We start from the raw sequence: 72089 nt of genomic DNA, 5'->3' as shown, positions 1-72089 counted from the left end.
GAGAGTCAGTTAGGGCCAGTCAGGCACGCCAGATAGGAGTCTGGGGGACTAAACCGAAAACCATCGAGGCACGTAGGCAGGCGGGGAGCGAAGATGACGAAGAGTTGGACGCACTATATGCACAGGAAGTAGAGACATGCGTAGCGACAAGCCTAGAGACAGACTGATGTAATATAGTAACCAAGAGAAGCTTGATACAAAATTCATGGCAGGAACTTCAATAAGAACATAGTGACAATCTGTGAGACAGACATGAGGAAGAACACCCGTTGCTAAACTTGCCGAGGTAGTAGACGGCAAGATAATTTGTCAACTTTGTTGACGATGCAGGAGGCGGGTTCAATTGAGGATCACTACATGAAAAAAACAAGTTATCACTTTCGAATTAAAAATCGAAATATCACCGTCGGTTTTGAAATAATTTAGACCCAGTTTGTCTGGCCCGCTTGTTTCCTACGATACAAATTATTGGGCATGTAACCATGGTATCAGGATGGGTTTCAATATCCGTACATTTCACCAGGGCACTCTCGGGATTTGTCATCTTATACAGTGGTAACTCTTAATGTGCAAAATCAAATTTGGCGAATTATGCCAGTGCCGACGCCATACCATTGGCTTTTCTTTAAGACTGCCAATGCGAGTCACGCGGCCAACACATATGGACCTCAAATTAAGTCAAAACCCCCTCTTTCAGTGGTTTGAAACTACGATTACGCTACTAGTAGCACTTTGAGTACCGCAAAGGCTTGCCGGTCTCCCTCATGTGTCGCGTTTTATTAAAAGTGGATTTGTTTCATATACTCTATGCATACAGGAGACACAACAAACGTCCCACAACACCCCGAATATAAAGCTAAGCCGTGACAACTGAGAAGGAGGCAAAAGTAAACGTGTAAACTAGTTCTGAAGTAGGGTTATTCTAACGATTGCGTTTGTTGGCCTAATCACGGGTCTAAGTGGCCGTATCGGTTACCACGTTTATCGCGACGCCCGGTGGCGAGTCCATGATATTGTCCACTCGCTGTAACTGAATAGCGGCTACCTCTGTTGGTGTTCCGAGCAGAGGTTGCCCCAGGCTATATGCCATCGTGGTTTAAACACCACTGACGCCGCCAATGTTTTTTACCGAATTCTTCGCGAGCCTGCTACGGTTTTGCAATCTCCTTGGTGCTGTGCGCGTTCGGGAGTTTCGAGTTTTAAAATATATGGGCGTGAACACTGATGGTTTGGTTCTGAACAAGGCATTTCGCTTTAAAATGTTCGTTTTTCCAACTTCTCGCAGTTCCCTCTTAGCCCGTACAACAATGGATACTACAGTATCTTATTGTTCTTCCTCTTAGGCTAATTATTAAATGCGTCTGAAATGTCTTTCTTTTTCCATCCGCTCGCCTGTCATCAAAACTCGGAAAAAATACCACGATATTGTAAGGGCAGAGGCTAACAAATTGTTTTCAACGTGCTCCAGAAGCACAAACGGAAGGCCTCACAGGGATGACAAATATCAAAATTTAATTTCTCTTGTTTTCCAAGGATTTCAATTCTGCTTGTTAAGAAGAACACATTCTGGTTGCTCGACACGGCAGAGAAGTATTATCTGGATACTAGTACGGGGACATGCGATAGAAGGAGATAGACAATTTGTGAAAACGTCTTCTCAAAAATAAACATCTTTACATCATTTTACATTTAATTCTTCCTGTACCGTCAACTCCTTGTCAATCAAAGCCTCTGTCAAGTCCCCTTTGCAGCAAATCAGCTTCCACATTCTTTGTGAAACGTCAATGTTTTCTCTAGACAGGATAAATCCAGTGAAAGTTGTAACTCGAGCGGATGTAACCCTAGAAGTGAAATTTTGAAATTCTATCTAATACGTTGGATGTTTACATCGGCAAATTTTGATATTCGACCGCACGATGGTAGAGAAATTTGCACAAACAGCATCCCCCGTTAAAAGGTTTTTACTCCAAACCTGCCTTGATCATGTTTCTGTATTATACTTTTCAAGACCGGCAAGGCATCGGCGTTTATTCTCACAACTGACCCCAACAATGTCCTGAAATCAACATCTTATTCTGTGAACAACTGAAATTCACATTCTACCCCGTGAAATTTACACGAAGTTTGATGCGGTCGGCCCTGACAAAATCCTCGGGCGCGCATGTATTTTCAAAACGCCCCGTCCCACAGGGCTTTTTTCATGTTTAGAATAATTAGGAGTTAAAATAATAATTGTAAAAAATTCTGAACAGAATTATGATATACAGACTCAAAACATGAAGCGAGTTTTATTTTCAATGTGTGGCCATCCCCTGAGGAGTATATCGTTTGTGTCAGAATCATTCATAACTGTTTTGTCGTTTCACATTTACCCTGCATCATTACATGATGATGTAAAGCGTTGTTGTAAGATGAACTATTGGTCAGGCATCATTGCATTAAGTTAGCAAGACTTAACATCGACTGTAATAATTTTGAGAATAGTTTTAATTTATTTTGTTGTAAGACGGCGTGTTGAAACACAAAACAAGACAAATTTAAAATATTTAGAAATATAAGGAACACTTACTCCATTATTTCTCCCTTTACATGTTGATCAAAATTCCCGAATGTCATAATAATTTTTCTAAAGACTAGAAAACAAAATCTACCCTGTAGGACTCCCTGTGAATAAACTTACAATCCTAAGTTGCCCTGCCCTGCCAACAGATCTTTCACCACAGTCGTAACAGGAGCTCATCGAAATGCACAACACGGTTGAAATGTACGCAGGACCCGGTCACTGTAAAACCCATCAGTCGCGGTAACAGTTGCTTATTTCGAGCGTCCTTATCTTGGCGTCGCCCGCCATTTTCTCTGAAACTTAAGCTGGTAATTTTTACGACCGTGAAATCAATTAGAAGTTAATTGCACGTACGTAGTGTCCGAGGGGCAGGGATCGAGCTATGCATACAAATCATACGGCTCACTGGTATACAAAACAAAGTTTTGATAGCGGTTGCGTTTGAAGTGCCGAGCCGGGTGGTAGCAGTTACTTTACCAGTAATGAACTTTCTTTTGTGCCGGGAAGCGGAAAAGGCTCTTGAACGAGGATGCGCCGGTCTTTTTATGCTCCAGAGCATTGGTTAGCGTATAGACAGCAGAGTCTACTGTCTGTGTAGTTGGCGTGACGGCAAACTCAACTAACGCTCTAGACATCCAGATGCCGTTGTCTTTTCTTGAGCTTGTCGGACATTATCATCGAAATAGCATGACAAGGGGAAATGAGTTCAGACTAAATACTGCAATAATTTTGAGCAGACAATTTCTTTTTATGCAGTCGCCAAACGTTCAACAGCGGCAGGTGGGTGCGATGGAGTGTAGGATATTGTCTAACAATAGGGGGTTGAACCCTCACCAGCGGGGAAAAACAACATAAATATTTCTACCACTCTAATCGGCACATACATATAAACATAACTTCTTCAAGGCCCGGAAAACTAAAACAATCAGCTTCAGTGTTTATTGTAGGGTTATCATCAGATGGACATTTATGATTTACAATGAACATTTATGATTAAAACTGTTTTCATTACACCTCGTTTCGTAAATGTAATATTCATTTCTTACGACGACTCTCTACGGTTGCTGTAGCATTTCAAAGACAAGTATGGTGTGTTTTGTTGCCAACTTGAATACTGGACAAATTACACCCATCACCGTTGCCCCACGAGGTGTCACCGAGACACGTTTGTTATCATCACCCTGTTTTGAAAACTACATCACGCGGCCTGCCTAATTGGCGACTCCCTTTCTCTCCACGGGAACGTTAATTAAACGTGTACACGTATGCTATTCTGATCTCTCCAAACTTTGTTGTCGTTGAACATTCCATGATCACTCAAGTTTATCTCTGGCAGTCAGCATAGGGGGCGCTCAGCCAAGTGCCTGTCGCTGAGGGTACTTGCGTTGAAATTTAAACATAGTTTCACCATGTAGGTATGGGGGCTGCCTGGCGCGCAAAGAGGCGATGTTATCGTGTTTCTAAGAAAAACTCAACGATTTAAAGACAGTCTTGAAGAGGAAGTCGTGACATATTTATGTCCAGACGAGGTAGCGTAAGGGTCAGCCACTACTAATCAAGGTGGCGCTCAGGTTACATTGGTATAGTCTACCTACGGACTTCGTTTTAGCTCCCAGTAGCCTCGATATGATCGAATCGTAACTACCTCATTCAAAATGTTTTTATTCCATCTATTTGCCTGAAAAGACTACTAAAGAAACGTTAATAGACTCGAATTTGGTGATGGAGAGCCCCAGGCGCTATGATCTTTGTTTTTCCTGACCATATACTATTGGCAATAACGAGCAATGGTGCAGAGATGCAGAAACTCGTTATGTGTAAGTTTGTGAGCGACTTGCAGCTGGTTTGGTCGAAGTAAACTCTATTTGCGCTGTTCCTTCCATTTCTTTGAACCATATATTTTTAAATGCGCGCGAATTCCGACCAATCAAAAATCAAATGACGATCAGTGAGATATGCTACCCTCCTTCTTGTTGTCAGTCCTGGGAGAGGTTTGGCGTGGCCAAGAATGCAATCAATTTGCCTTATCAGTCGGCCATGTTTTTCTCATTTGAAAACACGAGGGGCATGGTCGAGTCGCTTTCAACTTCTCGAGAATGAATCCACGATAAAATAGTCTCTGACCTTTGACACCACGCAAGATAGATTGGTGACCCTGACAATTGAGTGGAACCAATGTAAATTTTCATGTTGCTTTATCTTTCGCTACTCACTGTAGCCAACGATGGTGCGCGTCATAATTGGACCTAAAATTGTTTGTCTAGTTATGATTATAGGCAACAACTTACAGAGATCCGCAGCTTTTAATGCTGAAACTGAAATCCTAAACGAAAAGATAAATGTTCTTCTCAACATCGGTCATTATTAAAAATTATATTCTCTCACGAGTTCTCGACAAACATATCGAAACATTCCGGGTATTAATTTGATTTAACTAAAAAGATTCTCAGTAAAACCATTTAGTCTGGCAAATACTTGTCCTACACGCGCATCTCCATACTACAAGCATTACAGAATCACGTTCAAGTCACTCGCAATTGCAACGAGCATGATCTATTCAGATTCATTCCATCTAATGCGGTAAGTAAACCTGTTTGTGTACCGAGTGTCTGCCCACACAAGAGCTATATCAGTATACAGGAACTTGAAAAAGTGACAAACTAATTCTGAAATGTTCTTTACAATAAGTTATTTAATTCGGTGTGCAACTCTTAAATAAGCCCAATATTACAAAGGTAGCGATGAAGAATGGGGTTCAAATACAGGCAGAAATTTCGGAAGTTCGGTGAAAGCGTCTGCAATACAGCGAAATAGATTGCTTACATTTACATAATTTGTACTTTTCACCGGGGAGATCTATAAAAAAACGACAATCAAAACTGAATGCAACACATTCATTTGTCATGCGAACCCTAACAATGTATGTAATAGAGTTTACGGTGCGGGTAAAATATATTTATGACATTTACAGTGTATTGAAAAATGCTTTAAAGTTCAAATGTTGAAAAGCGACCGATCTGAATATGCCATCACAGAACGTTTGGCTTGGCCAGGATTGTCGATTTGTTTTCCTGACTCGACGTTTTGAATTAATTTCAATCCTATAACCGTGTGCGGTGATGTATGCGCTCTGCTTTGCATCAGATCGCACACTGTTAAAGTTCAGCAGCGTAATTTACTAGTGTACGGGGGTTCCCAGAGATTAGAATCACTGAATTATCACGGCGTGTTCATTTCATATTCCTAATAAAACCATATTAGTAATAAGTTGAAAACAAATCAATTCTGTTATCTCCTTATCAGCGCCACTCTGACGTGTTTATTACAAAAGCGTGTACATTGCTCCTGTCTTTTTCCGAGTTTCCGTGCTTATCAGTTTCATCGAGGGAGTACTGACATTATTTCTATGATAATTATTCCTCTCTCCATTTGTCATAAAAATGGAGACGGTTTCACGGTGTACTGGTAATGAGATTTCATGGCACGCATTAGAATCGTTATTGTCAATGATTTACAATTGACAACAAATTAAACGGCTCCGATAACCAGCTAAGATTATTTTACAAATCCACGAAGTATTGCCTTGCCGGTATTTTCCGTCGGCATGGAAACCGAACTGGAACATCAATTCGCCAACGGATGTTTGCCGATATGTTAGCGATAAAAAATCTCCCGGTGAAACAGAATAATTTGCGTCGTTCAGCGTTTTTTCCCCCGTGTGAAATATGCGATGCTTGGCGCACTCAGCTGAGTAGCTGAGTCCCTGTCGTGTTCTACACGCTTTTCTGCAGAAACCACGGAGGCGAGGAAGCCAAAAACTAAGCGTTGCATAGAGCGTACAACGAAAGGCCACGGTAAAGCTGCCACGCATGGCATCACCCCCCACATTACCATACTACATGAATTGTAAATCAGATTTTATCAAACAATTTTTACGTACTTACTGTGAGATTATCTTTCCCAACAGCTATGGGATGACTTTTTGATAAGAATCGTGATAAAAAACGTCAGACTTTCGATAAAAAAATTTCAATCATTTTCACTCACACATCTATAAAGTAATTTCGTCAACGCCGCCGTTTGAAAGTTGATGAAATCAGAGAAGTAAACGATTATGTATGTGTAAGTAATAGAAATATAACATGCCACGTAAATCATATATTCATGTACATTTCTCATTGTCATGAATACAGGTCACCTCAGTAGTTACATACATTTTTGCACTCGTACTTTGTCAATACTTCAACGAATTGATACACAGATCAAGTCATTCATCTGCATTATCAACCAAGAGGTCCATCGTTTTCCCATCAGAGACACAGATTCGCCAAAGCGATCTGGCAGAATTCCAATTATTTAATCTATCCGACCATCCATCTACCCATCCACCCGTCCATCCATCCATCCATCCATCCATCCACCAATCCATCCATCCATCCATCCATCCATCCATCCATCCATCCATCCATCCACCCACCCACCCATCCACCCATCTATCCATCCATCCATCCATCCATCCATCCATCCACCCATCCACCCATCCATCCATCCATCCATCCATCCATCCATCCATCCATCCATCCATCCATCCATCCATCCATCCATCCATCCATCCATCCATCCATCCATCCATCCATCCATCCATCCATCCATCCATCCACCATCCATCCATCCATCCATCCATCCATCCATCCATCCATCCATCCATCCATCCATCCATCCATCCATCCATCCATCCATCCATCCATCCATCCATCCATCCATCCATCCATCCATCCATCCATCCATCCATCCATCCATCCATCCATCCATCCATCCATCCATCCACCATCCATCCATCCATCCATCCATCCATCCATCCATCCATCCATCCATCCATCCATCCATCCATCCATCCATCCACCAATCCATCCATCCATCCATCATTCCATCCATCCATCCATCCATCCATCCATCCATCCATCCATCCATCCACCCATCTATCCATCCATCTGTCCATCCATCCATCCATCCATCCATCCATCCATCCATCTTCACACTCAATCCATAAAAACATCCATCCAATTCAGCCGTCAATCCATTTTTCAATCCATCTATCCAACAACCCAGCCACCCAACTAACCTACCCATCAGCACATCCATCTATCCATACACCACCCTCCCTCCTTCCCATCCTCCTTTCCTCCCCCATCTCTCAATCCATGGAAAGCCAGCCTGTCTATCAATCCACGAAATTTAATACCTATTTATTCGTGTCATCTTTGCTATATTCGTTTCAGACATACCTACCAACTGACGTTATCCGTGTCCAACATCATCTACCTTAACACAACACTATATAGGATAATTAACCTGTTCACATTTTTCTGATTCTCAAATGCCCTTGTAAAGTTTATTATTCACATTCATTCACCGCTTTCTCTCCCAATTCCAAGACTCTTTCATTCCCCTATCGATTACAGATTCCTTAATTTCCCCGAATCAATCGGCCAGTATCCACTCTACACAGATCATAACAGGCCAATCGTCATCGGATTAGACGCGCGGCGTGTTGTTGACATGGCAATGACATGGAGACGGATGAAGATTTTAACTGTCACATAAAATCGTTGACAATTATTGGAAAACGTCCAAAATAATCAAAGTAAAGTGGATCTAATTGCATCTGACGCCGCGTGAAAACACGTTGCTAAGACGGCTGGATATTACGCTGGATAGGCGAAATGGCGAAAATAGCGAGACAAAGACCGTGTGTTTATCGCTCGTTTGATCACCAATCAACGACAGACGACTTTTTCATTTGCCGACTGATAGGTGTTTAATTCCTGTTTAAATGAATTGATGGAGAGGAATTTTTATAAGCCGTCGAGGAGTTAGCTCTACGCTTTCCGAGTGGGAAGAGTCAGACTGGACTCTCTAAAGCATCGCGTGGATGTGAAATCTGCAACCTGTGTGTCGCATATACAGTACTGTATATCGAAGGGCAACAGTAAGATAAAGTTTAAGCTTTGAGATTTCGTTTGAATGGCTGGTATATCCTGATTGTTGCAATTGATTGACCGATGAAATGTCGAGCGCATAACAACTCAAAGTCTACCGAAGGGGAGTTTGCCGCCGAAGTCACGGTACCTCACTGACCCGCACTGTCATTGGTCAATAAGCTTGTTTCGCTAGTAGCACCAACCAGCTGACGCCTTGCGTTGCAAGTTCGGGTGACAGGTATAAATAACCTTTTCGATTACAAACTCTTAATTAGCCATTAATTTGATCAAGTTACTAACTAAACGACGGATAGACAGGCTAAATATTTAAAAACAAACAAACAAACAACTCGGCTGATGTTAGCGAAAAGTATATAAGGAATGGTATAACAAGCTCTACGTACAGTGTACAGATTTGCATAACTGTATCAGGCAAGGGAACCGGGATCAAATAAAAACTAGAAACTGTTACTGATTTTTCCGAGAGAGAGGGAATCCATAGGCATCGTTCCTCGTAAATATCGCTGACTCTAATTTTGTGTCCTGGTTATAGAAAGACTGCGTATTAGGCTATTTTGATGTACATGTGTTTGGTGTTATGAAAACATTTTCCATCCACACCAAGTCATGTGTACTCCCGGATCACAGCCACGGTTCGTACAGTTCTCCAAGATCACACTGTACGCGTAATGATTAACCTTCTACATTGAGTTAAATATGAAAGTCCGCCATGTAAAGCATAATAATCAAGAGTGAAATAAGTATTTTAGCATTTCAATCTGACGAAAGATACAGCCTAATGAAAGATGGCGCAGCTTGTAGAGGCAAGTATTGCAAGGAACAGAAACCCAATGTCGGCTTTCAACGGTTCCTAGTGATTCACTTCATAACACACACCTATAGACAGTGGCCAATAAACTCTCTCCTCGTGAGTTTTAAAAGAAGTTACAAAGTTTTCTCCCTTCTTTAATCAAAATGATTGTAACGATACAAACGAAGCGGTGCATTATGGTGAAAGAATTAACATTATGACAAGTCCTTCGTGGGATGTGTTTGCGTGAGAGCGTTTCTCATCTATAGACGTGGTTTGTTTCTCTCCTTGAGTATCGTATTTGATTTGACAAAAGTTCTTAACCCATTCCTGTCGGCGTTGATTATAGACGGTCTCTCTCAATGACACAGGTTTTGGCCTCGACTGTCAGAATCACTCTTTAATAGTCTCAATTTCTGTCCGCTTAACGATCCCGTCTCGTAACAGATCGGGGATTAAGTCTTCAATAGAGTGTCGATCTCGATATGAGATAGTGAAGATGTACACAGAGCCGCTATAAAAAGGCAAATTCGCCTCACAGATATCTCGGAACATTCAATGTAGCAATTACAGATCTTCAATCCAGATTTGAGTCTATTAAACGAGCGATTTAATTCAAGCCATTTTCAAACAGCTGTACGACTCGCCGGGACTGGATGTAATTGTCACAAAGTAATTGCCTTCGATAAAGTGTTTTCGCTAAAAAAGGGGGACCATTTATCAAGGTCCTGCCAGTTTCCCCCATGGGTGCCCTTTGGAAACTACCTGTGTGTGCTGCTATTGTATCTAAGAACAATTTATACTCGTCATTGTGGAAAGGAAATGATGAAAATAACAGAAATCCTCTCAAAGTAGGGAATAAGAACACTGTGTCAAGTTTGTTAAGTCTTTGACAAATGAGACGTGTATCTCATTTGACCCTTGACCTCCGAGCGAGATTACCAAGACGCTGAAGACGATATATAAGCCCACTGTAACGAATCCATTTCCAAAAACCATATAGCATGCATGTAAAGTGCTTCATCATCCAGGCTATTTTCCTAATCATGAAACGTTCATTTTTTCTTGTAAATCTTGAATAGACAGCTCGGCTGTGAAGATGCAATCGTCCCCAGCGGATCGTCTCTATTAACGATGATTCCATTCGGTGAACTCCGGGTGGTATTATCCCTGTTGTCCGGGGCGAAACGAGCACGTAAATTACAATAAAAAAGTGACACAACTCTCGAGGTAGCCCTGAATGACAGGGAAATCGCAAAATGATTCGTCCCCCGGGCCCTCATCATGTGCGATGGTTCTTTGCTCTCACCGAATGCGTCTCTTTAATATGACAGCTGTTGTGTGATACGTTTCGTTTCATCCTCTCCGCCGAGCGCCTCTCCGGTTTTCCTTCACTGATATTGGTTTTTTCTCCTTGTCAGTCTCACTCAATTGTGGGTCGGGAGGGCTTCCCAACACTGTATGTGACAATGAACGTCATTGGGTTTCTCCATTATTCGTGTTTGTCACGCGTCCGTCAACACAAGCTCTGCTTACAAGTCTGCGACAATGACAACATAAGAGGTTGCTGAAAAATCTTCAGCCCATCCCAGAAAGACAGGCAAAACATAAAGAAAGCAAAAAAGGCCACCAAAACCTAGACAATAAATACCAAAGGTAGAATGCCCTTCAGGGACAGAATAGATATTCGGACACTGAAATCTGTACAATACTTGCCTTTCTACCGCTTCAGTGGACCCGTTTTGAAGTTTTTGGACTAAAATAAAGTTTTTGCCCACAATGTGTCAACATGGAGTCACTTTCTAGGTGAATGCTTTACCTTGAAGGGGAACCATACATACATGTGTACCGTAGCTGTACGACAACACACACAAAATTCGTACGTTCACCCACAGCCCCACCGTCATCACGGAAGAGCTTACGAATTAAGCTGTGGTTGTGTCAACAAATCAAACTCTTCATTCCCTACTTATCGATTCAAAATGTAAATAACGTTTCATAACTTGTGCCAGATGAGACAAATACGTAACAAACAAACAAACAAACAAACAAACAAACAAACAAACAAACAACAAACAACAACAACGAAAAACGCATCCGCTAAAACACGACATATAATTTCAAGGAATTTAAAAGGATGGATTTTTTACGTAGCACATCCATTATTTTATGCACTTATTTAATTAAGAATCTTCCAGTCTTTGTATTCGATGAAATTCTGAACTCATTCGTACGTAGTTTGCTTTCTCTTCAACCTCATTGACAATATGCCCATGGCTGTCACTTTTAAATAAACTACAGTGGAGGAGACAGAATCTTACGTTGTACGACCAACATCTTTCTATCATGCTTCTAAAATTTTCCTTTACCCGGTAATTAACAAATTATATAAATTATTTCGAAAGTGGGAACTGGTTCCGACATTGCCTCACACAAGTTGCGAGATACAAACCGCGCCACCTATAGTCGTATTTCATGCTACTGTTTTGCTGCTGTGCCACGCCGACGTAAAATTGGGAACTTCAACTGAAGAGGGCGCTTCACAGCTCGGAAGTTGTTCGTTGCAGGTGAGTACCTTTCCCATGTGTATGAAGCATTGATCGATAATTTACTTTGTGCAGCTGCTACGTCACGGTAGTGCCATTGTAGTAATTTGGTGTGATGATTTTCCGAGAAGATACACAAATGAAAACAATATCGAATAGTTTCATTGGTCCTGTTGCCTATGATCTTCAAATGACACAGTCCTATGTCCTGTTACGAAGCCTCTTATCTGCAGTTACCCTTAATTTCCAAATAGGTCTTGAAAGAGTGCCATTGAAAAATAATATTACCATGCCCTGTCCATCGCGTTTAATTGGTCGAGCTGAACCACGTGACTGCCCACAAATACACAGTAATGGTTTGTTTTCATGCCCGTGAATATGAATAATATCGTAAACATAGTAACTTTGCAGCTAAAACAAAAATTGTCATTTGTACAAAATTCATAATCAACCACAAAATAAAATGGAGCAATTGTCGGCCAAGTTTAGACGTGTTTTTCCAAAAATATCTCCGGATTTGCAAAATTTTTGCAGCGCGCGCACTACTCACTGACAGGTTCTGGGGCCCCGTTGTCGTTTGCACGGGAAATTTTCGTAAATTTTGACAGTTTTTCGGGGTTCATTGATAACATAATGGAAATAACAGACTCCGCGCTGACCATTAACGTTTATTTATGGGCGCGGGCGAGAGGAAAGCCAAATAAACGGGCTCGGCAAGCCTCGCTCATTAATTTTTGGCTTTCCTCTCGCCCTTGCCCATAAATAAACGTTAATGGTCAGCGCGTCGTCCGTTATTTCAATAGTATAAAGTCGAAGGGTACAGCATTAGAACTATATTAACAACTGAAAATAGAAAAAACAAACAAATTTAAGCAAAGGAATAGTTTTCAAAACCACTTTTTACCGTCCACATCACCGATCGACTCCGAGATGATTGCCAAAAACACAAACGTTCACGGAACATAATTGTAGTAATAATAGTGATACAAGACAACAATACTATACTCTGAGAACAAACAAGGAAATATGTTAAACGGAGGGAAGAATTATTTTCACTCAGCTGAATGTGACTGAAATGATGCAGAGTTCAGCGACAAAACCCACAATATTTGGCTAAGATTTGTAAATTCCTGCACTGCCGATGAATATGCTCGACGTGACCCTACGTAAAATTGACATCAATCGGTGCCTTGTGGGGAACTGCAAGAGTTCACAGATCCATACTCTGACCGGATGTCAACCCGACAGACTACTGATAATAGGACATCAAATCTCATAGGCCGCGATCATGGAGAAGACTTTGCTTTTTCTACTTCTCAGGTATTTCATGAAACAAAACCGTGCTCCTCAGTTGTTTGCTTTTATGCAACATCATTCCTGGTTCAAAAGTCTGGCAGTGTGCCGTGTACATCACTTTAGATGCTGTATCAAGTCCCTGTTGTGTAAAATTCACATTTCTTCGTCTATACCTTCAGAGAGGGGTTAACTATTCTGTAATCGTGTTTTGCTGGTATTTGCACCGTCGTTAAAAAATGCTAGATGTAAATCATTTGTTGTTTCTACTCTACCCTATACATGAAGTCCAAAACAACTCGCACTTCAATAAAGTAACTTTCGACATTTGCTTGCGAGATGAATGACCAATTACACCAAATACTAAACACCCTACAACCAAATCGGATTTTCTGATGCAACATGTCAACTCTGTCCTTATTCGTTTCTGGTTTGACAAGCCTTGTCAGTCACCTCTGAACATGTTTACTCTGTCGACGATCTTAAGGTCCGTCTAGTGAAAGATATTTTCTTCTTTTAAAAAAAAGTCGAATAAAGAACTTGGTCGTACGGCCATAATTTTTCAAGTGTCGGAAAAGAAGAAGAGAAAAGTTCGGAAAGAATTACACAAGTTTGATTTATAATTTCTGATACACGGAAGGTGATAGAAATTACTAGATAAGATGGTAATCGTCAGCTCTTACATTTAATTTTTCATGAAAATAAAGAAGAACTTATGTTGAAATAATATGAATATTTTTGCATGAACTATCGATAAAAAATGTGGATAAGTACGTATGTCATTACATTAGTACCATCCTTGTATTTTAGCCTACCTATCGAACTAACTCGCAATTGAATTGTATGATTTAAATGTCTATACACACAGACACACATACTCTATGACACAGAAAACATCCAAACACACGGAGACAGGGGGAAAAGTGGAAAGGGATGGATACATTTATATAGATAAAGCAAAACAAATGCAGACAGATCGACAAATGGAGTTTTCTTTACGAGCGTGTGTAGTCTCGTATATGGAGACACAAATCAAAAGAATGAATTGAGGGGTAGAGTAAGGTTTTTAGTGAAAGCAAAGTCTGTTTCCAGCCACAGCGGTATCAATTTGTCCTTCTCCATAACAGTTTCAAGATTTCTGTGCGTTTGGAAATAAACAAATGAGTATTATTTAGGCGTTTGTTTTTACTTGTCGCGGCGAGACCGTTCCATATGGCTCACGATTGGAGTTCAATTTCTTGAAATTCGAGTAAGTTCGGCAGCACCTGTGTCAATTTTGAATTTACACCGCGATCGGGTCAAACTAGAATTTCCTAAAAACTTTGATTGCTTTTCCTTGCTCAGAGCCTGACCGACGGCTACAATGCCTGCAGTGGAACAGTTATTTTAAATTTGAATTCACGACAAAAAACAAAACGTTACTCTCGGTAGTGATACTGGAGGCGCACTCTTGAACTCGGAAGCAGGAAAAGACAACTGGCCCATATGTTTTCAGAAATGGCCATTATCAAACCAGTTACTTTTCCAAAGCAATTTTATGATATCGAATGCCTTGTTATATTAGGGATATATTACCTGACAGAAACAAGCTCTGCATTATGTCTTGTAAAATAGATTAGCTTAAGAACACAATACGCAATGCAAGAGAATTGGGGTTAATTTTGTCGCAGTTTCGACAGAGCTCAAACTCAAAAAGGAAAAGCGGCGATTCTTAGGAACAATTATTCTGTTCTTATTTTACCTGAGTAATATAACCTGGGATTAAAACAGGCCCACACGTCTCTCTTGTACCTAAAAAGCGTTAACGTCTTCCAACACCGAGATTTACGCACGTTGTCTAAAGCAGCATTTCTGTGCTAAGATTCCTACAAAATATGTAAGGGAAGACAGCACCCAAAGATCTCGTCAATTCAATATTTTTTCATTCGTAGGTGATGCCACGATATATATCTGGTGCTGCATTGCTACTGCAGCGATTTCGAACAGCGGTTATTTTTGGGGTCGATATTTTCATATTATGACCGATTCAACTCCTCGTCGAGTTACCTGAAATTGAGAATTGAATCAGATGGCATATATTTTTTGAAACATTAGTAAAAATAAATATTCATTCTCAGTGACCGTATCCAGATACTGTTACCTATGCGCAAGGTTTGAGGGCGCTGTTTGTCGAGTTTTGTCAGTTTTGCACGTTCGTTGTACGGGCTTCCGATTCACGTGCATACATATGTTTAAAAAACACCCACCACTAATCTATTTATGTTTTTCGCCTCCATCTCAAAGAAAGCAGCCATTTTTTAGCTGAATAACCTCGTTTTAATGGAAGACCTTTCTGTATAACGCCTTGCCCGCAGAAGATAAAACCGCGTAGATATTACAGCCGTTTGAAAAATGTTCAGATAAATGTCATCGGGGTTTCGATAGCCCCGTTCAAATTCTGTCGGTTGTCCTTCGAGGAGGGCTTTTCCGTGTGGCTAGAGACTGTTAACCTAGCCAGCAGTCCGAAATAATCAAAATCAACACGGCTCAAAGTAAAATAAACAAACGGTACAAAGGCAGGTAGGTGTGAGTATCGCACTCCTGCCCACCTGACCGTGGACCAGTTCGCAGTCGCCGCCACCTCACTGCCACTGCCACGTCGTGCACCCGCTGGTTTTCACAACACCACTTGAGAGCAAAATGTGTACAAACTCCACGAATGGAGATCCTCGTGAAGTAAGTGTTTTGCCACTTAAAAAGTTACGGCGGTTAGATAAAATAAATGAATGTAAAACCTGCCAATAATTGTTGTCAGCGAAGACAAAGAATTTCAACAGGAATCTGATCTCTTGTCTTTTCTATTGAAGGCCTCACAAGGGATAAAGCCTCAAATTCCTCGGCGCTTTGCCATTTCACGAAGATCTAATCCACGTTACGGCCGTTAGTTAACATTCACAATACAATCGTTCAAGCATCTGTCCATGCTCTGGGTTTTTTTGTTTCCCTTGTTGTATTTTTCTCTCTTCGCACCACAAGCGCAGTCTCTTCTTCTTTCATCAACATTCGCGAGTAGCCTAATCCAGCGTCCTAGTCCCGAGGCTTCTGCCAGCGAACTATAGATGCGTTCCTCCGGGCAAAGACAGGAACACAAGCAACGGTAAATTATATATCGAGAGAATCGTGGGAGGGATTAGTTGTTGGAGGGGGGGGGGGGCTAAAAAGAGGAATGGTGAGAGGGCAAAAACAAATGGGCCCTGCGAAAAAGACAGAATGTGCGGAAAGTCTCTGTTCTGTTTGCACTGGTAGAACAAAATTCGCAGTGACGATCTGAATAAAGTGCAGGGTTCAGGTATTGTACCGCTGGGCAACCATATCGGAGATCTCATATTAACGCTCTCGGTACATTGTTACCTATCCAGGAGAAATACCTGTGTTGTCTTTCCCTACCCATTACTGGGAATCTTCCCTTCGGCTTGTTTTATCACAGTCTTTAATTCTATTTTACTGAGACTGGATAAATTTACAGGTACCGGAAAATACAAGCTGTGACCATGTACAGAAGCGGATGCGGTAAAATCCCGCGTTGTTACAGAACTTCTTCGCCTACGTCAGAAAACATGGGCAAAGAAAAAAAACATAGCAAGAAAAGGGTCAGATTTTGAGTCCGTTGTAAATGTAACACCTAACACGCAACATTACGATACTCTTAAAAGTCCTCATGCTTTGAAGAGAGAAGGACCCAGACTTATGACGGGACACTGCGACACACTGAGACAGACACGGGGGTAGAGAGATTGTTTGACTGCAGGGCATCTAATTTGTCAACAAGTTGCAGTATTTGTCTTCAAATTGCCCCAAAGTGTAAGTATTTCCATGTCTTTTATGTCACCTTTCTTCCTGTGAGGAGATTTTTCTAAAGACCCCAAAGTTCCGTTAAGCCGCCGTGTTAAGTTCAACCTGGCCAACAATGGGCCCTTGATTGCATCTCGCTATAGTTTCAGCTCGCGCTAACTCTCTGAGAAGTTTGTATTTAAACAATAGCCAGCATGAGGAACACTTTTTTGTTAATTGGAGGGGGTTAGTGGCTATAACCTCGGGAAAGCTGAACAGTGGAGTTATCCCGTTGTTGGCAACGTACTTAATTGGCCCCATTGAGAGGGTGTCGAACGCACTTAACAAGACTGAGATCTCCGCTCAATGGCTTTTCATCAAGCCGTACAATAATCAATACAAACGTTTAAAAGAGAGAGAGAAAGAAATCCCCTTACCCATCGCTTGAAGGACTTCATCTATATCCGATCAAGCGACTTTATAAGGCTTTCAGCGATCAGTTTGATTTTGCCCAGGTATTTCACGCTCTGCCTAATGAGAATGTTCGATTGCGGGGGCCAAAACAATTGCAGCCTGTCACGTGTTTTGTCGCCATGGAAACACTTTGACTGTGCTTGTCCGGGTGTATGAAATACAATCGTTGGCGGGGCAATTCCTTTTCAGGGAAGGATAAAAGGTGAAGTGATAAAAAAGGAAAGCCAAGCCGATAATTATCGGAGAACTGTGTTTATGTGCAGCGGGGTAGTACTGTTTTCGTAAGAGGAGCCAAAGGCAGTATATTTAGATTTTAAACTCGGGCAGAAAATCCTGATTTGCCTGTCAGAGCTTTGCTGATTAAAAGCTAAATATCTTACGGTGACTCCGCAACTGACGTACCATTCGCAGCTTTACACCACTTCATTCGTCATTTTACAAACACAATATCAAAAGAAGGACTCGTTGCAGGTCGCACTTTCAACGGCAGAGAAAGGGTTGAAAATGTTTACGTGGCGAGAGATCGACAGCTTGGAAAGTAAGGCGAGATGAAAAATAAATCGTCCGTCAAATCATGTTAAGTGCATTTCATGGACAGGTTGGCCAATAAAAGCGACTTATATCCATGCATATTTTTTCCGACCGCGGTGCTTTCCATTCCCAAAGTTTCGTCCGAGGGAAACTGAATGTCGATAGAGGTGCGGAAAGCAATGATGATTGTAAATTTGTAGTGCAATTGGAGATGTTTTCAAAGCAACATGTTTAACCTTTGGTGCTCCTTCGCCAATCAAATGAAGGGAAGATGACGATCACTTGTTGTACGGCGGACAGGACAAACGCATCTGCTCATCATGCCATGTGCTAAACACCCAATCAACTGAGGGACGATCGACTCAATTACACATCGCTTCAAAACTGACTGAGACCCGTTTCAAAAGACGACGGTTGTTTTGCCGTAAAACCACACGCAACGGGTACACACAATCACCAGTAAATTGAGAATACAATCCCATTTAAAACGCTGGCAAATTCAGTGCTGTTTTTCGCCAGCTTGTTAGCGAAACAGCTTGACTGCTCTTTACGACTCAACAAACGAAGTAACTGGCTGAATGGGGAATATTTAGAGCAACTCGTAGCACCTTTCGGATGGCAAAACGCTACTTTAAAATTACACCGGCAGATATAAGCAGTGGTTTCATTGAGACTAATTGCTATATTGTGCCCACAAAGGCAGTATTTTCGCCAGCTTTCAACATACATTAATCAAACGGGATTGTCTCCAATACAATTCTGATCACGGCGATTTTCCTGCGACAAAATAGTATTTAAATGCGCAATTGCCTGAAATTGTACCTAATTAGGGTTCCCCGTCGTCCGGCGCAAGTGAGCATGCGTCTGCGTTGAGACGCCTTTTTCACTCTCTGCCCGGATGACTATTTTCTGGGTTCTTGTTTGTGTAATTATGTGTAGAAAGATTGATCGAAGAAAAGACAGAATTGGAGCTTTTTCGTTTGTAGTTACTGTTAATGCTAGTACGTGGCATTTGGCGTAATCGGCCGATATCTGATTGACAATTTTGAAAGTTTAATGTAAAAAGTTAAATCATTCCATTCGGTATCAGACGGTTTTGTTTTCGGCAGAGTGATATCCCAGAGTGGGCGGTGAGTGTTACCTATTCTTCCTTGTCACAACGGTGAGATACTGCATATACAACGTAAATTCACGCCTGTCAATCATCTTTGGTGTTTCCGTTTGTCAAACCTTGACCTGGAAACTTCCACGATCTGCGATATGGATTTGGGATGCATTCATCGGATCACATCGATACACGGAAAGGATACTCGTATGCTACGGACCAAGACACACTGTTGACTGTCCTCTCTAACAACCGATGGTTAGAGAAATCGCAAGGAGAATTGCTCTGAAGGCTCAATCATATTTCATAAAGTTCAGATAATATTTGATATGTGCTGTTCAGAGCCTTAACCCGTGAAAATTTACAAAGGTCGATCAGTGATAATTATATGCAGATGACTGAATAGTCACAGACCAGTAGAACTTGAACTACATCCATGGTAACGGCGTTCCCGCTGCCATTATCTAAATTGCAACATGAAACTAAAATTAAAACGACATACATACATACATACATACATACATACATACATACATACATACATACATACATACATACATACATACATACATACATACATACATAATTCTATCCTGAAAAAGAAAAGTAACGTTTCTCAAAGGCAGCTAAAACAGAATTTGTGATATTTGTATGTAAATTATCCAAGAGGAACAGTCGGCGTCTGCAGAAGTAAGAAAAATCTCCGAGACAATTGGGCTTCAAGCAGTCATAAAGTCGGTCTGAAGGCAAGTGGTCCGAGGGTATCTAATACAACAGTCAAACAGCATTGGCCTTTAATTGAAATTACACTTTGGACTTTCTTAGCCCTTTCTTGAAAGTCGATGTTTTGCGATTACCGATCTTGTGCACGTTGAAGTGGCACTTGAGTGATAACCGGGTTCTTGAGATTGGACCCGAAGAGCCCAAGGAGTTGGTTAGATCATCGGACAGCGGAAAAGTCACGCCTGCGTTTTGACTTCGAAGTCATTACATATTTTGTCTGCATGTAGTGACAGCGGTTTCTTCCAGACTGGTGCGCCAACACAAAGCACGTTTAGTCCCCGGCTTCCACGGCATTTCTTTCGCTTGAAAGCCATGTTTAACTTGAAAGGGACATTTTTAGAATCATTTCAAGCGTGGCTGACGGCGGGACTTTACATCGTTGGAGCGAATCATTCAAGTACAGTTGGTGAAAAAGAGCGACTTTTCTCCGTCCTGTTGTGATCTCACTCAAATTGCAAAAAAAAAGAAAAAAAGCATTCATTAAGCTTCATTTCAAAGTCAGTGGAGAAGAGGGTTATTATCAGTCAATTGGGTCCAAGTGAGGACTAAATTGGTCTTTCCTTGTTGGCCTTTGTACGCTGCTGACGACTCATGATGTTTGCCTTTTGCTTAGCTGAGTACCTAGCCGTCGAAACTTTCCAAACAGAAAGCGTACAGAAGAGAATAAACTGAATCGATTAACGACCTACATAGTGGTCACGCATACCTCCAAGTTAGTTTGCAAAAAGTCTCTGAATAATTAAGACGAACTTGACATTTTCCAGACTTTTGGCAATGAAACAAGGATCACCTTGGATGTATTCAAGAATGAAAAAAACACACTAACAATTATGCCTGTGAAACTCAAAAGCATAACTTACTGTAAATTAAAAATGTTTTCTGCAATCAAGGAACCAGGTGTTACTCTTATAGCGAGGAGGTGAAAAGGATGCCTCCAAAATACGAACGTTGGTTTTCTCCAATATTTAAGAACTGAACATAAGAATGGAGAGAGAGAGAGAGAGAGAGAGAGAGAGAGAGAGAGAGAGAGAGAGAGAGAGAGAGAGAGAGGAGAGAGAGAGAGAGAGAGAGAGAGAGAGAGAGAGAGAGAGAGAGAGAGAGAGAGAGAGAGAGAGAGAGAGAGAGAGAGAGAACTTTTGTACCGCCACATAATGATTTGTCTAAAGGACAAGGTTTAGAAATTCGTTTTCATCACCATGATAAGTTTTTCGTTGAAGTTGTTGTACGGGAAACTATACCGTTGTTTTTCTTCAAAGCAGTGGACATCCTTGTGTGGGATTTTCCAAAAGAATACAAAACTTTGACACGACCAAGCGTGGAAAGATATTAAGGCTTAATCTTTTCCCGAGGTCTGTTTTTCCACTAAGGGGCTGACATTTTCTCTGTTTAGATATTTACATGTACTTTTCATAACAAACTTAGCTAAGACCAGGCATTCCTGGCATTTGATTACGGCAAGGAATCGAATAGCTGTTGTTTTGTTTTTGTTTATGGTGCGTTCTACGTTTATTCTGCTTTGCCTAATCGATTTCATCTCTGTTTCATGCTACTATCAGAGTGAAGTGACATGAAAAAAGTCTCCCTGCGACTTATTGCTAAGACAGCGTAAACATCAAACTGTTTGTGCATCGGTCATCCACTGATGAACTCTTCACTTTAAAACTGATAATCGTTTAGGAGAAATCTGGGTTCCCAAATTGAATACAATCCTGCCGGGGTTGCATCTAGCACCGAGGGCGGCGTCTCCAGGAGGTGGGTGGTCTTTTCACGTCGCGCAGAAAACGTTTCTAAAATAAAGTTCCTCTTGTCCACAATTTATTTTCTTGCATCTAAATTACCGTATCTAGAAATGTGCTCATACAATTCTTCTCTGCTCAGCCTAGTATACTCGTGGTCTCGTGGTAACAAAATAATAATGGTGTGATTGTAGGAAATAAGATATCAATAACAGCTGCTGTAACTTTCTGATGTATTTTCCAGTTTATCATTACGGCATGTAAAATGAAGTTTCATGTTTTACTCAAAACTCTTGTCGACATGACTGGTATTATCGTTGTAAAAACGGCACGTGTGTGTGTGTGAAATATCGATGACGTTGTTGGCGACAGAATGTCAGTCCGGACCAAAATTCATTCGTCAACCGTAAAGTTAATTGGATGCTGTTCACAATGCGCTGTGTTTGCCAGGCTAATATCTTTTTTCAATATATTTTAGCGAGATGATGAAGAAATTTATCTGTTACATGGAACAAAAGCAAGGAAAATGTCATAAAATAACTGTCGCCCTTAAAGTTACAGTTAACAGACACTTTTGTTGTCACATTTGTAATAACTGCCATGCTTGGGAAGATGGTTAGAGACTTTGGTGATAAAGTGGACTTGAAATTTCTAAAACTGTGAAAGATTAAACTGAAAAATATAACATTTTGTGACACTGTCTGAAGTACTTGAACTACACGATACATATACGGATATGGCGATACGGTGGATTTTAGTCGGATTCGTACTGTGTGAAAACTTAACTTTATTCTCACTGGTTCTATTTATATTGGAAGACTGTGTTTTAATATTTATCTTTTTTCCACCTGGAGTTTTAATCGAAAAGACTCAGATTTTTAACCATATAGCCTACAGGAATTCCTGTGTTCTTTGTCTCTTCACAGCCGGGCCCTCTACAGAGCGGAGAAGAGCGCCACTAGCGGCGAACCTCGGCACTTGAAATAAAAAGTGAGATCGGTGGTCAGTGACAATAAAGCACACCTTTCTCTCCCAAATTCCATCCCTTTCTGACCATACAGTAGGGAACGAAGCTTCATCCCAGGAAGAAAATGTGATACTCAAAATGGTATAGACGCCAGTGTAAAATATGATCATTCGCGCCACGGTTAGTAGTACAATGGGTTCCTTAGAAAGTGTTACAGCACAGCAACTGATCAACTGTTTTCATGGCAAAACCCCTACTGACTAATCTACCGAATATAGCAATTAGCTACCGTAAGCTCACACCTCCAAAAGCACCCTTCGCGTTAGGTATTTATAACGTTCTGAAAGAAACCACGGGGGCCCCAATACTTCCCAAACGAATAAACGACACGTTAACGAGGTATATTGATACGGGACAACTTTGAAATGGGAGTTTTTGTCGGTGCATTCCAAAATTATTGCCCCAATTACCAAGTTATTGTTATGTTTTCAAAACTGCATACAGGCAACGCATCGCACGTGTTGGTACTCTGTGCGTGAGCACTGCATTGTGGGGGCAGGGAAATTCAACTTGAACCGCGCGCTTCATCCATACCGTCTGCTTGGAATTTAAAACTAAAAGGCAGCGGTTGGCCCATGTGTTTTTGTGTCATCCACGTGGGTGACTTTATGTACGGATAACATCAGCGTTTTACCTTCATCTGCCAATGCCTGTACCTCTGGGCTCTCACCTACTGCACGCAACTACTTACTCGGGACTTTACCTCACCAAACAGAATAAAAGGCCTTAACTTTGAAATACGTTCACAAAGTGTTAACCATGGTTACCTGAAAATCGAAAAAAGCAAGCTAAGAAGGCATAGAATCTTATTCAACTCTTAACTGATTGATTACATCTCAAGCAATTGTTGGATAAAAATATGTGTAAGACTGGTTTCGACGCTGAAATTTTAGTGTCTAGCATAGACGTAAATTCACTTCATAAAAGTGCCAACTGGACACGCCCTGAGGAAGACAAATACCCTAATTATGCGACAGTTAAGCCCACCGTGAAATGTAAAAGGCGTAGCCACCTGTCTGTCATTCTCCTCTGCAGTCTATCCCCTCACCTTGCATAGTGTCCATGTTGAGAGAGGACTGCTTGAGTCCGGTGCAAAACTAGGCAAATTGTGGCGGGGAGGTGGAATTGTCACCAACTCTAAAGACTTCTGTAACTGGCGTTATACATTGTAAAATAGAGAAAACGGAACATTCCTTGCCAAAAGTTAATACAATCGAAGAAGTCAAGGGAATCACATACTTAATTCATAATGTCATCCGTGATTTCAAAAGCTCTGAACACACCGCAAGCAGGTACGGGAATGACTTGCCCTGAGAAAGATTGAAATCCCCTGGTGGTCTTGCAGAGAACAGATTGCCTGGTCGGTTAAGTCCCTGTAACTACACACCGTCCTTGTTTAAAACTTTAAAACCCACTCTCCATTTGGGACCAAATGACAGTTTTCTTCATCGTCCTCTTTTATTTTTTTATAAAAAGACAACCAAGGCATTTATCAATTGTTAGCTTAGCAAAAGCTGGACGTAAAATGCTCCTTTGTCCCAAAAGGGGCTTTATCTATGACTTATCGACACAACTCTCACTGACTCCGTCGGAGAAGAGGGAATTTACATCTCTCCAACTGTCAATCAAGACGTACAATAGTAAGAGAGAGAGTGGGATTTAGAAAGTATTGTAAGGCCAAGTCGGGAGTTTTTGAAAAGCTTGAGTGAGAAAGAGAGTGTTTCGAGTCTGAAGAAGTTGCCACACAATCGACGAGGATTATATACTGTTACAGCGAGGAGTAGGTGAACATAGCCAGTCGAGAGGACCAAACAAGGGATTGTGTCCTCTCCATCTTTTTTTAAAAACTTTTTTTTTATTTTGTTCAATTAGATTTTAACAAACAGGGCGCTCAGAGGTGCAGTCTTCCTGAAAATCGTAGTTGACGAAACGACAAACAGCACAACAAACGACAAATTGTTAAGGGCGAGGTGCTTGGGGGATCTTAATTGCCCGTAATTGCCACGCCACAATATACGCAATTTCTACTTTTGACCGATTGTTGGGACTATGCGCTATTCAGAAATCCCGGCAGGGGTGTCAATCGACCAGCGGGAGACTTTCGCAAACTTTTCACACGAACTCTGCCAGGATCTTCAACAGGTGTTTTTAGAATACTTTTGTTTTTAGGAAAAAAAACCCGGATGGCCTTTCTCTGTTTCTCAGTGTGGATATTGAAGCCTGTAATTAACGCAGACATTTCACACCTCTCAGGTCTAGATCTTTTACCTGCGATGTCGCTGTTGTGAGGGAACCCGCTGATTTTGTTTGGCTTCCGTTCACACCCATATCGGCCGTCATTATCCAGAGACCACGACGAAAAAAAAACCACGACAAAAATATTTCGAAATTGACAAGATAACATGTAAACAAGTAGGCATTCTGTTGGACTCGTTCAGTTTCGTTCGTTCCGTTTAACTTCTTTTTTAAATTCTATAAACTAAATTCACTTGAATGGATTCATGCATATTCAATTCATTTGACACCGTCTTAAACAGTTCTGAGACTCATGACAAGAAAAACAGAATCGCGTCTTCTCAAAACAACATCCCCTCCGCCCAAGGCAAGCCTGATACCCAATAAAAACTGTGAGAAAAAGGGGAGAGTGTTTACTTTGGATTTGTTATCAAAGAGGAGGGAGGGGGTCGAACCGGCATTTTCGCTGTACACATACTTTCAATATTGGCGATTAGAAGACAACACGATGCCCGTTAAAGTTTCATTGTAGTTGCCAGGTAAAAACAATACGAGTATAATTGCGGCCAATTCTTGCAACAATGGAACTGTTGGAGATCTCCTTTCACCGCCAACCATCATATTATCAAAGTTCGCGGTTACTGATGCTACTGCGGAGCGGTCGTCGCCCCTTGCCCCGGATGCGGCATGTGCTCCCATACAGCCCCTTTCACTGGGATGTAGTTGAGCTGTTTGCTACAGAGCGAGTTTCCCGATTTTCTGCTCTTTAGACTTTGTCAGCTTCATTTAGACGTAATTGGCAGGTAGATTACAATCTTTCAGGTCCAATTCGATTGACGACCCTCTGAGTGGCTTCAAGATACGCACAACAGAACCAGCGCTGTAATTGCCGGCACACCTTACTTATCTGTTCAGGCATTTAGAGGTTTCATCGCTTTCGACGTGACAAAAAAGGCGAATGAAAAAAATTCTAACTGCAACTATAATTACCTCGCAATTAAATAACATACATTAGCATTTACGCCTTTTGCGCAATTCTTAACCCACTCATTTGTCTTGATCACGTGACCGACACTATAGCCTCAGGCGATGACTGGCCGTCGGCGCATAACTCGAAAGGTTTTTTGCTCTTTGAAGGACGGTGCAGACAATTTGCCCGACGCTGCTGTTATGCTTAACATTTCACTAAACTTAAAACCCCACAAAGGGAATCTTGAACCCTTTCCTTCATAGTACTCTCCCTCAAGCATTCAACTGCGGTACCTAAAATCATCCTCGTCTGATCTTTTCGTCAAAAATTCCTCCCAACATTTCTCGCTGGTTAATCAGATCATTTGCTGACCACGTGACACGATTTACTTAGCCCGCTGACGCTTTTTGTGAGGCTCATGGCCGGCGATGCTTACAGGTCTGGTGCGAATCCCCCATAAACCAATGTTTAAAACCTCGGACAGCGAAGGCCACACAAATGGTGTAGATTGGGAATATTGGGATAGATAACTGCACGAAAACAAATAAAATTTTAAGTTGCGACAGAAGAGCAGTTTTCCACATTCGGCATTAGACTCAAGTTTAATGTGCGAACTACATCACCAAATGGTTACTTATACAGGTTGAAACTCATGCACACTCCTCAATCTTTCCATAAGTGTCCTTTAACACCCTAAAGTTGTCGTCATTAACATTTTAAATGAGGAATTTGCTACCTTCTTTCTTAAGTTGTCTTGTATTTGTACTTTATTCAGTTATGTGACTCCATTTGCGTGATCCGAATCCAAGCAGCGACCATCGGTTGTCGAACTAACATACTATATCAGAGTTTTCTTTCGACTGGTAAACAGGCAAAATTAGTCAAGTTTATGTCTTGGGATTTGAAAGTCTCTCTGCGCTTTCTGTGGCTTTGTCACATTACAACTGTTCGTGTCCAATGTTTTGAGTCGCAAAACAAATAAAAGTTTTAAGCGCAATTCTATATACCTATCATTCAACTTCGACTGTTACTTCAAACTGTAACAAAACAGCGCAGTTTTGTCTTTCGGTCACAGACGCCATGCAATCGAAGCTTTTGACGGGGGCCTTTCACATTTTACCGCAGGACAAAAACGAACATCGTTCAGTTCGTTTTCAGGAGCACATTACACGTCTCCGCTCCAGTGATAATGACCAATTTCGGAGATTATGCATATTAGGGCAGAATGGCGTAAAAACAAACAAAGAGAGCAAATCGCAAGAAGTCACCACCTCGTCTGGCTCGGCTGTATTCGTTTTTGTCAGCCCCTTGTACAAAGTTTATCTCTCTGTTCTGACGTTGATCTTCTGTCTGAAAGGAGATGCTGACGAAATTACCTATTAAGTACAGTTGGTGGAGGGTAATTGGGCGCATCTTTTAGACCAAGCTGATAAGTTCATCAGGCAGCCGTTGAATAGGTCAATTCTGCAAATACTCGCCCGGAACAATACTCTGATTGATGCACTTGTCCAGAACTTACTCGGGCCAGCTAAAAACTTTGCAAGGCTTCCACCAAACCGTAAAACTTTATGTTTTGTCTTTTTTGTAAAGGCACGGAATATTTTTAACTTCAAATTTTCTCCTCTGTTAGCACACAATCGGGCCGGTGTACAATTAGTCGCTAACGAATTCCCTCATTTCAAATCTTGATAATCTGGCCCCAATACCGTCTGAAGACGGAGAAGAAAAAAACCTGGTACCGCTGTCTTTCCATGCATGTTGCAAATAAGACTCAAGAATGGCCCCACGCAAGGTTTTGTGTGCAGTTACTTTACTGGAAATATAATTACCTGTCGGAAAATTTCCCCCTCTAATTTCACCGGTATGACTAAACTTTTGGCTGGGCTGCTCTTTCCGTCCCTGTAGGTAACCTACTTGGGAACGCTGATTATGAGAAAAAGGCGCCTATTAGCGCAAGCGAAATAGATACTTTCTTTACCAAGCTCTAATTCAGTGCCGTGAATACGTTGTTAAAGGAACAGGGGACACTCGAAGATTTCGAGAGGTCTTAGCATTCTAAACAGTGAATGCGTGGAGAGAAGTACAACTATGACAAAGACGCTCTGAGTAGCCCTTTTCTGGGCGATAAAGCCAACTAACCATTCATCAGTGGGCGGGAGAAGGAGCAAATTATGCCTCGTTTCGTTCGGAAAAATTCCTTGTATTTCAAAGACTCTCTCCCTCCTGGAATATTTTGTCCGGCGCGCTGAAAGGCTCGCCTTCCAACTGTCAATTATCATAAGTGGACTTGACACCCCCCTCAATGGACGAAATCGACCACATTCAAAGAATATTGAAAGAAACAGCATGAGGCTGCAATAATCCCGATCGAACCTGACGAAAAGTAAAGTCTACCGCTTTTGGTAATAGTGTCTGCCTACTGTGTCTTTTTCATGCTCTGCACAAAAAAACACCAAGCGCTTGTTTTTATCGACGACAACAAGGGAGTTATAATTGCCACGTAATTGTTAGTGCCGACGGAAATGCAAGGGGCAAGAATGAGAATAAACCAGTCTCCAACAATCGCTCAGAGACGGTCCCCATTGATAAAATCAAAGTCGATGCTCCTCATGAAAACATTCAACCAGCACTGAGGTTTCAATTTAATGTCCTAACGCGTTTTTTCTCTCGCAGAGTTTGAAACACAGTGACACAATTTGATCAGATATTGTAACAGAATTTTTTTAATCATCTGATGAGAACAACCACATCGCGATGACGTTCTACCCCCGCCGACATAACCTATCGACATCAGGGAAGAGTATTTTTGAAATTAATCGAAACCAGGCGGACAAACTGTAATAATGAAACGTGCGGCACTTTTTGTCCTCCGAATAGTCCGTGCACATGCGGTATACATCTACACGCGTCTGTCGTGTTTTAAGAGAAATGTCAAGTTTGTACTTGAAGCAAGTTTAGAGTATGATTCGATGTAATGGAAGTACGGAGCTTAGGCAGTGTGACTTAACGAGAATATCGTGATACAGAACATAAACAAAGACCCACTTCATCAGAATATCCGTCCGTATGTTGAAACTGAGGGACTTGCATGTGTACATAGCTACATTTATTGACCGAATAACCATTCCCATACAAAGACACAAGTATACATACATACATACATACATACATACATACATACATACATACATACATACATACATACATACATACATACATACATACATACATACATACATACATACATACATACATACATACATACATACATACATACATACATACACATACATACATACATACATACATACATACATACATACATACATACATACATACATACATACATACATACATGCATGCATGCATGCTTACATACATACATACATACACATACATACATACATACATACATACAGACAGACAGACAGACAGACAGACAGACAGACAGACAGACATACATACATACAGACAGACAGACAGACAGACAGACAGACAGACAGACAGACAGACATACATACATACATACATACATACATACATACATACATACATACATACATACATACATACATACATACATACATACATACATACATACATACATACATACATACATATATACATAAAATTAGATGGAAATTATTATGTCTTTGTAAAAAATTGCGCAGTGAAATCACAAATTTCACAATGAGTGTCAGTCTGTCAAATCCAATAAAAATGAACAAAATTAAGACCTACAATTTTGATCTTTAGGTTACAGCATCATCGTTGGCACTGCTGTAGCGCAGAAGCAGCGTTTGACATTTGCACTCATCTTGCTTTGTGAGGTAAGCAGTCGACAGCGTATTTATTAAAAGATTATTTGTGTCATAAGTTAATCTTAAACGAATATTAAAGTCTCACCCTATCGGAGAAAATACTCAAATTAATTTCTGGCAGAGTGAGATTAATTTACGGCTAGGCGGGAAGTCATTTTGCAACCGGAGTAGTTCAAACAAGTCAGCTGACACATCAATTGGAATTATCTTTTTTTCCTCCTATTTTCATCTTGTCGGGAAAAGTGGATAGGTTGCGTGTTGTGAAGATGAACTCATTACAGAGAGCTTGGCGAGCGGATGGCACAGTTGTCATTCAGAGCGCGTGCGCAGTGCTGCGGTTCGTGGCGGGGCCGCGCTGTATTTGTAGTGGCTTGTTTGTTTCTTTGTTTGCTAATGCGTTCGACATAACCAAACGATATGGAGCACAAAAGAAATATAAACTGGAAAGGGCTGGACAATCAAACAAACGAATCGACAAAGAGAGGTTTGCTTGTCAGGTCGTCGCGACTACAGTCGACGTCACCCAAGCTGAATGACAGGTAATTTTGTTGTAATTGACAAAAAACGACATCATTGACTCTGTCGATTGTTTCGCACGATACATAAACAGTTGAAACAACGTCCAAGTTAGTAAATATCATTTCACTTGCGTGTTCTACCGGATGTTTCATAGCGATCGTCAACAAACCAGAAACAACTAAATGTACAGAAACCGTTGAGACTCAAAAATGGTGTAAATTATACATTTGCTGTCTTGTCATTTTATTAATTTAATGTGTACATGTGGGTGTTCACGGAGGAATATTTAAGTAATGTTCATTCCGTTGAAACCTACACGGACTGATAAAAATTGTTTTTTCCCTCGCCTTATTCTTCTGACAACATGACTGTCATGGCAACGAGTGTCTTGATGTTGGCAGTGATGACGCGCCATCAGCTTTTGGGCGACTCAATATACGTTTACTCCTGACAGAGGCATTTTATTGATTCGATCTCCTCGGCCGACCTTCGATGTGTTGGAGCGTAACTTGAGTTACTATGCGGCGATAGTGCCCCTACATAACCGGTCGTATTTACAAATTCCACTACCATATCCCTGAAAACTTTAAGCAGGACATGTTTCCTGGCCTAGGAAGTGCACACGAAAAAAACCGCCTGCAGTCCGGCCAAGTAAATTCAGTGCGATTTTTGATTGCAGTTGATAAAGCCACAGTAACTGTATATATCTTTTGACATTTTACAGTACATGTATTTGTATTCTTTGTGTCACCTATGGTTTCTGCGCATGCTTCATATAGCATGTTTAATTAAATATCCAGTATTTTGTTTGTCAATGCAGCGTGCCAGCCTGTGACGTGCATTGTTATCGTTGACAAATGAATTGAAGTTCAGATCTGAATTTGATTATCAACCTAACAGTGCAGAACACAGATATCGACCAATGTTGACAAACTTAATACTGGGTATTTCAACACGCTAAGGGAATTACATCTAGAAACTGTTGCTGATCCATGCTTTGCAAATTAGAAAAAATGTCAAAAGTTATAGATATTCCTTCTAAAGGAAAGTTGCTGTAACTCTGTGGATAATTTACAGTATATGCACTGTTCACAATATGTGATGTTATTGTCGACAAACGAATTCTTGTCCGGACTTGAATTCATTTGTCTACAAAAACTTTGCACACAACACAATAGTAAATTTGTTCCATTTGTTCAATGTCATTTTATATTGTTCCACATCAGCAGTATGGCAACTTGAACTCTAGGCATTTTGACACGTGATGTTAAGGGTGGAACAAGAAACTGGTTTTTCACTGACATGACAAAAAAAACTGGAAACACATCAAGAGTTACATCTGATGAAAGTATAGCATTTTGGGTAGTTGTACAGCACTAAATAATAAGTGTAGTATGATAGCCATGCAGTGGATATACAATCATGAGTATCTAGTCGCGAGTGTAGCAAACTGATGTCCGAATATGCAATCATTTTACCTTCAAAATGATGCAACATATGTCAAGCTTTAAGATCATGACTGATAAGTTGCCGTTGAACGTGTCGTTGTCTATATTAACCTTTTCGAGTTTGTTTTTAGTCACAGTATTTTCATGAATCTTGTGGAAGATTAAGGTCCTAATGGGAACTTTTACCTAAAATAGATGTATGTAAATGGGTTATCCTTTAATGTCAATAAATAAATAAATAAATAAATAAATAAATAAATAAATAAATAAATAAATAAATAAACTTTCAGCTTTTCTTCGCACTGATATACATGAAATCTTTCCTGGTGCTAAAAGTAACATTTCAAAGTCTAAGCGAACACAGTTTTGCACTCCTGGATGTGGCCTCCGAGCGGGGTTGTAGTTGTTCAGTCGCTTTTCTCCAATTATGATCCCAGGAACTATAATTACTGCGTATAGGGTAACGACACTAGATATGCCAAAGTGTGCGGGTGATTCATCATTTAATGCGGACACTCCCCACTTACGACGTGTTTGTTGAAATAGTTGACTCTCCTCACCGGCGAGCGTCTTGCTAAGTGGACGGGACAGCGGCTCGTATCGGGTACTCCATTGTCGCATTAGGGGTCCTTGTGGATGTCAGATTAGGTCGCGGTGGTCAAGCCGCTATCATGTACAAGTCGGCGCTCGTCAGCATGAACCTCGCATCATTCCACTTTCCTTGTCCATTATAGGAGTAACATAGGTCGAACAAGTAATCAACTTCTTGGGTCTGCAACGCTCAATATTTGATGTGTGTGTAGCTTTAACTTGTACGCGTGAAAACAGACTTTCAGGAAAGACTGGTATGAATTAGAAAAGTGAATATAACATCAATAAAATATGACAGCAATCGAAATATTGATTCACTGAGACGCTTGATTCACGGTTTTAAAAGTGTTTGATAGACCCTTTTATCATCTCTGACTAACGTTCACTTGTTCCGCTGAATAAAACTTCGCAGAAACCTAAGAATATTTCATCTTTTCGGCTCAAAAACAACACACAACAACACTGATTTCAAATCGAATTTGTCAATTTCATTTTTTTGCCTGTTCCTTATGGATGATTGCCTCGACAATCATGTTATAAGAAGAAAGAGAGAACTGCAAGGACTTACTAATATCGCAGTTTATTCAATTTGGACGGAAAGGCAACACAGTTGGATACAAGAAAAACTACCCCGCCTTCTCAGGAGGTGTTTATTTAGTTTAGCCAATTAGTTATCCAAGCTTGAACGGAGGTGTCAAGTTGAGTCCCGTGCTCGATTCCTGACCAGTGCACGCACACGATTTTCATCCATGCGCGTGCGACTTGAACCTTTGGATACAGAAGTGACTGACCAATATCAGGTTTTAGAAGTTAAGTTTGAAATTACGGCACCAAAAGAAATTGTGCCTGCTATCGACAAAGTTTAGAGTAACTATACGAAGTGATTTTTGAGTTCCGAAGAAATATAAAATGACGCTTTTTCAGCTGAAGTTACCGAGCCATCACGCCCACTAGATTTATGCACTTAGTTTGTCGGATTATTCGTGTTTCACTTGTTTGCTACCAGCCTTCTCAGAGATCAATCAGCGGTGCGAAATTTTAAGGCACTTCCACTTACAAATAGAAACGAAATTACCCATCCCTTTTGCGTAAACACAGTCGATTTATTTTTATTCCAGATTGAATGTGATGATCGATCAATGAGCTGAAGAGTCATGACCGCCCCACGATCGCTACAGTCCCTCAAGTTCCACCGGGGGGAGGGGGAGGGTGTATCTGCTGTTCACTAAAACGAAGAACCCAATCAACGTCAGAGGAAGAAGTCCCTTCCCTCTAAACACGCGCAGCGCACGGAACGTGATCCAACGAACCCTTTTAAAAAGGTCAAGATCATCGCGCTGGAGAAATCGCAGGAATGCCAACAATACCACGGAAGGAATATCCCAGGCAGACGCGACTGAAGACATATCACTTGAATCTCCCGATGCCGTTGGTGAAGAAAAAAATTCTTGCAGCCCTCCGTGTTTATAAGCATCCAGAGATATGCATTAGTTGGGCTGTTATTTCAAGTGTTTGTATCCTAACAGATACTTAATACGCTGTATTAGTACCCAATATATACATACTTGGTCGCTTTCTACCCGTACTCCACTCTGCCTGGTTATTTTCATAGCGTTTACAGGGACAGTGGTGAGACCTCAATGCACACAAACAGAGCAAGGGTGCTAATAGAATAAGTAGACGCTCCACTATCTTATTGTGTACACCAGTGACTCGGCTATTTGTTGATATATGCTACCCGGCATAATGTTAATACTAAGAGCGATCAGGTCATTAATGTTCCCGGCCGAAATCGAGTCCAATAACAACAAATTCTTACTCTCTCGCGGATATCGCTTTCCCATGCCACCATCATCGAAGATTCTTACCAGGCCCCCATCAACCGGCCATCGGTCACGAATCGCTTGGACCAGACCGTGTCGTCGCTCCACGTTTCCCTGGCAACGGAGGAAGGAAGCGATGCGAAATGGGACATCCCATAAAAAGCGCAGTGGAATGGATTTCCTTTAATTGTCTTGGCAGTTGCTGGATCTGTCATTATGGTGAGCGGACCACACCTTCTCGCTTTGACACGGCCCATGGCGTCCGTGAGTCTGGTGTGAAAACGTGCAAACAAGCATTCCGAAGAGGGCAGATGAGAAAAACAGACGACAACTCAGTGATGCTCTTTGTTCTTTTAATCCTCAAAGAAACAGATGAACGACATTAGTGGCTCGAATATGACCAGTTCATTCACCTTAGTTCATTTAGGCATTGATTTTAAAAAAAGTCGACTCGAGCTGAGTTCAACATTAAGTCTAGTGTGCTATTGGACAAAGTTTACGAGACTAGCTGGATCAATCAAATGTGGATATTAAATAATAACTCTGAACAATTATTACGTCTTTCACATACAATATTAATCAATCTGATTGTGACCATTGTAAAGTCATCTTATTCTTTTCCACCTAAATAATTTCGTATACAAGATATTTACGTAGGAAAAGAGTAGAAATATCAAAAGGTGGGGTGATTTTGCTCTCAACAATTGCTAAAGGAAGCTGAACTTTTGGTATACTTTTATCATTTTCTTCGGTATCAGACTGACTTTCCAAGGGTCAAAGTCACGTCTATTGCTTGTGTTTCTATGCCATGCAATGCCTCTCCAATGATCAACCATGATAAAAATTATGTTGATCATGAGAGTCACTGTACACGTTTTATTGGAGAAACCGTCGTTTTATGTATCCTTTTGCACTCGAAGAAAATTGTTTAACTGCTTTCTCTTCCTGTTTAGTTTTTGTGGAAGGTTGAAGATATGAATCGCCAACCACACCGTCAGTTTTGTTTCCATTTTACTGAAGTTCAAAGAAAATTAAAAAAATGATTTCCAAAGACATAGACTTTGCTTTTTGAGTTCGTTATATACAGTCCCGGTATTCTGTCAATAAAGAACTTTTATTTTTATGGTTTTATGACTGAACGATGATGGATTCATTGAAGATCTAAATAACTTCAATTTTGACAACTGTGCGTCACGAAATAACAACAAAAATATGAACGTTTTATTTTAGCATCTTATTTGTGACAGGGACGAACCGTGATGGAAAAGTTTCGTTGCGAACTGAAAATCAATGGTGAAGAAACGCTACTTTGCACGCAAATTTATCAAATATCTGTCGACTGTAACACTTAGAAATTTCCGCGCCACTTGACACAGGGCTGTTCAAGACATCAGAAGCAGACCCGCCGAAAAAACGATTTGTTCGTGTCATCTGCAAGTGGACGAGAGCTTTGCCGAGGGGAGTGCCGTCGAAGGAAGGATTCTACGTCGCGTGTTAAGGGACAGAGAAGCATCCACGGAAGATTCCGCCGATTGAGTGCCGTCACAGCACTCAAACAACATGCACCGAACGATTTACACCTGCACTGTCTTCGTTGAGCGACTGTGACCTTGGCAGTGTCTCTTGACCCCTCATATCTGGCTGTCCAGTATCAAAATTCCTTCAAGTGCATTTCGGGCACCGAGTACGTCACTCTGCCAAACTGACGTGCGAAAACAAATATCTGGGCTTGCACAGAAACAAAACCAGCCTCAGTATACGGATGTGGAAACGAACCCTGGACTCCAAATCTAGTCATCAATATCACAACTACAATAAAAAGTAAATTAAGAAAGAAATAGAGAAAGTAATCCTTGGTTTTCCAAGCAGTGACATCGGCGACACATCGTTCGAGCACAGAAAGTGAGAACTAAGCGGATACATATATTTTGAAAAATACTACCCATCCCTTTCCTGTTTTAATAGGGAATTAATTTCATACTCGATCGATGATGTGCACATATGTACCATCCACAACAAAGTGTGTGGCCAAAACTGCACTTGTAGCGTTGGAAAACGAGTATCCAGTCAGTCATGTAATTTTGTACAGCAACAGTTATTACATGAGATGACAAAGGTTAATAAAGTTGCAAACTTTTCGATATTTACTGTTTATGTATGTATGTATGTATGTATGTATGTATGTATGTATGTATGTATGTATGTATGTATGTATGTATGTATGTATGTATGTATGTGTTTGTGTGTAAGGATGGATGGATGGATGGATGGAGGGGTGGTTCAAGGGATGGAGGGATAAAAGATGTATTGGCAGACAGACTAATAGGCAGCAGGTCGGCCACAAGTACATAGAATGTTGGATTGACAGACAGGCAGAAAAATAGATACAGAAATATACAGTTAGACAGATAGATATACGGATAAATATATATAGACATATAAAGTCAGATAGACAGAGAGATAGACGGAGAAAGAGACAGAAATAGACACAAGACAGACAGGCAGATAAAACGACACACAGAGGATGATAAAGAGACACTGCGATAGACAGGAAGGCACATAGACAGCCTAATGTTGGCACTAAACGGTAGGCAATGATCTAGGTCATTTTGAACAGTGACAAGACACACCGTATGCTGTACTTGAATTACAAGGCAGTCAAAATATTTTGATTGAATAATTTTCCTTGCGAGTCTTGCAGATTTCATTCGCGTCAATCGAATACCAACACCCTTTCATCGGAAATCTCCACAGATATTCCGAATGCATCTGCAAAATTCCGGCGTATTGCGTTTTCATAATGAAAAATCCTGGGCCGCGTATTGTGATGCTATGGATGTCCCTTCATGTCATCCGTGGATAATTTTATTAAAATAGGGATTACGCCACGAAGAAGCGGCCATAAAATACCTCAAACAGAGTTCTGAAATTCCGCCCCGGCATTTCTTATTAAATAAAGAAAATTCTGCACGAGTTAAAAACGTAGGAGCATGGCGGTGTTTTCATTCTGCTCATCTCTGTGTTAAAACAGTGATTACAGACTTTCCGACTACACTGTCAGCTGACTGTGCTGACCCGCTCGTCTATCTCACACATGGCTTCCCGTGGAAACCAAAATTTGGTATAAATCGGTTTCAAATTTTACGGCTATCCGTAAAAGCGGAGCTATTACTCAACTCCGCAGCTCAAAAAACACCAAAGCCGCAGACAATGTTTGCCCCAAATCGATTTTTGCGGGAAAACACGAGCCGATGGAAAACGTTATAAACGCCCCAAATTATGTGTTCTCTGTCCTAAACGCAAATGAGGACTAAAATTGAAGCGAAGAGACGAGACGACAATTTTCCTCCCTCGATCTTTTTGGCGGGAATATTTAGGCGATCGGAAAACTGCAATTATGGACTTTGTGTAAATATTGTGAACAAACGCAACCGAGCAGAATGCACTTACATGAGTTTTTCATTAGAGCAGTTAACAGACGACGCCTACCGTCTTTATCTGAAGCTGATGAGCCCTCTCGCCGCGAGTTATATCATCCCTGGTTCATCCACATTGTTATTTTAAGTTGCAAAATTCTCACGATTCCTTTCAAGTCTTTCTATTTACAGATGGCATAATTACGTCACTGGCAAAGAATTAAACGTATCGAGTAGAGAAGTTACCGCAAATAGATAATAGAAATCATCATAGCTAAATTTAACGCTAGAGAGTTGTGACTTTTGATATATTTTTATTTTGTTCTATTTTTAAAAAACACAGTATTTTGATGTACTGCCAAAATAACATCGAATCCCTGGCGTTCGACTTGTGAACACAGTCTGCCTATGTGTACTGTTCAATTTTAATCAACAGGATTTTAGTCCCGACATGAATTCATTTGACTGCATATTTTACACATTGCGTTGTGTCGGAAGTGAGTCTACCGTAATACAATGTACTTCATACATGTTGTATATGATTTCTCGGAGAAGAACAAGATAATGTCTTAGTTTTGCAGGAGAAAAAATAAAATGTAATCACAAGTTACTGAACTATTTTCCCTTAAAAGGAGCGCCACTTGGATATGTCTCTGCTTCTTGCACGATTTATACCGAACAGTTTCTCTGCAACTGATGTGCCACGCGATTGTAAACGTTCGCAAAGGTTCATCTTTGTACGCCAATACTCTTGAACAGAGGGGCACAGCTGTGACGGGATAAACTTTCGGGCAAAAGAGTCATAATATAATATAAGATTTGTGAACTGTTCTTGCTAACCTTGCATATCGATTTTATATTTTTACTGACCAACCTCATACATGCGGCGATCAAACACAACTTCCCATTTAACTGATACAAAGATTTCAGCCTATTGGCAAGTTGCACGTGCCTTCATTCTCCTATCTGTGATGGCAAGGGGGAAGGCCGGTGTGAGAGTACATAAAATTCTTACACTCATTCATGTATACGCTTTAACTTTAGCATCATTGAGACTGCTATAAGAACCATTTTCAAAATATGGGATTTAGTCACTTTCCTGAAAGGTATTCTTTAGCACTGAGGTCGTGTAGTGCTCTCATGGTATCCTACGACGTTTGTTATCCCGGTGGCGCTACATAGAAATATACTGAGATGCTATCTTTATACTTTAATAGTGTGCATCTATATCTGCTTAAGGCTCCTCGTCATATATTGATATAAAACAAATTAAATTGGGACAAAGTTCAATAGAAGTACATTTCTATACGTCATGATGCTTGGCTTGCAGAGATAACTTCTGCCGCCTTTCGACGGACAATGTTTTGTTGAAAATACATATACTTCAATAATATTTGATAGGAATGGTTCTTAACAAAACGAAGATCAATGAAGTTGAATGTGTTTCACATTCTATCGTGCAACATAGGAACTCAACAATATGTGACTTCATCCGTTTACCTTGTGTCAGAATTGTTGTTTTTCACTGTTCCTACTGTATATTTTTTCCTTACATATAACAGTTCTACCTCCATGAATGTCATGTAGTTTGCTGGGAAAAATTAGGGGAAAAACTTTCATCCATTAAAGTAGAACAGTTTAGAGTACATCCGAGAAGTCGCCACCTCTATGTATGTCTGCGCACTAATAGGAGATAATGAAATCAGGCTCGTTCGCAGGTCGATGAGTTAGGCGCCACAAAAAGAGGAAACTGTCATCGGTGATTGGCACCTGCAATCCACCGATTCCGCTCTGTATCGACAGTAATGGTGATAAACACTAAAACGATTAAGAAAATTCCAAGGAAAACGCATTAAGTGTCTTGCCATCCTGGAACCACGCGGGAAAACGGCAGTAATGGGTTTAAGATACGGCAATTTAGCTGTAAGAGCAAACTGATGATCTACTTGGCCGTAATGGGTTTCTAATGGTGCCCACAGGACCAGCAACTTCCAGGCTGTCGGTTAAATATTTTGGAGAGGAAAGGCACACAAATTGAATACCCATTCGAAAAGCTTTTTCATTTTTTTTTCGACAAAAAGGTTAGGCATCAACAAATAAAATGAAATGTAGTCGCCGCTATCACAAAGGTTGACGGTATAAACCCATGAAAAGCAAGCACGGTTACGAAGCAGCATTTCACTATATTGATATCGCGTACAAAATTAACTTTAGAAATGCTATTTTAAAGATACTAGAATTTAAATATGTAAAGAACAGTATTTCTCTTGAAGGACAACAACATACCCAAAAATGGTCATTGATGACCTTGTATACGCAGACTCATACATTGTATCTCAGAATAACATCTCGGATGTACTCTGATTATGGGATTCTTCATGATTGTGTCAATCAAGAGGTTTACAATTTGCATAAAGATGGACAATTTCAATTTCGTACAATGCAATATGGCAGCCATTGTGCTTGACCTGACAGACCTGTTTCAGTATTCACACTCTGATAATGATGCGTACTGTATGACCTTTGACCTGAGTCGGCCCAATGCGCACTTGCTCTTTCGTTGGAGTAATTAAGAAAATAAGGCACAGCATTTACGTGAAGATTAATATCTTTGAAATTTGTATTTTATGGCTCGCAACAATCTGAATATCACAGCTCTCATGAAGATCCAATATAATATTTTCCCGCCCGCCAAATAAAAAAACCAACAAAAGCGATCGTCTGATAAATGTGTTCCTTTCTTTACTTTTACCCAGAATCCCTTACATGTCGAAGGTGCTGTAAATAACTTCAAAATATTTAGAAAATGTGATTGCAACTTCAAACAATTACAGATAACATCAAGACCGGTAGCCGTATCATAACTTCCGGAGGATTTAAAAAATTATTTCGTTGACGTTGAGGATTGGTGATTTTGAAATACGCACATACACAAACTGTCTGTGTCGAAACTGGCCATCAATCCAAGGAATATTAGATATTAGATATTAACAATTAGAAAAAGAAAGCCAATCTTAGTTTTGCGAACAAAATAACCCTGACGTTGAAGTTGAACTTGTTTATCCATGCTTGCATTAAAGCAAAAGCGTGGCCGACGAAATTTGATTTATGTGTGTTGTGATATAAGCTTATACTCTTTTTATTCTGATGTAGGGATTTTGGTCCCATCCGTAGTATACTCCACATGCACTTGGCGTTGAAGACATAAAGAAATACAAAATATCAAAGTCAGTAAAAGGGCAAGGATAATAAGGAACGAAAACAAAGGTCGGCAGTGTCTCTGTCCTTGGTGCTGTGTCCGTGCCATGGAGAAAAAATTGCTAAGAATGACACGCTCGTCTTCAGTCGGTTTGCAAAGTTTGCTGTGGTGCGGCTTAGCTGCATGCGACGATAGAGACTGAGAGCCAATAACGCAATAAAACACCTATCAAATATATTACCTGCTTTACCAGTAGTTTTATTGTTGTCAAATCCAGCAACCGATTACAACAAGATCAACCATACCCAACGCGCGTACTCACGGCGAGTCTCCCCCTATTCAATAGAAATATTAGTGCAAAAACTTCATTGACGCGATTCCACTAAGAGTGTTTCGGCGATTACGCGGCTTGCATTTGGAGTGACACGCGGAAAATAATCGATCTTCTTAGCCATAAGCACGGTCTTTAATAATGTAATTCCCGTCATTCAAAATTGTGAAATATAAGTTTATTAATCTAACTAATTTATGGGATTATGGTGAAGTAGAAGAGAAAATGCTTTTTATTCTACGTTAAGCCTTTACCTATTTTGCTAATGGTTTGCCGTGTATAGTCAGCGTTCCAGAATTTACGGGATTCGAGTTCTTTGAGACGGAGTTCTTTGCCTTGCCCGCGTATGTGGACAAACAAAATCGGGTTTTGATACGCATTGGTCGGTCAGCATTTATGGATTTTTCAGTCACAGATTAGTAGAATATTAAACACGCTCGAATGTTCAGATTTGGTTACTTTATCCTGTATTGTATGTGGATTTTTTTCACAGCGGGACGGATGCGTTCTGCCCCTTACGGAAGACAGGTCACTGCAGAGGATTTCAGAAGTTCCCGTTGAAACAAAACTATCATCTAATGTGTGATTATTAGAAAAAAATCCCGGCATATTCTACACATTAGGCGACTCTGTTAGTTCATAAGATAAATCACTTTCCACATCAACTTTAGATTGTGTATTTCACTTTTAGCTTTGACATAAAAGTTTGCACACAACACACGGGTTAGGCATTGCGAAATGCTGAACACGGGTACACTGCTTTAAAACCGACCATGAACATAGAGACGACGTGACGTCAACGTATGATAAGATGAGTCTAAGATCTGACCACAGTGTATATGCAGAATGGTTTTCCATTTGCATGAACAACCCGGCACGTCATCAGCATACATTTCCAGTAGACACTAGCAGAAAAATCGCTGCTCTTTATGTGGTCTGTAAACAAGTCTGATGGCATGTGTTATTGACCATTATTTCATCACCATGCATAATACCGTTGGCCATAGTTTTCTCTACTGTCCATAATAATACATGTACCGAATGATATAATTACCCTTCAAACAACCCCCTCCCCCGATGCAAAAATAACGTCAAAGAACGATGACTTTGTCAATTGAAGGACAAGTAAGGACAATTTAGCGAAAATCTGCAGCTGCATCGTAATGCTTTTGTAGAACTGGTGTGTCATCCTGGACTTTCCCTTTTTGTTTTTTTCAAACATGTTTTTGTTTCAGTGCACTAATTCATGTTTTTGAAAGTGTTAATGATATCTTCAATAATATTTAGTCGTGCAATGTAAGACAGACATTTTTTTCGGTAGCCTTATAATTTTCTTTAATGGACATGGGTATATCACACAATTCATTTTAAAAATCTGCTTTCAAAATTATCATTCAGCGAATTAGTAAAATATAGGAGAGAAAAATTTACAAAACTGGTTTTTGGACTTGGTTGAAAGGTATTAACATAAAAGATTACGTCTATACTATTTCGTCTGGGTGAGCTTGGCGGTAAGGGATAAACCTGATACCGACACTTAGCTCTGAAATGAAGTGACATGTTTCATTCAATTTGATATAGTGATGATCACGAGAGAGAGAGAGAGAGAGAGAGAGAGAGAGAGAGAGAGAGAGAGAGAGAGAGAGAGAGAGAGAGAGAGAGAGAGAGAGAGAGAGAGAGAGAGGTGATCATTCTCTTTGCTTTGTGTGCGGTTTCGATATGGAAAGGTTCCATCGACCACAGTTGAAGAGCGCGCTGTTACCTTCAAATGAGGCTACTTTATTATCGGGTCTGTTATCATGCGGTGTGTCATCGTCTGTAGCCAACATGTAGATTTCATACGATAAGTAGACCTTTCCAAAGGAATTCTCAGATTGCGATTAGCTTGCTAAAAGACAGATAGTTATTGACTGCAATTCTTAAAAACAAAGATTGACACCAAGAACCGGAGATGTAACAAAGTGGACCATGGTGTGAACTATCACAATGGCAATGCAAGCGTTGAAGACTTCTAGTTAAAGCTTTTAGAACAATTGCTCATCTTTGTGAAGGAAACTCGGCTTCTTTGTATGTGCGTGTCTGTCTGTCTGTCTGTCTGTCTGTGTGTGTGTGTATGTGTGAGAGAGAGAGAGGGAGAGAGAACAGATAGACAGAAACAGAGAGAGATATAGGAACGAGACAGTGTAAGCGAAAACGACAAATGGGAGATAAACGGAGACACAGAGAAGGGAAGAGACATAGGGGCCCTGTGAGAGACGTTGTTTCTAAATTTATGTTCTAGTTCTGTTCTAGTTCACCAACAAGAGAGCTATTTGTATGATTATCCCAAATGTTAATGTTACAAAGATGTAGAATGTCTGAGATCAGAGACTTCCGATCGGTGTGATTCTAGTCACTGAGTTGACATCCAATCGACGTGTGGAAGATTTTTTTAATGAACAAGCTTTCAGAATGCTCGGTCTTTTAAAACAATCCTATTAATTCATGTTCTTCCTTCCATCTCTGTTTGTATCTTTAGTATGAAGTAGATTAGAGTATTGATCGGTACATGGCCGCCAATGACTGTATGGTGAAGGTTCCACACGTTTCCTGAAGTATGTAGAACTTTTAAAAGTAGAGTAATCAGTGGCGACTTTCCTCTTCTGTTTTAGATTGGACTTTTTTTAATGGAATCTTTTCAAGAGGATTATCTGGTTCCTATATTTTTTCAACTGCCACATTGGGCTCCCTCCAGATGGTTTAGAACGCCTGATTGTTTTTCAAGTTCGACGGTGCAGACTTAATATCAGAAAGTTTGCATTTATCACTCGGACTGTTACACAATGTAACAATATTTCTGTCAATATAATTTTGCCTCAGATAGCTTTTAAAATATTAGTATCCCGACATTTTTATTCATCCAGCTTAATTATTTATTTCTATTGATTTTAATTTATGTTTCTTTATTTCAATATTTCATATTTGTCGGTGTCTGTTATTGGGCCTGTAGCCTGTTGGTTTGTCATATAAATTAATAAGAAGATAAATCAATAGAATGATCAATCGATAAATAAACAAAACAGTCATTTTGTGGAGTCCACTTCGCTCTGTTTGCTGGTACCATGTGACTAGCGACACTGATGGAGAAGTATGGGCCATAGTTGTGAGGAACCCGTGGCCCATCTCGCGTCTTGGGTGGACCACGGCACTCGGGGCAGTCACCCGGCTCTACGTCGTCTAACCCAGGACAATCGCAGCTAAAGACAGGCGTTACGAAAAACAAAACATTTCACACCTCGGCCTGATTAGCGCAGTGGGTAGCGGCAACGTCGCAGTTTGAGCTCTTGCAGGCACGTACTATTTACCGGCGATGTCTCATCAACTCGATTATTAGCCGCTGTTGAAGTGTGAACTATACCTTATGTGGAAATCCTTGGTGCTACTATTCCTTTCTCGCTTACATTGTCCCCAAGCTTTGTTTGTTTTTTCCGTTGCTTACAGACTTGTTTTTACACCAGTAGAACTTAACTGCTAAGGAGTTTCGCGTCTATCATCACCTTTCGCCAATTGTGTAGCTATCTCTCAATCAAATGTCGGTAGAATGACATTCCCCTCCTCTTCGCCGAAATCGGGATAGATATCACCCGGCTGACGAGAAAGATCCCTACTTAGCCATCTGGGGTGAATAAGTGTCGACAATGGCTTGCTGGCGATAAAGACAAGCTGTTCCACGGCGGAGAAAAATGCTGGGGAAATGACACGATCGTGCAATAACGACGGCCTCTCCCCTTGGCAGGCAGGGATCGCGCTTAAAAGTGATGGTCCGGGCAATTAGCCGCTATCGACATACGCTATTAAACCTGGAAATGTACAAATTGAAATGAGAAATATGTGGGTCGTGATCTTTAGATACGGTTGGTGTTTATTTCTGCAGCACGGCGAAACAGCCTACGAGAGAACTTTTGCGGGAAGGGGGTCATATCCACGACTGAAACCAATAAAATACATTGCAATACAAAACTTAGTATCATCAACACAATCCGATCACCGCTCCATGTTTCCAACACCCTCACTTTTTTTAATTGCACGCATCCGTTTCGCATCGCGGACACCGAATGAGTGAAAGGCTACGCTTTAAGTAGTGCATTCGTCGACGAGATAAACCAAACCGACGGCAGTAAGTGGCGATATCCCGCTCCTTGTATCTTGACAATGTAACTTTTATGTTCACCAGTTTGTTGCCCTGAAACGCACGCCGTTGAGGAGATGCGGATGTGACCGACACCACCTCGTTTTTTTAACTTGTTACCGAATATGACAACTCAAACTTCCACTACAGCGGTGTGAAATATGAAATTCACCTGTTACTTGACTCAATTAAATATTTAATGTCGCTTGATATGGAGCACATTGAATGCAATCACCGTCTTGCGAACAAGAAATTGCGTCATTTTATGTTTGCAAGTTGGGCGACTGACATGCCAAAGTAAATACTGAATTTTTTATGTGTCCCATTAATAACTTTCGCTTACTTTTATTTCAGTCTTTCTTTCCTCATAAAACATACTTCCCGTCGTCTCCTCTTCATCTTGGATAAGTGATGGTGATTTATTACGGCTGTGAAATTTGCCGAGAGCAGTCACTGATCATCGTTATGCAGAAAATTTATCATAAAGTTATCATAACAGAAAGGTAATATGTTCACAGTCCCGTTCGAAGGGATAATATTTTCCCCTATAACATCGCTAGTTAAGTGATATTGTCATTGCGGATGACGACGCTGTTATCCTTCTAGATATATATATATATACACACCAACGTGGTGGACGATACGGGTCTGTAAATCGCGCACTATCATACAGATAACAAAATAATGAACTGCGTTAGCTACAGTAACGAAATGCGATCGCACAACTCGCTGCAATATCAGCGACGGATTGAAATTCCAAACATTGCCACCGGTATCGCGTCATCGGCGATATGGTCCCCACTTTTACTTTGTTAAGACAGTTCTCGGTATTTATTTCTCCGCGAATTAAAAAAATTATACAACCGCCGATAATCACCTTTGAAATAAACATTGCAGTTGAGTCCAAATGTTTGTTTCTGAAAGTGGTTTTGTTATCGAGGCACAGGTGACCACACACACACTTGCCACTGTCAAAACCAATGCCATTTAACTTTTTTTGTATATTTTAATTCGGATGTCACGGCTCATTACAGAGCATCAGCCCCGCATATTTTATCGCCACTTCGTGCAAATGACTCCGCCAAGGCACTTCTCGCGTGATCCTCCTTCACTCGCGAAATGGCACAATCTCACGCATGACATCAGTCACACACACACGAATTTTTCATGCCATCCGCATTATCAATTGGAAACAGATTTCGGCGTGAGTGTTCTTCGGCGCACTCGGTTTCCAAGACCCGGGGAAAGTATCATAAAGTGTTGGAGGTTACGACCGCTCTTTGCCGTAAAAAGGTAGTACCGAAGCGTTCAACGACGTCACGGATTCGACACTTAGCACTCTCTCGACTCGATCACGCACGCTCTGCTCCTTTAAAGATTTTGTAGATGCGCTTCTAATGCAACCCCACGGGGGTTCACTGACAGACAGTATAGTTATCAAATTATACTAAAACACCACATTACGAAACACAAATTGAGAAAAAAAATAATAATCAAGCAGGCGAAACTGATTATAATGCATCTGACGTATTAATTGTCATTGGGACATCGATTTCAAAAGCTCTTGAGGCTGGCGTTTTATTTTACCTTTAAGAGCGTTCAATTACTCAGTCAACAATGTTTAATTAACTGAAATAAATCATCGAATAATTACTTTATGCAATTGCAATAACAAAAGGACTGCTGAGTGATGTAGTCTTTGTTTGAAGAGCCTACAACAGATAAAAATGATATCGTAATTACGCTGTGATTACATCAGCCTTGATTTTAAAGTGACAATATTTTTCGTTCGAGACCACTCCTTTTTCTTTAAGAATGGTTCACTTTGCCTCGTTTTAACATATTTTTTTAACAACAACTTAACCCTTGCCGTTTTGAATCGTCAGCTTACACACACACACACACACACACACACACACACACACACACACCACATATATATATATATATATATATATATAATATATATATATATATATATATATATATATATATATATATATATATATATATATATATATATATATATATATATGACGTTATCTGATGTGAAAATAGCATACATATTGTCCACTAAAGTTTTGTTGTTTTGGTTCAGAGATATGTTTTAAATCCTTCCTGGTAAGCGTTCCTGTAACACCAGACATTGTTTGGATTGTCGGGAAATGAACAGGATTATGTACAAAAAATGTAATGTACAGATCTGTTTGCATTTTCATAATGTATTGAATGTGTTCTGCAGTGTGGTTATAACAAGAGCCTATACCATTACGGAGCAACATAGGCTCTAGATGAGGACGCAGAATGACTGAAAATGTACGGTTTGTCAAACTTTCGACGGGCATTTCCTAAGTCAAACGGATTTTTTCCCGACAACCACGATAGACCATTCTTGAGGGAGACATTGTGCCATTTTTATAGAAACGCTGCGGTAACTTTGGAAGCAAAAAAAAGCTAAAGTTAGCAAGCAATAAAGAAGCTGCATATAAGTGTTTAAGATTATTCGTGGATATTCATAGACTATCTTACCGTCTGCTTGATGTCCACAGTTAGTGACAGCGACCAAAGTGTTGGGCAACCGATGGCAAAATGTGATTTGAGTTATTGTTAAGTTAGATTTTGGCTTTGTACATATAACTCTTATGATATCAACGTTGATAATTTCAAATCGATTATTTCGAAAGAACTCTTTCTGAAAATGACATTTTCATGGTCGACAAATATTTGCTCTGTAGCAATATAGCCTAGTGATGGGTTTTATGTCCTTATTATTTAACCTACAACGAAAATATTCCAATTTTCCGAACTTTTACTTCAAAATTGCGGCGTGTACTTTTCTAGATGACGTCATTCTCTGAGGACGATGATAAACAAAAAAGTGAAACTGTGCGCAAAAACTTTAACATGATGGATATAGGTAGGGTGATATTACTGGGCAATCTCAGAGGGAACGGTTTTCCCAAACCGCAGCGGGTTTTTAATCGACATCGAATAAGTCATTGAAGCGTTATTAATAACGAATTTAGCCACATAAAGAATAATTTTGTCGGACTCCAATCCAGCAAAAGCGGCGGTCTGTTGGTTTGTGCTTCTCGGCTCTAATTTGCCTTCAACATTTCACATGGACGCCTCCAGACAAAGATGGTTAAGCGATTACTAAAAGCCTGTCTACACCGATGCCTTAAAAGCGGTTTAGCAATTTCAAAAGTACATCTAGTCATTAGAACAACACGCTAGGCGACCATCGCTACCGGTGGATCGGGCACTCTCAGCAAGAACTGCCGACTGGTCCCGCCGCGTCGATATTGTGCCAGATACTTCCCAAACAACATCTGGAACAGAAAATTCTCTCTGTTGCAATTTGATGACTTGCGTTCTGCCGGTTACTCGATGAGTCTACTGACTTGGTGTGAACATCACACCTTGAAAGGAAAATCGAGAAACTAAGTAAATTTCAACATTGGAACGGCTGCCAAAGTGAGAGAGATGGGCCTCGCAATTAACCCATCCTACGGGAGATAGCTACCGGCGCCGCTATCGCGCTGGCGATCTGCGAGCAGTAGGTTGAAACATGTAATCAAATACTTGTTACAACTACCGAAAACACACCCGAGGACAGGTTCAGCGCCCGACACTGACGGGCACACCGTAGAAAGAATAGGAAAGGCGAGCAAGAAAAGTTATATTGAAATTAATACATGTACTAGCATCGTTTGCGATTCATTGTTACACCGGGGCTTTGATACCGGCATATGCCCACAATATTAACACCGAATCCGTTATTAAAAGCGCTAATGTACACACTGCGCTCCGCTAATGTTATTTTCCTGCCCCAACAAAAGACACCGGAGCGAGCAAGTTGTACTGCCTTTGTAGGCACAGCAAATCAGACTTAAGTTGGCTATTGAAAACTGCATGTGCTAGTCCGCGTACCTCGTTCAGCGGATTAAGGAGTCTAATTTAATTTTCTCAACAGTGTTACACTTCGGGGTTTTTTCCTCTCCCCATCTCTCTCTTTACCTCCTAGCTAAACTGGTTGACAATAGCAACAAACAACTCGGGAGAAAGATTCCTTTGTATAATTTCAAGGAAATACCACTTTCAAACCGACGCCGACTTTTACGAGTCAAGGCAATGGTTAGCTTCCCGAAGCGTTTTGCGTCTCTCAACTTGTTGGGCACGCAAGCATCGTCTAAAATTAATGTCTCCAAAGTTTTCCTTTGATTTTGAGTTTGTAATTCCATGATTATAATAACTTCTTAGCTCAGTTATTAACAATTATAATAATTCAAATGATATTCCCTAATCAAATGAAATGCTGATAAAAAGAACAACTAGAAAATAGCTTATCATTTTTCTGTTTTTCTGAGCTTTTTTCCTCGGCAACACATTTTCTTCCTATCCCAGTAGACACTCAGTAGTGATTGTTTTTAATGAATTTTGAACAAAATATAACATTTTTGGCCATCATTCTGAGAAGTGATGGAAAGATACGCAGAAAGCCGACAGGATGTTTGTTGATCGCGAAAAGTTTTAGTTTTTATTTTAAAATGGACACGAAATGAAAGACTATTTTCTCGCTGAGATATATATTTTTCATTTCTTATTTGCAACAACTATACATCATAAGTTAGAATCTCAGCGACAATCATGATATCTCCACACAAGTATGATTTTTTTCTGTATAATAGACGCGTTCCCAGCTGATTTAGTATTCATGTGGTTTCATGCTGATATAGAAACCAACACTGCGCATTAAAGAGTTTGAAATTCACACATACTATAGTCATGATGCATGGACATTTTTTTTTGCTCTGGATACCATGGCTGCTCTAGGTTTGATAACTTGTCGGAAGAATCTTCCCATCATGTACGATGTTTTACTAATCTAGGTGATAATCTTGATACCACAGAATAAATTAGTCAAGTAATTACTCTGCAGGAAACAGCCGTCACCGATAGCATTGCACAATTAAATGCATTTTAAGCAACATTTTAAACAATGAATATGAAATAGACAAACAACCACAGGGAAGCTGAATTAGCCAGATTCGATTTCTGAGAAACGTCAGAGCCACTATCCAATGGATAAACTGACAACTGAGGCGAAAAAATATAGAGGATTTCAAATAAATCTATAATCCATTTAACTTTAATCTGAAACATACATAATCTCAGAAATGGACATAACACACAAAAGAAGTGCCGGTGGTTAGCTGAAAAAGTAGTCTTTTTTTTCTCTTGTTCACGGTGCCAGTTTTTTAGAGGTTTACTTCCTCATTATTGTTCCTTCCTGGCTTTCAGAAACACTACTCATGACAGGCTCAGCATACAGTTTTTTTATCGGGAACCTTTTCCCCGTCATCCTATCAGAAAACAGCTCTAAAACTTCGCTTCAGAGTCCTAATCAACGACCTTTTTTTTCCATACGAAAATAAGATTATTTACCTTTCAAGCAACAAGGCTCGCTTCCTTTATCGAATGATTCAGTCCCGCTACGAAGCGAACACGTTGCGTGTGTGACGACACGCAGCAAGTCAAGGGCTCCATTCTTTTCTCTCTGAATTTTACAATATGTCAACATCGAGAGTCGGCGGCTTGGTCCAATGCATTGTCAACAGGCTTTACGTACACCAGCAAAAGAGACAACACATCACACGACAAAGTCCTTGTCAGCATATGTACATACACCATGTACCAGTATTTTTCACGATAACATCAAAATGAGACACATCGACAACGGGGTTCAGTATTTTTCTGTGACCACCCATAGATCACACAAGCTATACAGAGAGCGAAGACTCCGACAGCGATGCTCTAATTAAATTAGGAGTGTTTTGAGTTTCAAAGATCAGTTCGTGTTTTATTATTTTATTCTCGAGTTTCTCTGGTTTCAGTATTTTCCCTCCACGCATAACATGCCGCCGTAAAACGGTCCAGGGTAAGGCCTGGTCGGGAAATGGAGACTGTACGCCGGTAGCATCATGTTGTAAGCGAACGGCGGCCGGAACATGTCGTCCGTCGCGTACTGTCTTTTATCATCCCGTACCAGGACTTTGACAGCGACTTTTTTCGCTGCAAGAGGCGCTGAGAGTTCTGCAGCAGCTTGGAGCTGTCGCCTTTTCGTCTTGTAACGGCGGTTCTGGAACCAGATTTTCACCTGCTGTTCCGTGAGTTTCAGAGCGGCTGCCAGGTCGGCCCTCTCGGGACCCGACAGGTAGCGCTGGTGATTGAAACGCCTTTCGAGTTCAAAGACTTGGGCATGGGAAAATGCTGCTCGCGACCGCTTCTTGCGCTGTTTGGACGAGGAGGAGGACGACGTGGGCTGCTGTTGATCATCTTGCTTCTGGGTGGCACTTTGATCGTTGTCTGTATGGGAAAAAAGAATAAAATATATATTATTATATGACCTGAATGAGTGCATTTTAGATTTACGGTATCCTGAAAACGTGCTGTAAGCACGAAACGGAGAAGGACATAAAGACCAGTAGAAAACCAGATCTTAAAAACGTGCTTTAAAGGAAGTATGTCCATCACTAATATCTGTCAGCTTTAAAACTAGTGACGAAAAAAATGTCAGAGTATATCTCTAACTCTTGGCCTACCTTCAAGTGTGTTTGAACTGTCTTCAATTTTTCCTTCGAGTCGCAGTGTAGGATCAATGACTTCTTCAAGTTCGCCTTCCGGCAAGCTGTCGTTGTCAGATTCTCCGCTGTCCGACGTCGGACAGCCGGACGGTGTTAGGCCACGTGTCGCGGGCGGCGGCGTCGTCACCGGCGGTTGACCAGTCACCTCGTCGAGTTGACATGCTTCTGCGCTCCATGCGGGGCTGGTAGACGGAGACACCGGTGGCAGTGGCCGCTGTTGTAGTTGCCGGTGACTGTGTAACGGACGTCGGAGGTGCTGCGGCTGGGTCGGGGAATAGATATCCACGGCCGTGGAAACTTCTTTCGTCAGAATGTCTTTGATTGAGAAAGGCGTGAGCGAAGTTTGCGAGGAGTGCATCATCTTTGCACTGGGCAACCAGAACTGATGCGCGCAAATAATGTGACACTTGCTGTATGCACGCAAATGTGACCAGAAGAGTGTGTGTGTGCACAATAAACCACACGATTTTTAAAAAAACGCTGCAGAAAGTTCTAGCCAGGCAGAAACAAAGACGATTTTATAGCTTGTATCTTCGGTGAACGCTCGTGCACGTCGAAATGATGAACTCCAAGAAATGTACACTATGTAAGTTTCATGATGCACGCAGGGGGTGGTAATAGATTTCAACAATGTGTAGTATTCAGCAGCGATAAGCAATGTACAAATTGACATTCAATTGGCAGATTGACAGGCCTCTAAGAGCATGGGCGATCATTCACTATTCGAGATAAACACCGCGTGCCTAATCGCTCCAGTCTGATTGGCCAACGCCGGCTAAACACCCCAAATTGTTGGCATTTCAAAACAGTGGCCATAAAGCCGTTGAGTTTTACGCACCAGAATAGGGAGGGAATTGCTCAATTACTGTGTGTACGTTGAAACAAATCTCAATAGCCTTTTCTATGTCGTGAGAGAGAGAGAGAGAGAGAGAGAGAGAGAGAGAGAGAGAGAGAGAGAGAGAGAGAGAGAGAGAGAGAGAGAGAGAGAGAGTAAAAACAATTAATCGTGTGAATAGTTCGCCAAGTTCAATGATTCATAAAATACCGAAGAGCGCTCAATACATTGATATATATATATATATATATATATATATATATATATATATATTGTGAATGTTTTCACATCATATCGTCATTAGGTTAAAATTATATGAAAAATCAGCCACATACATAGGACATATTTAACAGAAATACACCGAATGCAACAGAAAGGCAAAAATAAGAATATCCTTAGAATTCACAATATTACAGAGAAGCTGGAGAATTGATAGTAGACGGCAATTGAACGTACATGTAGAATGATTTAATATAATGTGCACTCGTGCAGTCTGTCACGTTTTAACATGTAATATTTAAAATATTAATTCAAAACTTGGTAATCATTTTCCTCTACTGTCAGTTACACTTGCACGTATGTCTGCTCTCTCAGAGATTTTGACAAATACCCCGTTAATAGGTCGACTCGTATGTCACGTTGCTTTAATGTTGTATCTCTTTTACTTTTAATCACAATTCCAATCAAAATCTCAACCTTGCGCACGCACTTTAATTGATGTGTCCGCCGGTGTACATTTCCACATTGTCAGTTCCATTTTATTAGATAAATGATTCGCTGACCCAGTTAAGAAAAGGATAAAGGCAGAAGAAGTGGAATCATTTGCATTTTTAATCGTCCAAGCGTTTTTACATCATTTCTATTCCAGGCCGTTCTCAAATTCTTTGCGACAAAATCGATGGAGCAACTTTTCTACATGCAGAATTGAGATCAGCGGTAGTTCCGAAAACAAATTTACGATAGGCTTCGCCTCGTAAATCCGAAGAGCCCAACATATATCAACACCGTCGGTCGGTGAATGTTGAGCTGTGCGGTCGCTATTACTAAACGGCGCATTCACAGTCTTGCGTTTTCGCTTATGGTACTCTTACAACAACAGAGTCTCATTATACTGCAATAACCGATTTACAGTTTGTATCTAAAGCTGATTTGCCTATTATTTCATATCACTCTCCTTTCACCCGCATCTCTTGAGACCTCAGCCCTGCACAGCGCCCTCAGCCGACCAGGAAATGAAGCACTCCTGGATCCCCGGCAAAGAGAGCAGCTAACGGGTAACCCGGAGCGCTCTTAATCGCGATTCGGAGAAAACTGCTGCCAGCCTGAAGCACGACAGTCACGTACGTTCTGAGGAGGAAGAAAAAACTCCCTTCGCGTTGAGGTTATCGAAGTGACATTTCTCTTGGAAAAATTTCTCCCGTGGGCCGTGTATACTTAGATATAGATGAGAAGCACGAGTGTGCTGGGTCACAGGTCAGCCGTAGGAACGAGTCGGTTATTGTATTTACAATGTGTATAATTTCAAAGCTGAGGGAAGGAATTAACTTCTGACACCGGTTACTAATGGCAGGTCAACTCTGGTCGTTTATAGCTTCCTTCCCGCTAAATTATGTGTGTTCTCAGGGTGAAATGCGGGATAGAGATACCGAACGACTGCGTGATATCACTGGACTTGCCTGGTCGCTGCACGTCCCATCATTTCGCCTGAACATGATCCAAACTTATGAAGTGGCTCGCTGCGTACAGCGACGTGATGTTGTTTTTTCTTCTTGGTTAACTAGCCAGTGATGAACAAGACTTGACAAAGCCTAAGAGGCGAAGCAATTTTTTACAGAAAATCAAAAGAAGGGAATCTTAACAATTTTCATCCTCTGCGCATAGGTGTACATAGACCATTTTGTTGTAAAAATTGAGGGGGTTTTCTTGAACGACATACACATCATGCACTCCCATACATATTTGACTCCCTGTACTCATTGTAGAGGGAGCCTCTTTTTCATGGCGTAGCTGTGTACCTCTCACACGCGCACCAACTTTCGAATGTTTTTTCTTACTTTTTAAAAATAGTATCCAAATATTATTATCACTGTCTGTCTGTCTGTCTGTCTGTCTGTCTGTCTGTCTGTCTGTCTGTCTGTCTGTCTGTCTGTCTGTCTGTCTGTATGTATGTATGTATGTATGTATGTATGTATGTATGTATGTATGTATGTATGTATGTATGTATGTATGTATGTATGTATGTATGTATGTATGTATGTATGTATGTATGTATGTATGCATAGTTTCCCTAATGCCGACCCAACAATATTGACTCGTAAGGTTTTAACTAATTCCCGTCGTCCATCAAATAGCCGAGCCAACTGAAATACCAATCCCATCATATTAAATCAATATAGCCATATAAATACGACATCTAGTATTTTACATAGACGACATACTTAATAGGAGTTTGGAGCAATCCATTACGAAGATCCATATGTACAACGAATATCATATTGTAGTTTATGACAATGTTGTTTTCATAAAACTTTGATGCCATTTCATGCGTCGCCGTCTCACAGTAAGCCTATATCGCGAGGTCGCGAACTTTTCACCATAAAGAGAGATAGGTTTCAACTTTTATAAGTATCTTCAATAAATCTGTCTCTCGTTTTGTCGGATAGGAGTGGGGGCATGATCACCCTGCTGCAACCGAACCGCTGGGCCAGTTCACCGCAAAGCGCAGCCAGAACTCGCCGTGTGCTATCATGATACTGGTTTCAAACGCACTGGCACGCGTTCACCCTAGACAAATTATGACTCACTAGAATTTTATGTGAAATGGACTTCAAGACCCTGACAACTTTGACTCTATATTCACCGACCTACGTGTCCGAAGAACGCCACTCAGTGACACTCTGCTGAAAACTAACACAGCATCAAGACGAGCATGTACACAAAACTTAGGAGAGGGATTTATCCTTGAGCGTTATTTTTTCGGGGATATAATACGGTCAACAGAAAATCAATTAGGCAAAAAGTGTATTTTTTCTTTAAAACGCCCATTGGCGCATGTTTCACTGCAGGAAACAACTGTACAAACAAACAAACGCGAAAAGTATCAAATGCTGATGAATCGAACGATGTGAAAGTTTCGCCTCTGTCACGTGACACGTATCAACTGAAAACGAAGCTTCGATTTACATTTTAATAAAAGTTCACCCTGGTGTGAAATATCTCTAAGTAGACCAACATAACAGGCATACCGTTGCTTTGGTGGGCTTTTATATAAAAAAATGGTCTCTTCATAAAGTAGACAACAGACCGTTAGCGAGCCCGCGATATGAAAAAACATTTCCCGTCAAGTAAAGTATTTCTGTCTTACCGCGGAAAAATGTTAGACAGGGAAACTCATCACATACCACAGGTATGTTGCCACCTCGAGTCAGATCGAACGCGGTGGTCTTCTAACTGTCAACTCGACAGAGAAGAAAATGATAAATAAATAAATAAATTAAGAGATCTGTCAAATTATGGCAGTTAAAACGGACTTTGCTGAGATAAACTGCATGAGGCGACATACTACCGTGCAGCGACCGGGGATATATCAATAAACATAGAAGAGTCGACTTTATTTACGTCTGGTCTTATTCAGCCGACCTTAGGAAGGAAAGGTCACCAGCTAGGTTAGGACCTAACGCCCCGTGGCGCTAAAACATCTTACAAGAAAATTCTATATCAGCACCAGAACCGTAGGCTTTTTGTTGCCCCGGGGTTGCTGCACCCGGCGCGAGTAGGCGACTCGATCGGTCGCTAATTCTTCCGTGCAGTTGATGTAAGGCAAGCTGAGTGTGAATAGCAGCGCACCGTTTACAAAAACACCGAGTCAGTAGTTAGATGTCAAATAGACAATTTTGCGGCCATTTTCCATTTAGTGGTCTATCCTTCGGCGGGTCGGAGCTCCGACTGAACGATACGGCAGTTTTTTTTTCAGTGATAGGTCTGCTGGGAGAAAATTATCTTGAGAGTGCAATCTTCTCTCGCGAGAGTGGATTTTGGAGCAATTGCCGATAATTGATATTTGCATTGTTTCAGGGCTTTTAGTGCCAGCACTGTCTCTAATATGATTACAGTAGCTTCATCCGCTTTTGGGCTGGATTCTTGAGGGAAAAATTGGCGCGTCCCTTGGCGAGAGATATTACTGCATCCTGCAAATATTCCCTTTGTTCGGTAATAATACTAATGAAATAATTAATTGTCCCAAAGCACAGACAGCTGAAAGGGGGAACAAATTGCCAACGCCTTTATTACAGCACTTCATGCTACAATGCAATCTGACAATAACCTCTCACAATTTTAGTGGCAACACTTTTAGGCACAACTTTTCGCGCCAAAAACCCATTTCAATTAGGCGCTAAAAGCCGACACGTGCGGCAGACACTCTTTTAGGCTGGAAATTGAACATAAAGATTAAAATTCTCATTCCGAACAAAGTCGGAAGAAAACAATTCTTGCGCGTTGCAATGATCCGTTTTTGAAATTATGTTTGGCGATGTTTTACGGTTTCTCTAGCAGCAGTTACATTGCCACTTTTAGTCACCTTTTATATTTTTCAAATTTTAGCAACTAACGAGCGATTCAGAAATAATCTTTGTTCGTGACATGACATGCTCATCTTTCGCGCGCCAAGCCTCACAGTGCTTTCTCTCCCCCTGTATCTGTTACCCCGCACGTCCGTTGACAAGCGCCGTGGGGATCGGAAAGAAGGCCGTTCCACTCGCAGGAACGCTGTTAGGATGCAATTAATGCATACGTGCGCCTCCGTGCCCGAGTTTGATACGTGTACAAAATACATATATGCCTAGACGTGAGATATCTACTGGCGATAAATCAAACACCAGGTCACGCAGATTCCGGGAACGTCGCAGCGAGCGACACAATCAAAATGAAGAATAAAAGCTCGCGCTCACTTGTTGTAAACTCTGAACGCTGCATTTAGTTAAATCAACAATGGCTATGAATACATTATACTGTTTCAATCGCAAATATGAAGGATCATCACGTGTTCAACGAGGATTAATAATTTGACAATGTTGACATGTAAAGCGGCCAGAGCTTGGGAGAGACGATGGGCTCCTGGAAGAATGTAACTGAAGGGCGCCCCCTTCACGTACAACAGAGAAGTATTCGTTTTCAAACTGTCCTTGTAAAACGAATCGACCGTGCAAAACGTACAAACTCTACCCAATTTCCGATTCTTATGAAAAGTTGGCACACTATACATCGTTAAAACACTAAAAGTAGATGACAGATTTTGCGAAAGAAAGATAGACACACTCTTTCTCTTTAGATTCCGGTGAAAAAATAAGTAACCTGTAGACTCTATTCCTGGAAACATTTCAGTGGAGACCATTTTACTTGTATATAATTGTGGTCTCTGCATGTCATTTTCGTATCGCAGACAGTTATATTGAAAGCGCTTGCAGCCGAAATATATAACTGTTGCCACTGTGAGCCACTGAGGCAATACAACTTTGATGAGGAAACGTAAAAAGATGGACCAATAGGGTGAATTGTATGTATGGTATTCAAATTACCATTGCAAGTTAGAACATTGAGTAGATTCTAATATCACAACAACTGCCGTACTTCCCTACAGCTGCAAAACAACCCCGCTGAATTGCATCTGTTTCTACACATGATTGCAATGTCAATGGACGTGAAATCTATCAGTGATTGAGACAAAGAACAACTACCTCATCAGGGTGTGACGGGTAACATCAAAACGTTGAAAGTGTCACATTCTTATCCGTGACATGACCCCCTCCCCCAAGGACGTAGCCACACACACGTAAACGGGTAAGAGGTTCCACGGATATCCCCTCTTGCGATTCAATCATAGTTTACTTAATCCTACACCGTTGACCGTATAAGACCGTTGGACCGTTGTTTTGACCACTGATGCTAATATCAGAGATGAGAAAATAATATTGATTCAAAATCGACCAAATTTTGCTTACAAAACATCGAGAAAGTCACAAATATGGACGTTACTTCCTGCATGGCGTTCAGTCACTGTGGCAAGATCCAAATACATGAAAGTGAACTCTATCCAGCTTAGAACATTCAAAGCAAACAAACAACAAACAAACAAACAAACAAACAAACAAACAAACAAACAAACAAACAAACAAACAAACAACAAATAAATGCACAAAACTTGGCTTAGTCACTTTAATTATTATTTATCGACCAATTCCACCTTAAAAGCCAAGAACAAAGGTTTATACAAATAGTAAAAGTTACGTATTGGCGTAAAAATCTGATTAACATGTATGCTGACTGATAACGCGGATAACCTCAGACCCAAGTCTTAAAGGACAGAATATTTTCCTTTCTCCATCTTCGTTGCATTGTTTCTGAGTATCATCAGAGGCTCATCTTCCAAATGTTTACTCATTGTTCGGTATAACTTATACCGAACAATGAGTGAGAAAGTTTTAAGGTAGTATGCGCCTAGGTGCTCGCGAAATGTTGCCTAGACAAGCTATCCGCGCGGACTCGATGCGCAGTGTCCTGTGCGTTTGGCCAGCGCAGCGATATTTAATAATACTAAGGTGGGACACGCTCAGTGTACGATATCTCAGAAACAACTATCAATCTACCTCAGACGATCACAAATGCCTTCAAATGATTATTCCTCCAATATGACCGGCCTACAAACTTTACAAGTACCAAAATTTGGCAATAACTTACTCCATGCACACATGGCACACTTGCCACGTATGGCAGATATGTGGCAAGTATGCGATGTGTGTGTGGAGTAATATAAATTATTGCCAAATTTTGGTACTTGTAAAGTTTGCAGGTCATATTGGAAGAATAATCATTTGAAGGCATTTGCGATCGTCTGAGGTAGATTATGTGACGTCCGATAGTTTATTCTGTTTGCTTCTGATGTATCGTACCCTGAGTGTGTCCTACCTTGGTATTATTAAGTATCACTGAGCTGGCCATACGCACAGAACACTGCGCATTGCGTCCGCGCGGATAGCTTGCCTAGACAACGTTTCGAGCACCTGCGTTCACAATAGCAAAATTGCGACCCTCTTTCGAAACACCAAGTATATGGGAACAGTGGCATTATTCAATTTATTATGTAACCCGGCCCAGAAATAATCTCATTCGTTCACAAGAAAACCTATAGTCGAATATATGTTTTATGATAATTTCAATGTGGATACAAAAATCATGCGTTAAAGTAATCGGACCGTCGCGGAGCAGGCACCCCACTCCCCGCCCACCCACTCTCCCATTGCACAGCGTTGTCAAGTTACCTTCTTCTCCACAACTGCTTGCTCTAGATAAGGAAATTACAGTATTTTACTTGAAATGGAACAAAACGAAAAACAAAAACAAAAACACATAAAAAACCCCTCTGGTTGTACGTTTCGAATCTACCAAACATGGAAAGTTGGATATTAAAATCTAGCATATAGAAAAGTCAGGCAGAGGGCGAGCAATCTAGAAAATATACCTCCGCCGTTTCGGTACTTTTTGGTTTTTCTGAAGAAGACACTCGATGTTGTTGTCATCTAACGCTTAGACGACATGAGATAATTCATTTATAAAAATAAATTAATTACATTGTAAAAGTATGAAAATCTACCCAAGTGTATTATGATCAGTTTAGAATATCCACGCGTCTCGGATCGTGCAAGATGTATTGTTTCGATACATTTGCAGTATTTCTGAGCAATGGAGGTCACGCTGAACTTAATACAAGATAATTTATGTGTATTTAGTCTCGGCAAAGATATCCAAGCGAAACGTCTTTCATTTTTAAACATCGTGCAACCTGCACAATATAAGAGTGAAAATGATAAGTGTCCATAATCGAAAACAAGTCTAATTCATGCACGTAATTATCGCAAAAGATTTATAGTGTTACCGTCTAGAATCGAGGGACTTATAAATCTGACAGAAACACAAAGAATCCTCTCTTACTGCTTGCCACCATATGCCCATCTAATAATCAAGAGGTTTGTCGATAAGATTGAGAAATAGTAAATCTTTGGCATAAATAAGACAACACCAAAGTTTCGCACGTGCGCTATCCACGGCAGAACGGTGACGTCACGCGGCGTCACAAGAGGCTTGTATAGACCAGAAGATAAAAGAAAGGCAGATACGCAGCTTTGCAAACTCGATCGAGAAGAGACGAACGTTCATTTTGGTGAAATTCCCTTGACATATTTGCGACAGTCACTGTTAAAATCGTAGCGCCGTCTCAACAGACTGTTTCCAATGTCCCTTGATGAAGGGGTTGCACTCGGGAAATACCTCTGGGTCCAGCTGAAGGCACAGACGAGTCTTTAAAGTATAGGGTGACTAAGTAATCACGGACACTTCAAAAGTTTGAATTCGCAAACATCTGAGTGGTGTAGCTTTATATATATATATATATATATATATATATATATATATATATATATATTATAATATATATATATATATAATATATATATATATATATATATATATACACTCGGGTTTCACGCAATAACACGATAGTTAGATTATAGGTTTAGGTACCAAAGATAATTGATGTGTTCTCATCTTCATTGTAATATTACATTGCGCGGGCATCGAGCACTCTACCCTCTGAGAAGATACAAGCAGGTTTGGTATATACATACATACATACATACATACATACATACATACATACATACATACATACATACATACATACATACATACATACATATATATATATATATATATATATATATATATATATATATATATATATATATATTATATATATATATGAGCCATGGCTAACCATGGTCGGTTTAGAACTTGCACCGAATGAATGGCGCTGCTATTGTGATTCATCTGAGAAAATTTGCATGGTTTGTAAGATAAGTTCCACAATCTACAATGTCTGTCACAGCGCCGTAAAAGAAGGAAGGCGGTGTCGCAAATTTTCATGATTTTTACCCACACCGTCTAGTCTTAGAATCTCTCCCCTCGTCTCGGTTCCGAAAAAAGTATCGAAACGGCGAAGGTATAAATATTCTAGATTGTTCATCCTCTGCCCACGCTGCTCAATACCAAAACCACGCATTGCGAAGGAGCTTGCATCTATAAATCGAAAAAAAATCTGCAGAAGTGAGGACAACAAATTTCCTCTCAGAGCAACTAACTGCAGAAAATGATCATTAACCAGGTTGGATAAAGGCGTTGACATCTAATTAGTGACATTTCAGATGCGTACACGCAGCTAAGGGTCTTAGGAATTGGTTATCTGTACACTATCCGTTTTAACGCTGCGTGACTAGCGATCGCTACTCTGTGCGGAAAACGACGACTGCTTCTAGCCGCAGTTGGAGTTTCATTTCAGGAGTAAAGAAGGGCACATTTCTATATATACTGACCAATGTGCATTTCCCATTATCTCCGACAAGAATTGTCTGCACTGTGAAGTACAGGTCAGAAGTTAAATTTGAATTTGAATGAGAATCTGATGGCTGAGTGTGTGACTACATACAAAGAGACAGATACATAGCCCGACAAAGAGATCGAGCCAACAAGCTATTACAGGGATGATTGGAAAAACAGACAGAGAGACAACGGGACAAACATACAGACAACTCTGAAGCATAAACATCAAAGGAAAGGGTTACCATGGTGAATTGGAGCATTGACTGACACAAAACGGTAAAGTAAAAACACACCAGTGGAAGCGAGACTGGCGTTGAATCTGATGGAAGAAGGGGTTACAGTGCGTCTCTTATGAAACAAGAGACTACTACTTCCCCGTCAGTATGAATTGCAAGGGCGACCGCGGGAGAAATTTTGAACGTTTCAAAGACCATTTGCGTTGTTTTGAATGTTACGTCGTAACACTAGCAGTTCACGCTGAGTCCAGTCGCCATGGCTGGTCACCATGGAGATCAAGTATGCCTCCATGGCAGGTGAAAGGGGGGAGGGGGGACGGCCGCCTTACTGCTCACGAAGCCTCTGTAGAGCAATTTAGTTCATAATTATCGCTCCTTTGAATGGCTGCTACACTACTAATGGAAACCAAACTCGAGTTGAACCCTATCAGTGTATTTAGCCTTCGACCTCGATACTCGACAGGGTCGATGCCATTTGGTCTTCCAGGGGGAGCTAGGCTGCGGGCAACAGGAAAGTGGAGACTGCTATATGTTTCAGCCACCAGGGCAAATGTGTCCAAGAAATTTACTCTCATGACTTATCGAGAGATGAAGGTGTTTCGATAATTCTTGACAGAACAAAATTAAACATTCTGATATCTTTGTTTTCTTCTATGTGTGAGAGTGTGCGACCTCTCTACAATATTATATATACGTGTCAATGGTTTTCCTATTTCACTGGAAAGGATTCAAGAACTCTTAATCGATCGAAGTACTTAGTTTTTTTTGTTTCCGGCATTTTGACCTCGCCTGTGAGAAAGACTAAACGGGGCAGCGACGGATATTTTGGAAGTCAAGAACGGTCACAAAGCAATCTTTCGTGACGTCACTCGACAATTTGAACAAGATACCCGAAAATGTGTATTTTAAATCTGCGTTGACGCTCGAGTTGCCATGAATAGGCGAGACGATTGTTTCCTGGAGTTTTCGTTTTATGTTACGGTGTGCAGACCGTAACGCGGCCCTCGAATGCCAGGGAAAAGAGAAGGCGGTTCTGCTATCGAGACGCTAGACGTGGAAATCTCCGAAAAAAAATCATCGCCAGTGTGTCGCCAACTCTATTTACAGAAACCAACATCGCATGCAGCCCTGAAATGTACAATAGATCCTAGACAGACAAGTTTGATTGTCCGGTTCTTCTTTGGTCCAGTTTAGATTTTTTTTTGTAACTCAGCGAATCTGCCCAGCAAAGCACTTAACTCAAAGTGCAGCAATTTGCTTGAAAATTTTTAGAGAGAGAAAAAAATCGTTTTTTCCTGTCGAAATTGTGGGCAATTTTAGGCTTTCAGGAAAATAAAAAAAGAAAACCAATCTTCTCCCCCATCGTAAAACACAGGAAATGGTTTAATTTTCAAAGAGGGACGATCTTTGGTTGGAATAAAGGGATGACTGGCAGAGAGAAACGGCCGCGATTGGCCTTAATAGTGCAAAGTCGGTCACTAATATGAGTTATTTTGAAGGAAACCGCTCCTTAACAATGGTCTCCTCTCCACTTACGTCGATCAGTGGAGAGAACTCTCGCCGTCATTTTGATTGAATTTCCCGCCGCATTCAAAGCACAGAATCAAAGCGCTTAGCGAAAACAAAACCGTCGCAATTGCGGGAAAATGGCGTTATTACAGTGCCCATTCAGGGCACTCACATTTTTAAAGGCCTTTTAATTTGTCAAGGTTTGATGGCCTCAACTAGGTATAGCATATCATAATTCCACAATAGAAAGAACTCAATAATAATTCTTTTTACCGGGGAAAACATAATATTCCTCTGCCGATTATGTTGATGGGTGTACGAATTGATATATTTATTGCACTCCGTTTTAATGAATTCGACCTCTTTTTATTGCCATGATTTTATTATGGTCACTGCGACAACAGAAGCAAGTTGAAGAGAGCGGATTCCAATATTGCATTCTTTTGACCAAAAAAAAAAAAAAAAAAAAAACAACAAAATGAAATAATTAGGCGCAAAGATTATGAGCAGTAGGAGCATTCATCAAAAGTGAGTTACTAAGAGATCAATTTGATAGGTCTGACGTCCATCTTGAGTCACAGCAAGGTAATAGAAGCAAGCCGGGGATTTGGAAATGTTTTCACAAGCGGAGTCTCCAGAACTTCTCGTTGGTTTTATGATGTTTGCGTTTTGGCAGACTCAACGCCTACGATCTTCGCGTTAGCCTCAGGGTTATTGACCGCTCGGTTGGCAGCGTTGAACATGCAATGCGGAGAATTCTTTTCAAAATGAATGCCACACCAGCGACAAAATATTTGGATATATTTTACTTTCATTTATCCCCCGTCTTACCTCGCTTTCATTTTTAATTTTTTTTCAGACGGCGGGTAGGGATGAGGTCGATGACTTACCTCTGTAATTTTAGTTAAGTAAAGATTGCCCGTGAACTTGAAATAAATAAAGTGTGTCAAAAACTTCTCACCCTGATATAACTCACAGTGCAGTATTAATTCTTTTTTTTCAAGTGTGTTACTGCTTGTGGGGGCATGCTTCACCAAAGTCGATGCACTCGCAATTGAAATGTCAAAATTTAATTGCGCCGTGTGTACGTACCCGGAATCGCAATGTGCAAGATTTATGAAAATACAATGAGGGCGTTGTGGCTTCGTTGATGATGACTAACATTGGACGCAATTGTAAAGAAGTGGCTCCAATGTTGACCACAGTCAATTGGAGACTGGAGACGTGTTTGATAAAGTGGTTGCTTGGATTTGAGGAGAGCCTAACACACTACACATTTGTTACTTTTTTCGGAAAAGTTTTGTAATGTTTAAAATCTTACAATAGTAGAAATTTAAATATAAATTTTTAATATGAAATTTCCACAACAATTTGGCTTACCCTAAGGGCAACTTTGGCGTTTGCACATTCAAAGCCATATGTATACATGTATCTCTGTATGTATCTACGTGTGTATCTATGTGTGTATAAAAAAAAATGTACCTAGGACTTGGAACTAACATATCGCTTATATTTGCTGTTAACACAGCAGTGGGGTACTCAGTGGTGACACAGTCCAGTCCAGCGGGCGCTCTTTATCTGCTTGTGTCATGTCAAGGTACGTAATAGTAACAAAGACTCAAAGCATCCGCTGAAAGCCCAAATGTTCCAGTCTCTCTCAGAGAGGAAACATATGTTGTGGTGTTGAATAGCCCGATAGTGTTGTTCATACGGCCACCAATCATTCTATTATTTATTTTTTTTCATAATTTCCACACTCATCAGATTTTTCTGTCACAGTTATCGTCTTCTCCGTGGTCGATGACGTTTTTGTAAATAATCGGCAATCATGGTTCAGCTTGCGCTTTCACATCCGAGACATTGAACGCTATTCGAATGGCTACGCACAGGGGAGAGTGAAAATGGCAAAAATTCCAGCATGCATGAACGGTAGAGTTACAGAGGCGAATTAATTTGAATTAACCGCTTTGATAGGCAAAACCGAGTAGACGATGTCAGTCACACGGAATAAAGTGGCGAATAAACATAGACAGACAGGCACATGTCTAGTACAAACAGATAAAGTGCGATAAAGTTTAAACAAGAATTTCAACAGAGGCTTATTGTCTGTACCAAAGATGGCCATGGCAAAAACAGTGACTAAATTAGAATTCAGTTTGCCGGGACAATGTTTTAAAACTACCTTTACTCACATGGCACATGGTGGGGGGAGAGAGCGAGAGAGAGAGAGAGAGAGAGAGAGAGAGAGAGAGAGAGAGAGAGAGAGAGAGAGAGAGAGAGAGAGAGAGAGAGAGAGAGAGAGAGAGAGAGAGAGAGAGAGAGAGAGAGAGAGAGAGAGAGAGAGAGAGAGAGAGAGAGAGTGTGTGTGTGTGCAGGCAGGGGAGGAAGAGAAGAAAGGACGAGGGAGAGAGAGGGGGAGGCAGGGAGGGAACAAGGGAAGAGAAAGGGATTGAGAGAGGCACACAGAGAACCCTATCCATCGTAGACGGATCGGGTATAATTGTTTCTCGCTGGATTGAAAGATATTGCTGCAGACATTTTCAAGAATGGAGCAAACCCCTATGTAATTACAAATGCATATATATGAGACATATATCCCATCACATAAAGTTCAACCAACTGAATCATTGCAAGTACTGTCGGTTGCAGCTAGGAGACGTAAGCTCATGAGAATATTGTCATTTTATGGAAATGCAATTGCTTCGAGTGCACGATAAACATATAGATAATGCCGAGACTGTCCGTTTTAGAGAGAGAGAGAGAGAGAGAGAGAGAGAGAGAGAGAGAGAGAGAGAGAGAGAGAGAGAGAGAGAGAGAGAGAGAGAGAGAGAGAGAGAGAGTCAGAGTCAGAGACAGTCCATTGTCGTGGGATTGGGTATTAGATCCGTGGGATTGAAAGATTGACGGAATGACAGTTGGAACATGACTGCTTAAAGTGAAATTACACAGACCATTTTCAGCCTGAATAAAATCTTCACGCTAAGATGCGTTTTAGGACAATAACCAATTGCTTAATTGCTTCGTTCCGGGCCAAAGGGACTGGGAAACAAAAGTGGGAAACGGACAGAAACACTGCCGATGCGACGCAAGTCCGATGGTTTGGGGAGATCACAGACACACTCTGGAGGTAGTGGCGACTGCACGGAGAGCATCCGTATCAAGTGGTCTAAACAGTATATGTGGATCTTGGGTCCGGGCATGGCATTTCTCGGTAAGCAATCATCACATCAAAAGATATACACAGTGAAGTCTTTGGCAAATATGCTCTGCGCTTTGCGGCACCCAGACGTCGGTGGGGGCATACTATCTTTAAAGCGAGTTTAGCCAGAGGAAATTGTAAATCGTCACCAAACGCTGCATTTCATCGTGATCGTTCGGTCGCGTAGGCGTTCTTTTGATGCCTATCCACTTAAAGTGATAATTCAATAATGCACATTTTGACGCAAAACATTACGGAAAGAAGGTCTGCATACATACAGTCTGGTTCGCATTGGAAAGCTTTACATTTGTCGATTGATATCATAGAAGCAACGTCTGTATGCTACCTTATATACGTGATCAGGCTTCAAAAGTGCTTTGGCAAAAATCTCAGTCATTGATTCAAGTCTCATTGCCGTTTAATAACTTCATTGGCGCGCGAAACGGAGCTGCTCTCAGCACAGCTTTATAACAGACAATTTTCCACAAGTGGGAAAAGTGGCAGCCATCTATAATACCTTAGGTGTCCCGGAATCACATCGGCGCAAACTACACCACAAAGAGACATCTTGTTCATCTCATCGAGTGAAGGTCCCGTGGCTCCGGGTATAATTGATGTCAAACCCCATTAATTTACAATGTAATCTACGGGAGTGTATACGAATGCACACACTCCGGCTGAGAAGGGAGGTGAACGCAACCGTTCCGGTTTATTTGCTTAGCAATTACGCTAAGTTGGGCTTAATTACTCAGTACTCGGGGGGAACAGCATGCGACGATTTGTGTTAGCGAGATGAGTGCCTTTACCGAATCTGCCGAAGTATTAAGGGACCGTTCAGTTTTTACGGCCTGGGGGGCTGGCAAAATCTTGTCGCCGGTGTTCAAAAAAATATAGACCCCCCTACATTTTTCGTGAAAAAAGATGACCCCCCCTTTGTCAGACGAAAAAATTTGATGACCCCCCCGGCTGAAAAATAACCAAAACCCATACGTCAAATTTACCCGCACGGTTTGGATTTGAACTCCGGTACGCGGCGCACTTTATTCGTGTAGCACATATGCCAGTGCACAAACTTATCAGCCACAACCATGCAAACGTCTGTTAAGACAACTGTAAGGCAATTTTTAACTTCATTTCCATAGACAACTTATGTCCATGGACATTGTATAAAGTAAACTTTATTGGAGTGATTCGCCAAAGGCAGCCCTCCGGTTAAGAGGTTCATGGGCCATTACGTAAAGTCAACTTTATTCTAGTGGGCCACCAAAGGTGGCCCGCCGGTAAAGAGGGTCGATCTGATGATGGCCATTGCATAAAGTAAACTTTACTGGACAGGGCCGCTGAAGGCGCGGCGTCCGGCCGTTAAGATGGTCATGGGGTATTACATAAAGTCAATTTATTGTAGTGGGCCGCCACAGGCGGCCCGCCGGTAAAGAGCGTCAATCATGGCCATTGCATGAAGTAAACCTAATTGGAGTGGGCCGCCAAAGGCGTCTGCCCGTTAAGAGGGTCATGGGTAATACATAAAGTATATTTATTGTAGTAGGCCGCCGAAGGCGGCCCGCCGGTAAAGAGGGTCGACCATGGCCATGGCATAAAGTGAACTTTATTGTTGATATTATGTTTTTTGAAAATGTGGTGGCCCCCCTTTCTTACCAGTGAAAAAGTGATGACCCCCCCCCTTCGCAGATTCCAAAATTACGATGACCCCCCTGGATTTTGCCGGCCCCCCGGCCGTAAAAACTGAACGGTCCCTAAACTCTCGGGGTGGCCTCAAGACATCGTCTCCGCGATTCCCGCCATTTTCTCCTATTTATCTGTCAGGGACGACGGTTTTCTTCGGCTCGTACCTTCAGGTCATCAAGGGTTATTCTCCATGATCCCTCCCGTCGAAAATTTCCCATGGAATGTCCACGCTAGAAACTAGTAGTAAAGATAAGAACTCTAGTTGAGACTCTTATACTGTATCTCTGAAGATAGCGTATTTTTTGTGGGAAGGAGATTGTGACTGTTCAAGATGTGTGCTCGCGTTGTAAGGCCCATCACAAGATTGCCTGTGATCCGTCTAAAGCCAACAATATGTTGTAATGCGGCGTTAAAAGATATACCTAGTCAACAACAGGGGTAATGACATACATATTCGTGCACGGAAATAATAAAAAAAGTCCACCGAGGAAATTCTAGATGTACCATCACACAGTTTTGAACAGAAAATGGGGAAGTGAGATACTCAGGGGCAAGAGAAATAACCTTTGGCCTTTCATTGAGGTAGCAGATAATACCTCTGTGTGTGGGTACTTTGGCGGCGCTGATTAGCTGATGGCAGGACACTGAATACCAGTAGCCTCGTGTTGGAACAGAGGAAATGTACTTCTTAAAGGCACTTGATTGTTAAATAAGTGCGTTTTAAGGATCGTTACAAAAGAAACGAAATTTTCATTTAAACAAGCTGAAGCTTTCAGTGGGAGGAAGATTAGCAGATCTAGGAAAAACAGGAACAATAAACCTTGCACTTCATGTTGATACTTACTCTGAGGTTATGTACATCGATCGTCGCTGGCTGTCGAAGAACTCAGACCATGGCCATGACTCCAGGCTTTTGTAACAAATTGGAGATTTTCAACAACAGTCGCTCAGAATCACCCCCATTATTAAGTACCTGAGCGAAGTGGTGCGAGAAATTGTGTCTTGTGGGATGTAAGACTTCCGTTTCGTGAACGTGGAAACGTTTAAAATGTCATCACATCATAACATGCCTGAAAACGTGGGTAGGAAGGGATTTGTCTTAGTCTTAGTTTAACTTATCCAAGGTGAATTTCTCACAGCTTTTTAGTGTCGTGTGATGGACTGTACAATTGTGCGTCACTCGTGTCCTGCTTTAATCAACACTTCACCGCTGGGCGCTAATGAAATGAACAAATAAACATGACTGTTCCGTTACACCAACTTTCTGGAAACAGTACCCGGTGTTTGCCAAAGCGCTTTCACAGCGCTTTCCAGAAATGTGTGACTCCACTCACACCAATGATCCTCTAGGAGACCAAAGCCCCAACAATGAGCATGTATATACAAAGGACACTGATCCAAGCATCCGCTGTGAAAAAAGACGTCCCCGAAGTTTTCAGTAAGGACACATTTCTCAAATTCCTCAGCCCTGAATAACTGCATGATGACTGAATTATTCTCCAAACTGTCCAAGATGCCCTGTTTCCCGTCATGATTTCATATTCGAGGTATACAATTTATTCATCATTATTGCTGCTGTACAGAAGGAAAGTCCATGAACCGATTAAATATTTATCTATGCTAATCTATTCCCTGCCCGGGTATTTTAGTTTGAACACATAGTTGTTATAACGAGAGCGACGTTACTTGTCATGAACGTCAATATTTTTGTTCTATATTTTATAATATCAAGTAGTTTAAATTTGTACGAAAAGAATATGTAGATGTCATTTTTTTCTGTACGACAAGTCCTTTGAATGAATCAACTAAAATGATTTTTTAACTTCACGAACTTCTCAAAACAGAGTTCAAATCTTGTTTGTGATTTTAAAAGGTGATAAATGTTTTCGAGGGGGCTCCCAGTTTGTTTCAGGTGGGCTACATGCACACCGATGCAGTTGTATAAGATGATAGCGCTAGCGGACATTTGCATGTACCCTTTCAAAGAAAAAACGTGTGCCTACATTAATTAACCAACCTTAACAAAAGGAAAACCAACAAGTGAAGCATTTTATGAATGAAGCAACATGCCGCCAAAACGTAGAAACAATTAACAAACAAACTGACAAACACAAACAAATACGTACGAAGGTCAATTTTACAACAAGACACGATAGTCGAGTGTGATTGCTGACTGGCTTTGCCGTTCTTTTCGGATACCAGAAGGTTTACTGGATTTTGAATAACAACAGTGTGAGAATCAAGATGTCGACAAAAACTTAAGTCGATAAATAAATTCACGTATATTTCTGCCGTGCGCTGTTTCGGGGAGTTATGTAGCCGTCATATTTCGACAGACAGAATCGCCCTTCCCGGTGCCACGAGTCGAGTTTCAGCAATCGACACCCCGATGCAACTGAAATCAATCGATGCTGGTAAACAACAGGTCAAGTTTGGTGTCTCCAAAAAAGGCAAAATTCCGCACAATATATGTAAATATATTACACATATCGGACGATATCCATGGTTGAACTTTGAAGTGTTAGTTTTGGGGTTATCTTTCTAGTGGCAGGCAATCATTGTATAGTGAATCGCAACGCGCAGTTCGCTCCTCTGGGGGTAGGTTAATTAGCTCGCCCAGGCCGCTGTGTTTTGCTCTTTCACTTACATACCCACCTCCTCAGAGAGGCCCTTTGTTTCAAGCTTGATACCTCTACAATAAATGGGCAACGCTAGAGTGATTCGCATGGAAGTTTCAAGCATCCAAGCAAGTTCCTTTTGTCCCCGGTAAACTTACGGATTATACCAGCCACAGGAAGGATTCTCATGATCGTGGGTGAACATCCTGTTCGCTGGAAAAAGTTAGACATTTCATCAGATTGGACTTTCATGGCCCGTCATATTTAATGCCAAGAAGCAAAGCAACGCCGGCGTTCTGACTTGATGAAATCCAAATTGGCTATTTACCGCCATTCAGATGAGCACTGTCGCCTCGTTTCCGCAACTTCCCGCGTAGAGTAAAATACTGTGTTGAAAAGTGAAATTCCGTGTTGCGCTGAAAACTCAATTTCCCCGGTAACTCCTTTAAAAACGACACTCTCTCGTCCTCGGATCAAAGGTGCGGTCGGCGTGGCAGTCGGTGATCAAGCGAACATGCCCGCCCTGAATGGCCTAGTGCCAGAAATGGAATATTAAATTTGAGCGGGGAGCAAAATTGTATGATTTCATGTCGATTTCGCGGAAATGAGCAACAGGGCCATCAGTCACAGTCGCTGACGGCTTACTCTTCGCTAATGATATTAGATGGGCAAGTGCTCGAGCCGCGTCACACTCGACAGCATCCGCTTGTCACGCAGGAAAACGTCAATTTCTGTAATTTTCCAATAAC

At 41.0% G+C, this 72089-nt stretch overlaps 1 protein-coding gene across 1 annotated transcript; it reads right to left on the bottom strand.

Annotated features, from left to right (window-relative positions):
- Positions 1-50297: 50297 nt before the first annotated feature.
- Positions 50298-52441, bottom strand: LOC139120399 (homeobox protein zampogna-like). The gene is made up of 2 exons (XM_070684790.1): positions 51787-52441; positions 50298-51550 (listed from the first exon to the last, which is right to left on the bottom strand). Exons 1-2 carry the CDS (start codon positions 52187-52189, stop codon positions 51075-51077), a joined length of 879 nt encoding a protein of 292 aa, XP_070540891.1. The 5' UTR covers positions 52190-52441; the 3' UTR covers positions 50298-51074.
- Positions 52442-72089: the final 19648 nt, after the last annotated feature.

The sequence above is a fragment of the Ptychodera flava genome, chromosome 20, assembly GCF_041260155.1.
Source record: "Ptychodera flava strain L36383 chromosome 20, AS_Pfla_20210202, whole genome shotgun sequence".
NCBI classification, from domain to species: Eukaryota; Metazoa; Hemichordata; class Enteropneusta; family Ptychoderidae; genus Ptychodera; species Ptychodera flava.
This window is presented reverse-complemented; position numbering and strand designations above follow the sequence as displayed.

Coding starts and splice junctions, on each gene's coding strand:
- LOC139120399 (XM_070684790.1), bottom strand. CDS start 52,189: ATGATGCACTCCTCGCAAACTTCGCTCACGCCTTTCTCAATCAAAGAC. Junction 51,551..51,786: donor CAGTTCAAACACACTTGAAG/GTAGGCCAAGAG, acceptor TTTCCCATACAG/ACAACGATCAAAGTGCCACC.